Source organism: Camellia sinensis, chromosome 1, assembly GCF_055761805.1.
Source record: "Camellia sinensis isolate YWXY chromosome 1, ASM5576180v1, whole genome shotgun sequence".
Taxonomy (NCBI): domain Eukaryota; kingdom Viridiplantae; phylum Streptophyta; class Magnoliopsida; order Ericales; family Theaceae; genus Camellia; species Camellia sinensis.
In genome coordinates, this window is record NC_138961.1 from 85,005,035 (window position 1) to 85,077,123 (window position 72,089).

Sequence of the window (72,089 nt, forward strand, 5' to 3'; positions counted from 1 at the left end):
GAAAGCAGAGGCCATCGGCAAATTTTTTTTTGAACATCATCATCATCTTCAACATCATCATCAGCTTCATCATCTTCATCAACAATCACATACACACAAACAAATCCAGATTTTGAACAAATTTTTTTTTTTTTTTTTTTTGTTGATGATGAACCCAGCAGCTCCTTCTTCATCTTTCTTCTCTTCTTCTTCTTTTTCTTCTATAGATATAAAGATATATATATATATATATATATATGTGGATGAACCCAGCAGTAGCAGACCCCATTCTCTTTTTTTTTTTTTTTTTTTTTGGGGATAATTGGCCCCAAAACGACGTCGTTTTGGGGCGCTGCGGGAAAGGACCGCTGGGTAAGGCGGCCGAGGATCCGGACTCATCATCACCCTGCATGTTCTATTTTTCCTGAACTTTTTTACTTCGCCTCAAGGAAAATATGTCAGATATGCACTTCTGTTTGCACTCTATTCGAGAAAGCCAACACATCATCACCCTGCATGTTCAGTGATTCAATAATGTAGGCTTATCATATTTTTATATTATATTATAGGGTAAATTACAATAACCCCCCTTCAACTATGGCCCTTTTACACTGTAATCTCTTGAAATTTAAAATCCAACACTTAACCCCCTTATAATTCTGATCTGTGACATTAAACTCTTCCTATTAACAAACTAGTTTTGGACGGAAAGATGTCATACTAAGAGTATCCACAATATTGTTAAGGGACGTGTTAGTGTCAGTTGCTAATATTTTAGTTATTGAATAGTTCAAATAATGTTTTAATGGAGTTGTTAAGGGATGTGTTAGTGTCAGTTATTAGTGTCAGTTGTTAGTTTGTTTGTTAACTGCAGCGAGGCTTCTAACCAGTGAAGGAGAGAACGAATGAGAGAGCTGCTAATTTGTTTTTTGGTCTTACAGGTTTACCGGTCGGTTGACCGGTCAACAATAATTTTTTTTTTTTTTTTTAACTTTTGGGATTTTTTTTTGGACTAAAAAATTAATTTTGGGCTTGAAATTTTTGATTAAACTAAATTATTTATTTATTTTATTTATTATATACACACACACATATATATATATATTTAACACACCACTTAACACATCCATTGCACTTACTTTCTAAAATTAACAAACTCTTAACACATCTTAACAAATATTTTTGGACCCTACTTTTATTACTTTTTGTCATATAATATACACCTTAATAAACTTTTTTAATCATCCCATTATGGATGGCCTAATGGAGATTTTAAGATTAAAATGTCCCTATTATTTTTTGCCCCTTTTATTTCATAGCCAAACATGATCTTTATATATTTCCCTTCACTTCCCTTTGTATATATCATCAATGGTTATCTGCAACCAACGTTGGCTTATTAAACCCAGTAAACTTATGGGTGACCATTACAAAAATCCAACACTCTATTGGCTTGCAACACTGCAATTGCCATGAAGAAAAATTTTGTCTGAGTTGTCTCATTCTGCCATATTCAAGCTTTAAAGGTGGAGATTTCAAGATTTTTTGCTTTAAATCCAACCAACTTGCAAGGGGCAGAGCTTTTACTCCAGGGAAATTAATATACTGGTTTTAGAAAGGCCACGAAAGAAAAGTTACTACACCAAGGTGCCTTTAAAAAAATAAAAAAATAAAAAGACAAACAAAAAAACAAAACCAAAAAAAAAAAGTAAGAAGAAAAAGAGAAAAAAGGAGACAGCTATGACTTTCTCACTCGGCCCAATTTGATATGTCTAGGAGTGTAAAAATGACCTGCGTCCCATGGACGGTTCAAAACTCGCTCACGACCTGAGGTGGGCCTGACTTATTTCGGCCCAGTTTGGCCAGGGTCTGAGCCCGACCCAGGACCTTGGGCCTGGGCCTTCTATTTGAAGCCCGGCCCATTGGCTCGGCCCAGCCTAGTTGGCCCTCTCTCCGCTAACGGTCAAATTTCACAAAAATAAAAAAAAATAGAAGGCAAGTTGCAAGCAACCAACGGTTAAATAATTTTAAAAAAATAAAAAAAAATAAAGGTTGATCTTGTTGTGCAACAACAATAAATAAATAAATAAAAACAAGGTCGGTCATTTCTTTGCAGGGAGGTAGAGTGATGCTTGCCTGCCCTTGCCCTGCAGGGATAGAACTGACTCAAAATTAATTACCAAGATCATTTACCAAGCCAGGAATAGGACTAACTCAAAATCAATTATCAAAATCATCTACCAAGTTGTTTCCTTGCAGGTTGTCAGTGTCGCCTTACCCTTGCCCCCCTTGGGCCTTGCCTTGTCATCATGTCATGCAGCATCATCACTCACGTCATGATTCATTGCAATTTGCAATGAATGAAAGAAAAAATAAATAATAATAATAAAATAAATAATCTACTTATATTTTATTTAATGATATAAATTTTTGTAATATTTTATTTCATTTTGAAATGAAAATTATTCATTCAATAAATATTATATAATTAATTTAACATTGTAATATTAAAAGTTTCATTTTCATATATATTAAATTATTCATTTCAAAAGAAAAAAATCACATAATTGCATATTTTTTTAGTTATAAGTTCATAATTAAAAAAACATAAGTCATACATAATTAAATTTAAATATCACCATGAAATATAATCAAACAAAACATCTCATTAATCTTAACTAAAATACACTAGTATAACTTTTTTTTTATTCCTAATAAATAATCTACATAGATAATGTATTTATCATTCATTTTTTCAAAAAAAAAGAAAAAAATGACAAGCCCGGCCTGTAGCTCGCGGCCTGAGCCCAGGCCCGCCAACCCTATTTTGAGTGGGTCTGGGCTTGGGCCTAGGCCTCACTTTTCAGCCCATTGGCCGGCCTGGCCTAGCCAGCCAAAAAAGCGAAAGCCCACGAGGTCAACTTGGGCCGGCTCGGGCCATTATTACGTCCCTAAATATGCCCAGTGATGAAATTGTTCCCCGAACTTACATCTTTTTCATTTGTTAACAACAACAACAAAAATTTCCAATTGCAGCATTAGAGTTCAGCCCAAGGGAGGAGACATTGACTCCAACTTTTCTAGATTTAGCAGCATATTCCGTTAAGTACAATGGAGAGGTCATGGATAGGGGTGTAAATTTAGCTTGACCCACTAGAGCCCGAGCTTGGTCTGGCCCATGTCAGGCCGTTCAGGCTCTCACCAAAATTCGAGCAAGTCGGGTCGGGCCACAAGCCAGAAAATTAGGCCTAGGCCCAGGTGTATTCAGGCCTTGGGTAGGTAGCCTCGGGCCAGGCCGGCAACCCTAGGCCTGGGCTTGAGCTTGGGCCGGGCTTGAGTAGGCCTGAACATTTTTTTTTTTAAAAAAAAATTTATTTTTTCTACCAAAATTTTATTCTTTTCCACTGAAAATGACGCTGGGCCTTGGGCGGGGCGGGCTTTGAGGGGGGCCTTTTCGAGCCATGGGCTGGGCTAGGTGGGCTAGGCCCAAAGGCGAGTCGGGTTTCAAAATGACAACCCAGGCCCCGGTTTAGGGTCTCGGGCTGTGCTCGAGCCCAAACCTAACCAAGTTGGGCCCACCCCGGGTCACGGGCTAGCTTCGGGCCACAAACCATTTTTACACCCCTAGTCATAGGGTGAGCTGAAGACGAAGGTTCGTTTGGTTTAGTTTTTTAAATGAGTTTTGAGTTGTGTTTTGAAATATGAGTTTTTGAAATAAATTTTGAAAAGAGAAAATTTATTCGATTATGAATTTTGAAAAGAGTTGAGTTTTGATTTGTATTTTGAAATTGTTTTTGGTTAATTTTTTTAAATATTCAAAAATTTCTTAATTTTATTTTTTGAGGGTAAATATTTATTTATTTATTTTAATGTGCATTATTTACTACATTTGTACACTGTAATTTTTTTAAAATATTTAAAATATTTATTTTTATTTTAAATATATTTTATTTTTTATTTGAAATATTTTATTTAATTTTTAATTTTTTTTAATTTTTTTTAATTTTTTAAATTATTTTGAATTTTAAAAAATTTTGAATCGCCCATTTATATCTAAATCATAATAAATTATTTGGTCAATACTTAAAAAAATAAAAAAATATTCTTTTTGAAAACATAAAAAAATAAAAAATATTTTTCTTTAAAAATAAAAAATAGAAAATATTTTTCAAAAAAATATAAAAAAAATAATTTTAAAGAACAAAATTAACAAAAAAAATGAATATATATATATTTTTTAAAAAATAGAGTTTTAAAAAGAATTTTGAAAAGAATTTGATTATGAGTTTTGAAATTAATTTAGTTATGAATTTTAAAAAGAATTTAAAATTTTTTTTATTCAAATCATGGTTTGAAAACTTCCCCAACCGCTATCAAAATCAAGTTTATGGCAAGTTCTTAAGAAATGAAAATTCGAATTAAGGTCCTCATGGGGCTAAATTGGAAGCTTAGCTATTTGGTCGGGATGCTTTGCGGTAAATAGAGACTGACTGGAACACCTAAGTTGAGGAAGAAGATTGTTGGGTCCCAGTGGCAAAGCAAGGTTCTGAGCAAAAAAATGGTGGGCTGAAATGGGTTGTGGTGTGGTGTGGTGTGGTGTTTGGTTGGCCACTGGTGATGGGGTGAGTGGCAACGATGGTGTCACTCTGTTGTGGGGGTTGACAGTGTATATTTTTGGTGAGAGAGATCTGGGTTAGATTGAGGAAGATAATGGTATAGTGTAGAATAGCAATAGTTGAAGGGCAAAAGAATAAGTCGATATATTTCCGTTAACAGCGTCAACTACTCTGGGAATTCACATATGTAAGAAGGTCAATTGTCAAGTTTGAAACGTTAACGATGGGTTTGGTTGGGAGATTTAAGGAGGAATTTAAAAAAAAAATAAAAAATGTAGGTAAAATATGAATAAAACATACCTATATTTTACCTAATTTTACCCACTTTTTTCCTTTCCATTTTCAAATCCCTCATCAAATCTCCCAACCAAACACAACATAAGGTGACAATGTGATAAATAGTTATAGTTGAAAGGAATTTATTGTAATTTATCCTATATTATATTTTATTATTTTGATTGTCAACACAATATTTATGTAATAGGTCAAACTATTAATGTGTATCTAATGTTAACAATTAAATTAATATATCAAATGATAAGATAAGATAAGGTGATAGATTCAAGGTGATTGTAATAAATGGCAACTATTTCATCACCTAGCCCTCAGTAATGGGAAAAATTATTCAATATCTTAGAATGTCATGTATTCATATTTCAAGACTAATTATTATGTAATATGTCTCCTGATATTCTTTATTTAGGCATTGCTTAGAAATAGATTTTTTTAATAATTTTTTAACATTTTAATTAAAATATGATGTAAAAAAATTAGTATATTTGGGATAATTTTTTTGGTTTTTTTAAGAAAAAATGTACAAAAAGTAAAGAGAAAAAAATCTTTTACTTTTTAGTATAGATCGTTAACCTTTTAATTTTTATAGTAATTTTTTTACTTTTAAATTAAAAAATAATATTACCAAATGAGGCCTTAATCGACTTAAAATTATGAACTCTATTTTATCCACTAATCACAATATCTTAGATCATCACGTAATCATATTCCCAGATCATCCATTAACCACTTCTGTTTAGACTCTTTTTAAGTGGCTCCAAACGGTGTTAATTTTTTATTTTAACATTGTGAGGACTGGTCTTGACTTTTTTGAGTGTAGGCTAACTTTGAAAACAGAGCCTCCGTGTATAAAATAAAATAAAATAAAATAAAATTATAGTTAAAAGTATGAGTAAATTAAAAATATATATTTTGATATTTACTTAAAATATAAATTATTTTTTGTGATTTAAAAAATTATAAATATTTTCTTGTTAGAATTTTTTATTTAACAGAATTAATTTAAAAAATTATTTTTTTAATTATTCTTTGACATAATAATAAAATTACTTGAATTATTAATTGAAATATATTTCTAATATCATTAAAAATTGTTAATTGACTTAATGATTTATTAATAAAATTGACGATTTGTTGTGAAATTAGAAATTTGAGAGAGTGAAATGTAATTTTTAAAACCACAAGAAGCGATTCGTATGTATTTGTGATTTACCCTTGAAGTATTAAGTATGTATTAAAAAATCTGTTTTTTATTAAAAAAAAAAAAAATCAACCGCATACTTTTAGCATAATTATACTAGCCTTTCTTTTCGTATGATTAAACTGACCATAACTAATGTCAATGATAGGTAGATACTAAAATAAATAAATATAAATATACATTTTAGCATGAAAAAGATAATAATATCAATTTTTTTTTTTAAACCCAAGGTAGTAGTGCACTTGGTAAAGGCCTGGAGGTTAAGACCCCAAGTCTCAAGTTCAAAACTCCTTGAGCCAATCCTCTAGGCATAGTGTAGTTTGTGCTCGATACTCCCCCGCTACGCGAGTCTTAACTTAAGCAGAATTTGTCTTGGGAGGTTGGGGAAAATTTTCAAGTTATAAACTTTTACTCAGAGCGGATAACAGGACAACTTGATGATTTCTGCAAATGACACAACCTTGAACCTACGAAAGAGTGAAAGGATTTTCTTGTAACAAAATATATATACATAAAAAGGGTTTGATACTCTCTCATTGCGTGAGTCCTGACTTAAGCAGAATTTGTTTTGGGGTGTCGAGGCAAATTCTCAGGTTATAGTCGTTTGCTTGAAATGATTAATAAGACACTTTGGTGATCTCTGCGAGGCGCACTACCTTGAACCTACAGGAGAATGGTAAGATTTTCCTATAACAAAATATATATATATATATATATATATATATATATATATTCATACAACTAACGAATTATTAATAAAAAAAAAAATTTAAATGTTATATAAATTAAAACATTAACATTAAGGGAGGTGAAAATAATTTGCGTTTTTTCAAAACTTTAGTGTAATTTGTGTTTTTTTAAAACATTAGTGTAATTTGTGTTTTTTCAAAACTTTAACGGAGGTGAAAATAATTTACTCTTATTATTATTATTGTTTATTATTAATTTTTTATTACTATTTGCTTGTATTTGCATAAAGTTTATTTTCAAGTCTAATCACTAAGCTTGTATGTTGAAATTTGTTTGCATAGATTAAGATATAAATAAAGAGTCCTGCTACAGACCCCCACTGGGGGTCGACCCCCAGTGACGTGGCGAACAGCCATTCGCCAGTTTTCTTTTTTTTTTTTTTTTTTTTCCTTTCTGGCCAATCACCCACAGCCACGTGGGCTGGGGGTCGCTGGGGGTCGCCCCTCACTGGGGGTCCCCCGCATTTTCCATAAATAAATCATCATAAAAATTTAAAAACATAAAAATCTAGTTTTTTTTGCTTCATAATTTAACAAAATTCAATTTATGATAAGAAAAAAACATCAAACAAAAGTTAAAATTATAATGCTCCCTCCGTCTCAAAATATCAATCCCTTATTCTATTTTTTATTGTTACAAAATATTAGTTCCTTTTCAAAAATTAAGGACAAAAATAATATGAATTCTTATTTTGCACTTCTTTTAAATTTATTAACAACATAAAAAGTACAATTATGACAATTGATATTCCCTAAAAAAAGTAATATCAAAGGGTAATTTTGAAAAATCAATTTTTTTAAAGTGTAATGATTATAATCCTAAAAAAAGTTAGATTCTTGTAGGGATGAGTAGCGGATATATCGATCCGTCAAAACCGACCGATCCGCCGCATTTTGGACGGATGCGTGATGATGAGCGGACAGGTGCGGATTGATTTTCTCCAATTCGCCAATTTGGCGGACGGATGGCGGATTTGAGATTCCTTTGGCCGCAACCGAACCGCCAAACCACAAGCACCCCTAGTAATTTATAAGACTTTGTGTTTTCAATTTGTTTAGATATTTTGTTTGTGTTTTCAATTGAAAAATAGTTTAAATATTCTGTTGAAAAAAAAAATTCAAGTTGAATATATTTTTTGAATTGAAAAAAATAAGCGTATTATTTATCTCTATTTTTTAGTTTTTAAATCTAACTATATATAGATGTAAAAGACATACAATCTCTACTACTGCTCTGTTCATGATTTTGATGGTTTGAATTTTTTTTATATTTTAAGAATCACAGATTGTAATACTTTATGTGGATGAATCATGCTGTGATTGTAATATGTGAATGAGGCATGTAGTGATTGTGATATTCTAAAGTTTCAAACTTTCTTTCTTTGGATGAGGCATACAGTGATTGTAATACTTTTTTAAGTCATTGACTATAATACTTTCTTTTTTTTTTCAGGAAGTGCACAAGTTGAATTATGTTAAAAATTTATAAAATTTTAAACCGCCAAACCGATTTGCATCCATTCGCCAAACCATCAATCCGCTTAATCCACATCTATCGGATTGGCGGACAGATGTGGATTGATTTTCTCCAATCCGCCAATCTGACGGATGGATGGCGGATTGGAGGTTCCGTGGCCGCAACCGACCCGCGCCCACCCCTAGATTCTTGAAAATGAACTATTATTTTGGGACACAGAGAGTACCAAACAAAAATTTAACCAATTGTAGAAAAACATCATCTAAACATTATTGTTCTGTAGTTTTAGCTTTCTCAAGTTGAGATGAACTAAAATGATCTTACCAAATCCAAACGCTCTCTCAAATTGATATGGTGACTTTAGAGAAACCAAACTCAAACGTGAACGAGGAAAAATTTGAAAGATAAAGAGTCAAAATAAAATAAATTTTAAGGGTTAAAGTAAAAAATAATTAAATATAAAAGGGAAAATTCTCAATGATGATAGGAAAAAAATAAAAAAAAAAATTATAAAAAAATTTAATTATTAATATTTATAAACTTTTTTATTAATTTGTAATTTTTTTTTAATTGTTGTGATATTTTTCCAAGAAAAATGGTGATAAATCCAATCTAAGAAATGTATAAAACATTAGGTCCAGTAGATATTTTTTTATTGGTGATGGATTTATCCACTCTTTGTGAAATTGTTTTTTTTTTTTTTAACTCATTTGTGAAATAGTTTGGTGAGAAGTCATTCTGTTGATTTTGGAGGACATTTTATTTTCAAATTTATCTGTTGACTTTTTTTTTATCTATTTGACTTTTTCTGACTATCTGTTCAAATTTATATCTATTTGTTCAAATTTTTTTCCTATCTATTCAAAATATATATCTATTTATTCAATTTTTTCCCTTTATTTGTTCAAATATCTATCCAAATTTTATTATCTATTCAATTTTTTCATTTATCTGTTTAAATCTATCTATTCCAATTTTATTATTTGTTCAATAACAATAACAAATTTGTCTTTTGGAAATCCAACAACAACAACAAATTTATCAGTTAAAAATCTATATCTCTTTCTACCATGTATCTGTTCAAATTCAACAACTTTGATCGGTCTTTCTTTGCTGAAAAACCACCCATTATTTGTTCAAACAAAACATATGGATTTGCAATATGTTTCATCATCATTAACAACAACAACAACACCACACCATTATATCAACAACAACGACATAAAATAAAATAAAATAAAATAAAATAAAATAAATAAAAAATAAGAGAGAGAGAGAAAGATGGGATGATTATGTGTACATACACAAATGATCATTCACCAAATCTGAGCTCAAATCTTAAAAATAAAATAAAATAAAACGGATATGAAAAAATCATATTCATATCGATATATATATATATATATATCTATTTCTCAAATATGATTTCGCGATAGATATATCTATATATAAAAACACAGATCTCATGTTGATGATGAAACAGATTTGAGAATGGCCGAGATAATGAAACAGATATGTTTTTGAGTGAAGATTATGATGATGATGATGGCTCATGGCACTCTTCGACTACGCCACGGTGAACTAGAGAGGCGATGATAGGATTTGAGAGCTGAAACTCAAGCAAACAAATTGTGAACTTGATAAATTGAAAATCGATTGAATTAAACTACACTAACAAGAAGAGTGATTGAAGAACTTATTGTATGTATAGCCTAGGGCTTCGAAGAGATGATCTTTTCCAACGTTAACACTAGGCATGGTGAGATTGAAAGAAAATGCGACGTTCTGGAAAACCCTACGGTAGACGACGACGAGATCTACGATCGATGAGATCATCGGTGTAATGGATCTCGAGTTTTGATTGGCGACGAACGGCGGAGAAAAGAGGATTTGAGAGCTAACAGATACGATGACGACGCTAGTTCGGCCGCAGCAAGAGGACGATGGCAAGATTGTCGGAGGCTGAAATCTAAATGATAGAGGGTTTGGAACCGTCGATGGATGAGAGAGAGAGTGAGTGAGTGAGTGAGACGATTTGAGAGTTTTGAACTGTGGTGTATACTATATATATATATATATATATAAGAAATGATATTTTAGTTATTTTATTTAAACTTATCATTTTAGGTAAATTTAAGCAAATAAAATCAAATTTAAAATTTTAGAGAATATAAATTTAAAATTTTTGAGCGACTATCAAATTTAGAAAAAGGTGAGTGTAATTCACACAATTTCAGTTGGTCCACTGTCCTTTAAGACCGGCGGACAGGCCCTGATTATTGTTGACCAAATCAACAACAGTATGCGGTTTCATTTTGTCAACATTTACTTTCCGGAGACAGCAAAAACCTTGAAATCACTTAAGCAATGTTGCATGTATTAAAAAAATTATGTATAAATATTATTGAATATTTAAATATTATTATTTTATTTTGATAATTAATTTTATTTGACCTGTTGTATTTTAGTAATATTGTGTTTTGTGTAGGATTTGGTGAATAATTTAGAAAAGGGAATGAAAAAAAAGTAATTGAAATATAAGTGAAATATTTTATTCATATTTCGTACTCATTTTTTTTTCTCTTTCGTAGTCCCTCTCAAAATTTATAAACCAAACACAACTTAAGATTTTTAATAGTAAGATTGTTACTATCACTATAATTATTCATTGTGCTTTTACTAATTTAAGTAATCGTAAATAGTTGATACTAACGTTATGTTTAGTTAGGAGATTTAGGTGGGGATTTGAAAAGGTAAAGGAAAAAAATAGGTGAAATGTGAATAAAATATACTTATATTTCACTTAATTTCACACATTTTCTTTTTAGTTTTTCAAATCTTTTTCTAAATCTCTTAACTAAACATATAATATAAAATTAATGTAAAAGCAATAACCTCAAGGGTTTGGTTTGATAGATGTTGGGACTTGGGGTTTGCTTCCTCAAACATCTCAGATTCAAGTCTATTTGTCAGCAAAAACTCTTGGGGTGTCATGGACCGCAGGGAGTAAATTATATTTCGAAAGGCTTATTTAAACTATACAAACTTAATATGCGGGTAAACTGACTCATAATACCTTACATATAAAATAATAATAATAATAATAATAATAATAATAATAATAATGTAATACTCTAAGGCGTTGTCTGAGAAGGTGAATTTTTAGCCAAATTTATTACAAGTTATCATATTATTCTTTCTATTTTTTCAAAAGGTCAAAAAATCAATTTCCAAACATCTCTTAATTGCCCAGGAAAGCAGGTGAAATGAACCAACTTAAAAAGAGTAGTTGTCCTGTTTCATCCCTAATAATTAAATTAAAAATAAAATCCTACTATTATAAGTAAGATTTTAGATCAATTGGTACCCAATATGTTATTTATTTTATTTTACTTTATGTTTATTTATTTATTTATTTATGGCACTGATTAGATTATACATTACTTTTTTAAAGTTTAAATTTGAATATGAAAAAATTTGAGAGATTTGTAAGACTCGCAAAGTCTTATTTCGATGATATGAATCATTAATTTTATAGGATTGTATATATATTATCTATGAAAAAAATTAGATCAATTCAATAATTATAACATTTTTATTTTATTACATTTATTTTTTTAAAAAAATAAACAATAAGTATATTTTTAAATATAGACCGTCTATTATTTCAAAAACATATTTATCGTTGATTTTTTTGAAAACAGATACGATAATGAAATTGTTATAATTGTCATAATTGTTAGATTAATCTAATTTTTGTCATGATATACATAAGACGTTATAAAATGAACAATTTAAATTATTAAAATAAGACTTATGATAACATTGAGAGAAGCCCAAACTTAGATAATTTGTGCAAACTTTACCATTTACTTGATAATTACTTAGAGCATCTTCAAGAGGATAGTTAAACAAAGATTGTTAGGCATTTTAGCCAATATAAGTCTAATTTTGAGTTCCAATGGGTTGGCTATTGGGCTAGCTACTTTACCATCTTATTTTTTTGGTAGTTACAATTGAAGAGCCCTAGAGGCTCTCCAAACAATTATAAATGTATATATTTTAGATTTTTGAATATTTATATCTTGGATTTGGGATTTTATATATTATATATATATATATATATGTGTGTGTAGCAATTTTATATATTCTTTCAATTCTGTTTGGTGAATTACGGAATAACTTATTTTGTATTTGTATTTTTTTTTCTCCTCATTCTACAAGTTTTGTATGTTTGTATGGGCAAATTTATATTAATAAAATATCAACAATTAGTATTTTTTTATTTTAAAAATTAATTAAGTTAGTTTAAACGATTGACTAAAATAAAGAGCGTGGTTGAAAAATATTATAGTTAAAGTAATTAGACAAAATAAGGAGTGTATTTTTTTTATACTTTAACTAATGAAAAATGAAAAGTGTGACATGCACTTGTAAAACAAGAACTATTAATTACTTACATATAAGAGAATTCCATCTATGTAATAAATAGTTCAAGCTTCTAAATTGAACTGTTGATCAACAATTTCCTGATTCCTCGAAGAAGAAGAACAAGAAGAGAAAAAAAAAACAAAAAACAATTTCCTGGGCACAAGAACATGCGTCTCCCTTTTCCCATGTGTGGAGAGTCTTTCCACGTCCCAAATTTTTCTGTGCCCAGACAACTTTTTTTTTTTTTTTTTTGAACAGCTGTGTGCCCGAACAACTTGAGAAGACATGCAAGAATTCGAATTGGACCAGACCAAAATCCCATCTTCTGCGGCCCCCACAGTTTTTTTTTTTTTTTGAAAAAAAAAATCAAGATTTTAATTATTAATAGTTATAATATTTATTTTTAAAATATTTATTTATATAATTCATAATTTCTCTTTTTATTTATTTATTGTGAATTCGCCCCCACAGTTTGACCAACAAACAAATTCAAAAATATTATAAAATGCATTAAGAAGATTTTTTATGTTTTGATTAGTATGTATTATTTTATCGTAAGTATAATGAAAAAATAAAAAAATATTTCATAATAATTTTTATGATATTTTTACATTATCCTGACAATACTGATAGTCTTAGCCTCTCACAGCTGCCAACCATAAACTGACAATTCTAGTGCATCATCAAATGATCTCTCTCTCTCTCATATTTACACCCTTCATTGATTGGAGAAGACATATATAAGATTTGAGAAACCGCCTTTTATTAATTTTATTTTACATATCCTATATATATAGTAATTTTTTTATTAAAATATAAAGTAAAAAATTAATATATTTATTAAGATTTTTTTGATTTTTTTATAATAAAAAAATATGTAAAAAGTAGAATAAATAGAAATGAATCTTTGAAACATTTTTTTTTTTTTTGGTATGAGTTAAATTTTTGTGAAATTTTAATTTTTTTTAATAATTTATTAATTTTTTTTTTTAAATTATATTTTCCAAGATGAGCCCTAAGTCTAGGATTCCAGATATCATCTCAACTTCATGGTAAAGTTGGCTTAGGGATTGTTTGGGATGTTAAAAATAAGTGTACTTTTTTAAATTTTTAGACTAAAAAGTTGAAAAAAATATGATTATTTGGGTTAATTTTTTAAATTTTTATGAAAAAATGTGTATTAAAAAATTATATAAATTAGTATGTAGGGGAAAATTCAGCATGCTTGCTTATCATTTTTCAAAAACACTTTTTAAAAAATTCTACTTTCTTATTTTTCGTATTTTTTTGTTTTTATTGAATTTTTTTAATATTTTGAGCAATTTTTTTAATTTTTAGACATACCTAACATATATATATCTAAAAAGTTAAAAAAAAAAAAAATTGAAAAAAATCTTTTAAAAATTCACTAAATACCAAAATAGAAAAAAATACGAGAATTCAGTACATTTTTTTATATTTTTATGTATTTATTAATTTTTAAAAATATTTTTTCACAAATTTTTTACTTTTTAGATACATCTAAGTAAGGTGCATCTAAAAAATTTTAAAAAAATGTTTAAAATTTTAAAAACATTCATTAAAAACAAAAAAACACGAAAATCAAAAAATTTGTTTTCAAAAAACTTAATTCAAAAAACTCAAACCAAGCACACTAATTAAGATTGGGAGTTGTGCAGTCGTACTTTTTAACTTTGGTGAATAGTGATAACTTTTTAACTTTTTGAGTAACTTTTTGACATTTTTGGCACATGCCAAACTTAGCCTTAGTGCTAGTTTGGCATAGCCTAGAACAAGGTAAAAAGTCACAAAAGTTTTTTAAAAAATTAAAAAATTATCACTATTTACAAAAAAAAAAAATATAAAAACAATAAATTTATACAGGAAAAAAGTACAAGTCAATTGTGTCCATTGTAGTGATAGTACACTATGAAGTGATGGTACAAATTTACACGGGAAGTGCACAAAAAATTTACATAGGACGGTGTTGTTTGGGCCGTTGAGCCTATTACGGGTCTCGTTTTGATAATATTAACCGTTCAATGTGTATAACTCGTCGAGTACCATATGCTTGTATATAATCATGTTGATCGGATATCAATAGCTATATGATCAGATCGGTTTTGTATAAAAAAATGGACGGTGAACAAATTAACGGTTGACAAAAAAACTGATCCGATGAGATAGCTATCAATATCCGATCAATTTGATTTTTTACAAATATTAGTAATCGACGAGTTCTACACATTGAACGATTTAGATTATCAAAACGAGATTCGTGGTGGGGCCGAACAGCACTGACCAATCCACCACACAACTTGAAAGCAACGCAACTAATTGGTTTCCTAAACAATCATTGTCAGTACACGCATAGGGGGCATTGGGGTAATCCAATAATTTTATTATTTTATAGAATATTTTAATACACATTTTTTCGTAAAAAGTCAAAAAGTTATCCCAAACAATCATATTTTTTTTCTCTACTTTTTTATTCAAAAAATACACTTATATAGTTCATCCAAAACAACTCCTATTAACTTAATTTAAACTTATTTTGGTAATTTAAACTAATTATTTTATATAACTAATTGAAAAAATTATTTGTGCACAGAGTTAAATTGATTCAATATTGATTATTACACTATCAAATTATTTTTATCTATACCAACCTAAATATTTTAAAAAATAGATTGTTCATATATTATAATATATATGTGATTTGATCATATAATTATTTATGTTTGATCAAATTAATTTTTTACATACATATTCTTTTAATTTATCTTATGAGATAAATAATTTAAATCACAGAAATAAATTCGAGTTAATTCACTAATTGATCAATTTTACTTGTGAGGTTGAGACTTGTTGAGACTTTCAACAATACTAGTGCATATAAACCACATTTATGTTTCTGAATAATTTTCTCAATAACATTTTCCAATTGAGATACGTTTTATACGGCTGAGCCGCAAAAGCTCTACGGACGTCCATTAATTTTTGAGAAATATTAAAAATCTTAAAAATTTTATCAAAATTTTTATCAAATCTCTTATATGATATGAGACTAATAATATGTGGGTTTTATATGATCTCACACTTATATTAGATATTTGATAAAAATTTTGATAAATTTTTAAAATCTCTAATATTTTTGATAATTTTTTGCTACATCAGAAAATTAATAAATGAGTGGGACAACCAATTTAAGAGGTTGTACATACAACTAAACCATAGTGTACTTCCTTTTAGAAACTTACCAAACTCAAATCCTCTCTCTCCGCCCAACTCCATTTTTCTCTTCAGTAATGTTGGATATCATGAAAAAAAAAATTATGAAAATAATCATAAAAGATATGTAATTCTTAGATTATACTTAGAATAAAACACCATACACTAATCAAGATAATCTAAAAATCATAAATTTTTCATAATCATTTTTATAAAAAAAATTTTTTGATCCTTAACTTTTCCCTTCTCTTTCTACAGACCCTAAGTTCTCTCTCTCTCTCTCTTCTCAGTGTCCGCTCCAATACTCATTAAATGAAAAGCTTACCCATCCTCTGCCCTCTAAAATTGGACCACTCTATTATTCTTTACTAAATAAAATTATTTTGCCTCCCTTTGAAAAGTGGGTTGACTTTTTGACTATTTAAGCCTGATCTCAAAAGCTTGGTTTGGGAAGGATTTTTTAGCTTTTTAGGTTTTTTGAATTTTTTTGTGAGAGAAGAGTGTAATGATTATGGGTTGGATGTGATGTTTTGTCTGTTGTGACTCAAATAGCCTATTCTGTCTTTATGGCTCAAAGAGCCAAATGAACCCAAATGAGCCCTTCCCATACAACACCATATATATATATATATATATATATATATGTATGTATCTCTAGTTTTCGATAATAAAAAATAAATTCAAAAAGAGAGTGAGGTTTGGATGACACAATATATTAGAGAGAGAAAATTTTAATTTGTTCATTCTTTTTTGAAATTTTCATTTTTGAGTGAAAATGGAGATTTTAGATGGAAAAATTAGAAGTTGCAAGGCAATGAGTGACAGTGTTGTAATTGGTGATTGAAAATGATGGTATGGGTTATATTGCTGTGATAGATTTACTGATGGTATAGGTTTAGTCATTATGCAAAAATTAATAAAAACAAAATTAATATTTAATTTTTTGAATTCAGTTTTATAAAAATAATTTTTTTTTCGTTTTTTTAGTGAATATTTTTAAAATCTTAATCAATTTTTTTTTTTACTTTTTTAAATGTATCTTACTTAGATCTATCTAAAAAAAATATATCTGTGAAAAATATTTTTAAAAATTTAATAAATAAACAAAAATATAAAAAATATATTAAATTTTCCTCTCTTTTTTTTTAATATTTGGTAGTGAATTTTTTATAGATTTTTTTTACAAATATTATACTTTTTAAATATATTTATATTAGATGTGTCTAAAAATTAATTTTTCTAAATATTAAAAAATTTCATTGAAAATAAAAATATATAAAAAAATAAATTTTTTTGAAAAATGAATTTTGAAAATAAAAATCAAATAAAGTGAATATTACTATAATGTTAGGCATGCCGCCTGTAAGAATTTATGTATTATTGATTGATATTGATATAAGATTGTTGTGTATATTGATTGTATGTGATGTTAATTACAAGAGAAATCAACTCTCTCTTTATAGAGAGAAGCAATATACATTGGATTCCAAATGATGGGCATTACCACCGAAAGCAAAAAGAGAAAAGAGAAAGCTATACAATTGGCAATATTATATTAACAGCCCCCCTCAAACTCAAGGAGGATAGGTACTAGCCAACTTGAGTTTGGAGAGAGTAACAAAACAGAAAAATAAGCTGACAATTAAAAATGGGATAGGAGACACTGTATGGTCGTGTCGGACCGTTGTAGCAGACAGTTTACGGGGTCATGTCGGACCGTTGTAGCAGACACTGTGTGGTCGTGTCAGACCGATGTAGAAGACAGTTTACGGGGTCATGTCGGACCGTTGTAGAAGACAGTTTATGGGGTCATGTCGGACCGTTGTAGCAGGACAGTTTACGGGGTCATGTCGGACCGTTGTAGAAGACAGTTTACGGGGTCATGTCGGACCGATGTAGCAGCTGACCGGAATCAATGTCGGGACAGTTTACGGGGTCATGTCGGACCGTTGTAGAAGCTGACCGGAATCAATGTCGGGACAGTTTATGGGGTCATGTCGGACCGTTGTAGCAGCTGGTTGTGGTGGTGCACCAAGGGGGCGACTTAGGGAGTGCGCCATGGGGTGACTTGAACATGATACTAAGTGCGCCATGGGGTGACTTGAACATGATACTGTGTATAACCCCCCCTCAAACTCAAATAGGTTGGAAGATAAAAACCTATTTGAGGTTGAAAAGGGATTGATAAAGCTGACTGGTGTAGAAGACACTGGATGAGTGTGTATATAGGCTGCCCAAAAAATATACATGGATGTAGATATCGAGCCCTTAAAAGTTGTGCCCTCAAAAGGTGTGCCCAATCTGTCAAAAGGCGTGCCATCAAAAGGCGTGCCCGATGCATCAAAAGGCGTGCCAAAATGATGGCGAGGCACGTGAGTGCCTTGGCTGGCGTGCCTGTTTGTCTGGCGTCAAGAGGCGCGCGATGCGCGTGGCTGCCTCGGCTATAAGACGGAGGCTGAGGCTGAGGCAAAAAACCTGCGAGAGATATTCTGAGAGAGATTTCTGAGAGAGATTCTGTAACACTCTGTTTTCTGAGAGAGATTGCTGAGAGAGATACTGTGTAACACTCTGTTGCCTAGAAAATGGCTGCATCGTCTTCCCGCGGGCTGCTCACCCTCTTTCCCGAGCTCAACGAGTCCACAGGAGAGAGAACTGGTGCGGTGTCCCGTGAACCTCAACCAAACACCACTGGGTTTGCTCCGTTGAACTTTCCGATGCAGTCGGTAGAGCAAAAAATGGCAGTGCAAACGGATGTGGAGGCTAATCAGTATACTTTGAAGGCATGTGTGGAAAGCATGACGGCGGTCACAAATTTGTCGAACCGGCTGCAGAGTAGAACAAATGAGGTGCAGCATTTAAACTCCCAGCTGGCTCTGCTCCAACGCATGTATAAGGATGCGCGAGCAGAGATAAGCGTGCTAAGGGCAGAAAACAAGGAGCTGAAGCGGAAGGCCACCGTGATGTTCCGATTTGGAGGGCCGCCATATGCTGCAGTGGAGGAGCAGGGAGTAGTGATCGTGCCCAGTGGAGTGGGAAGCACGGAGGCAACACCGTCAAGGGCCGCCCAGGACGGAGGCAAGAAGAAAAGACCGGCGGCAGAGTAGAGAAGAAATGTCCCGCCTGTGGATGTGGGTTTTTGTTTTTTTTTTTTTTTTTTTTTTTTTTTTGTTGTGGTTGTGTGGTTGTTTTTGTTTTTGTTGTTGTTGTTTTTTTTTTTTTTTTTTTTTTTTTTTTTATTTTGTAAACTGGGGATCGGGGTGAACCCCCATGTGAATAAAAGAGTGTAGTGGGTATGAAAGCAGTTCGGCGTCTGCCTTTGTTTTTTTTTTTTTTTTTTTTTTTTTTTTTTTTTTTTGAAAAAAAAAAAAAATAATAATAATAAAAATAATAATAAGAATGGAAAACCGTGGGCTTCAAAACTATATAATAATAATAGATTAATGGTTTGATTGTGTAATAATATAGAGTAATAGTGAAAGCATGTGCCGGGTGGAGCAGATAAAGAAAAAGAGAAGATAAAATAAAATAAATAAAGATAAAGTGGGGATAAAAGGAGATGATTATGTTTGTTGTAAAAAAAAAAAAAAAAGAAAAATAAAAAATAAAAAAAAATAAAAAAAATCAATCACGGTGAGTGAGGAAAGGAAAAGGAAGTGGAGTGTCAGATCCACTCACACTTGTTTTTTTTTTTTTTTTTTTTTTTTTGTTTTTTTTTTGTTTTTTTTGCTTTTAAACAAACATGGTGATTATGTTTGTTTTTAAAAAAAGAAGAGAAAAATAAAAATAAAAAAAAAATCAATCACGGTGAGTGAGGAAAGGAAAAGGAAGTGGACTGCTCATGATGCATCCTAATCATATCATTCCATGAAAGCTGTCATTAAGCATGGTGTGCAGCCAAACAAGGCCCAAATCAATCTCCTCCACCAAGAGCTGGAGCCCAATAATCAGCTCCATTGTCATTTCCAACATGATGAGTGCAAGATACTGGAACCAAGCACAACCCTCTACTCCTCAAGTCCTTTGGAGCTTCCTGGTTTCCCTGACCAGAGTCCACAACAAGTGTACAATTTCTTTCTCCTTGGACAGACTGTTGGTGCCTCATGTTTGCTGAAGCATTGCAGAAGTAAGGGGATGTTGCAGGATCATCAACCACGGCGTCCAAAAAATGGGATAGGAGACACTGTATGGTCGTGTCGGACCGTTGTAGCAGACAGTTTACGGGGTCATGTCGGACCGTTGTAGCAGACACTGTGTGGTCGTGTCAGACCGATGTAGAAGACAGTTTACGGGGTCATGTCGGACCGTTGTAGAAGACAGTTTATGGGGTCATGTCGGACCGTTGTAGCAGGACAGTTTACGGGGTCATGTCGGACCGTTGTAGAAGACAGTTTACGGGGTCATGTCGGACCGATGTAGCAGCTGACCGGAATCAATGTCGGGACAGTTTACGGGGTCATGTGGGACCGTTGTAGAAGCTGACCGGAATCAATGTCGGGACAGTTTATGGGGTCATGTCGGACCGTTGTAGCAGCTGGTTGTGGTGGTGCACCAAGGGGGCGACTTAGGGAGTGCGCCATGGGGTGACTTGAACATGATACTAAGTGCGCCATGGGGTGACTTGAACATGATACTGTGTATAATCGGGACATGGAAAGCAGGGTTGGGACCAAGTCACCTTGGTGGCCCGAGGCGAAGAAGAGGAGGAAGAAGATGAGTTGCTGCGAGGGACGAACTCGGGTGCAGCGGCGGCACCATCGACGTGGCAAAGGTGGCGTTGCATGAGCTTGAGATGGGTTGAGTCGCAGATGAAGTGGCCCGGATTCTCTACCATGAGCTCGGCTGCTTTGACAGGTCTTGTGTAGATTTCAAGTCTTCCATCAGAGAACAACACCTTTACTACTTCTACGCCATTGCTGCAGATTATTGAAGGAGCACAGGATGTTGCTGCATTACCCATGACTGAAGGATGAATGAATAGAATGAATGTAAGGATGGGCACAGAGACGGGTTGTAAACAGAGATAAGCAAAGAGATCAAACTGATATTATTTGGATATAAGCGTTTGCAGCTATGGATGGAAGTGTATTGGGTGTGAGAGTGTTAGAGAGCATGCCCGAGGGAGGGGGCTAGGACAGTGACTGAGATAGAAGAAGCTAGCGTATGTGTAGAGGTCCGGCGGGCGGCCAAGGCGAGGTTGCCACCCGCCGGTGAAGCAGAATGACTAGGTTGTTAACCTTGCTCTGATACCATGTAAGAATTTATGTATTATTGATTGATATTGATATAAGATTGTTGTGTATATTGATTGTATGTGATGTTAATTACAAGAGAAATCAACTCTCTCTTTATAGAGAGAAGCAATATACATTGGATTCCAAATGATGGGCATTACCACCGAAAGCAAAAAGAGAAAAGAGAAAGCTATACAATTGGCAATATTATATTAACACCGCCGATGCCGGTGATAATGGTGGCTGGCCATTCGAACTTGTAAGGAGAAAAATGAAGAAATAATTAATTAGAGATGAGAAAGAGAGAGAGGGAGAGAGAGAAATGACGAAGGAAGTAAGATGCAAATGGGTTTGCAGAGATAATTACGCTTTGTAAAATTTATAATCTGATTCGTCCAGTTCAATCCGGTGAATGTGGATTATTTTTTGAATTCGTGGTTTGGTTCTGAATTAAAAAATTAAAAATTCGTAGTCTACAGATCGGTTCCGGAACGATTCTGGATTGAAACTGATCCGGACCGTATACAAATAGTCTATATTTGTATTATACACCCTCCCTCATAGTATCTTTTCTTATTCCATATAAAATTTAAATCCAAACCTAAACCTGCAAAGTATCTTCTTTTATTGTTTTTATTTATTAGTTTTTAGTTTTAATTTGTAGTAGTCTAAATACTTATGGTAAACCAGTTTTCTTATGATTGTTTAAATTTTATAACAGTATTTCGCTATTATAGAAAAATTTATTGCTATTGTGGAACTAATATGATACAATGGCCTCATTTGGGAAGTGGCTATTTTAGTAGACTATTTGGCTTTTTGGCTATTTTAGTATGCTATTTTAGTTTTTGTGTTTGGGAAGATAAGATAGTAGATTTTATTTGAGTTGTTGTATTAAAAAGTGTGTTGAAATGATATTTGAAATTAAAATGACAAATTTGTCTTTAAAAAAAAGGTTTTTTTAAATTGCTATCAAGGGGTAAAATCGTAAAATGTTCATTGATGGAACAATATTTCTAGCTGAGAGTGTAGGCTGTGCCTACACTGCCGGCTGTGCAGTCCTATATATATATATATATATATTGAAAAAGCTTACAAAAGTGACTTTTTGGCTAAAAAAAATTTTTAGGTTATAATAGCCTCTTTAGGCACTTCCCAAACAGCGCAAATATTTATATTTTTGTGAAATTAAAATATTTTATATTTTTTTTGTTACTTAATTACGTGAAATCAAAATTTTAAACCGATCTAATCCTGGTTTAAATGAATTGATTCATATGAATTCTATGATTTAAATAAATTAAATTAATTTTAATTTTTTTAAAATTATAGATAATAAATTAATTTTGATTTCACTCTAATCCACATCAATTGGAATCATACTCACACCCAGACAGAACAACAGTTTGGGAGGAGAAGATCCACCTAAGGTTAAATTGATGAGTCTTTAAGATGACCCAATTTACTTTTAGTTTTTTCTAACGTGGCAGGATATTATTGAGGCTCCGCTTGGGAAGAAAAAAGTTCAGTTTTTTTGACTAAAATAGTCATAAAAAATAAAATAGGCTATTTTAGACACAAAAAATAAAATATCAAATCCAACCTATAATCATTACAATTCTCTCTCATAAAAAAAGTCAAAAAAGTCAAAAAGTCAAAAAGTCCTTCCCAAACTAGGCTAAAATAGCCCAAGCTAAAATAGCCAAAAAGTCAATCCACTTCCCAAACGAAGGTTGACTAAATTTATTAACTTTCACAGCAGCGTCGTGTTAAACTTATGCTTTCTCAATCAATAATATTAAGTATTATGAGAGAAATATCATAAAAAAAAATTTATGAAGATTTTTTATCTTTAAATTAATTTATAGTGCTTGTAATATTTTATTATATATTATACAATACCATTAGATTAGTTTTATAAAATCTTTTATGATATTCTTTTCATGATGATGCGTAGAATTATACCTTCTCAATTTATAGTTTGAGTGCATATATAAATGGGAACCACATATGAGATTTACATTATATAAATCTTATATAAATTTTACACTTATATAAAATATTTAGTAAAAATTTTAAAATTTTTAGAATCTCCAATATCTTTAAAAAAAAATAATTATCAAGAAGAAATGTAAGAGATATTTATATATTTATAATTTTTCATTTATACTCTATTATAAACATACATACACTCCATGTATTTATAAAAAAAAAAAAATTCTTTTCCCACAATTTCCCATATATAAATCTTGGTGTCCGGATCCTCTAGAGTAACTCTCTAGAGTGATCCTCTAGAGTGGATGATCCGACGGCTGAGAATCGTCCTCACCAAAACGACGTCGTTTTGGTGAGGACTTTAAAAAAAAAAACCAACTTTTCACCCCTACAAGCCAATTTCGGAAAATCACAGTGTGTTCACAGACAGACCATCTTCTCTTTCTAGAAATCCCACTCTCTCTCTCTAACAATCATGGCGATGGAGGCGAGGAGACACTGCTCTTCTTCTCTGTGGTTCTCTCCTCTCTCCTCCCTCTTCCTCCCCAGAGGCGACCTCCTTGCTCTCATCTTCGTTCTCTCTCTCCTCCACCACCTCCCTCTTTCCACCGTTTCCGTCGCTGACTCACACTTCGAGGGTTTCAACGCAGACGACGAAACCCTAGACGATGACTCTCTCCATCTCATCGATCTCCCTCTCCGATCCCCAACACCTCCGACTATCACTCAGTCCGACACCACCGAGTCCGATCATGGACCCCCTGATCAAACCCCTTTTTCAGCTGATTCAGATATACCTTCCAAACCCTCAACGAGTTCGTTCGAGTACTGGGACGAAGACGAATTCGAAGGCCTCCCTGTACAATACCAACCTCCAGAAATCGTGAATTTAACCGATTCCGAATCGAATTTGGATTTGAAAATTGAAAAAACTGTGAAGAACACTGCTAATGTTCAACGATCGTATTTAGTCGAAATTGCGTGCGGATGGTTCTTGGTTATCTTTGTAATCAATTATTTCTATGGTAAGAAAGAGAATGAGAACATTGCGTTGGCTTGGGTAACGAAATTCGAGACCAAGGACTCAATTTTCGACAAGAATTTTAGTCTTTTGGGGGTCGGTGATGAGGCTGACTCGCCATTGTTGTTGAAAGAAGGATAGAATGTGCTCAAATTTTTTTTTTTTGTTTTTTTTTTTTAAACTTACTCACCAAAACAACATCGTTTTGATGAGTTTTAATTTCAACCATTTGATTATTTACTGTAGGAGATCACTCTAGACATTATACTCTAGAGGATCCTGACGCTAAGCTGGCTTGTCAATTCCAACAACCTGCTTCTGCATATATGTACCCATTAAGCCCTCTCCAAACACGTCCCCCAAAAAATTTGCCACACCACAACTCTGTATCTCTCTCTCTCTCTCTCACAAACACACACACATATGGAGTATCATTCCAAGCCCAGCCATGGAGCACCACCACCACTCTAGAAAAACATATTCATTCGACCCTCATGGAGCTCCTAAGGTTCTCAACTCTACTACTCATGCTCTCCATGGAAGCTTTTCTTTTCTTACAAAAATGGGAACCCATTTTTCATATACTCTCACTCTCTTCATTCCTCCTCTTCTTCACCCTCCTCAACTACCACCTCTCAATCCCACAACCAGTCTACCTCCTAGACTTCTCATGTCTCAAACCACCAGACTTCTGCAAAGTCCCCTTCTCCACCTTCCTCGAACACGCCGGCATGGCCGGTTTCTGGGACGAAAACACCACAGCCTTCATGGCCAAAGTCCTCACTTCTTCAGGACAAGGCCAACAAACCTACCTCCCACCATCTCTACACCACATTCCACCAACATCACACCACCACGAAGCCATTAAAGAAGCACAAATGGTTCTCTTCCCAGTATTCGAAGACCTTCTCTCCAAAACCAATCTCTCTCCTCTCGTTATCGACATACTTATCGTCAACTGCAGCGGGTTTTGCCCCGTCCCTTCTCTCTCCTCCATTATCGTCAACAAATATGCCATGCGAGACGATGTTAAGACTTTTAACATTTCCGGCATGGGCTGCAGTGCAAGCGCACTCGGCATTGACATGGCTCAGAATCTTTTGAAAGTTTACAAAAACTCTCATGCTGTTATTCTCAGCACTGAGATACTGTCCACCGGTTGGTACCCGGGAAAAGAAAAATCCATGATGATTCTCAACTGTATGTTTCGTATGGGCAGTGCAGCTATATGGGTCACAAACAAAAAAGAAGCTAAAAAGTTCTCCAAGTATAGGTTGTTGAGGACTTTGAGATCACAGAGCGCTTTTGATGACAAGGCTTACTATGCGGCCTTTCGAGAGGAGGACTCGAAAGGAATGACCGGTGTGACACTCAGGAAGGACGTGTTGCAGGTGGTCGGAGAAACTCTCCGGCCAAACATCACCGTCCTTGGTTCGTGGATTTTGCCGGTGACGGAAATGTTCCGGTACGTGGTTTCGAAGGTTTGGAAGAGAGTTATTGACAAGTCTGTGGAAATTTACATGCCGGATTTCAGGTCGGTGATTGAGCATTTTTGCTTGCCGGCGTCGGGGAAGGGGATGATAAGAGAGATAGGGAAAGGGTTGAAGCTTGGAGAGAGAGATATGGAGGCTGCTTTGGTGACATTGCATAGGTTTGGGAACCAGTCTTCATGTTCAGTGTGGTACGAGTTAGCATACATGGAGGGTAAGGAGAGAGTGAAGGAAGGTGACAAAGTGTGGATGATTGGGATTGGGAGTGGGATTAAGTGTACTAGCCTGGTTTGGGAGTGTGTTAGGCCCATTGTTGGGGAGGCCCAGAAGGGCCCATGGGATGACAGCATTGATAGGTATCCAAACTTGGTTATTGGTGATGATAAAGATGTGTACTAGCTCAGCTCCTGTTTTTCACATCTTTTTCCATTCAAGAAGTCTATTCGACTTCAAAGTGTCTAAAAGAGATAGGTATCATGGATTTTTTTTATGAATTTTTTTTTATGATAATGATTATAAAAAATTTGTAATTTTTAAATTATCTTGATTAGTGTGTAGTGATTTATTTTAAGTGAAATCTAAAGTCACAGGCCTTTCATAATTATTTTCATGAAAATTTTTTTATGATACCTAACATTGCTGGTTTAAAATATGTCGTTCAAAAAAAAAAATGTCTAAAATATCAATTAATGCTTTATATTATATTTAAAGTTGTTATGGGCTCATAAATAAATTTTGGCCTCTGATGAGATTTATGTTTATTTTTTTAAAAATAATGTGATATATATTAATTAGTATATTAACTAATGTATTAATAGATGATGTGATATCATTTAGAAGTTTTAGATATTTATAATATGTGTAATAAATGTGATCAACAATAATGTCATAATACTAATTGATATATTAATTAGTATATGTAGTACGATTATTTTTTTTATTATTTTTTTTATTTTTTGAGTTTATAGACTCGCTGTTTTGGCTGTGTTGGTCTTTAAAGAAAAGTTTGTCCTTTTGCCAATGAATTTATATTGAGAAAAATGTTTGAAATTCTAAAAACAAACTCTCTAATTTTGGGTAATTATTCAATAATTTTAGAATATGAATATATAATATTTTATAATTTTGTGATTGGTAGAGAAGGTAGATAGGATATTGTATTGAGTGATTAGAAAATATAAAAAAAACATATTGAATGATAATTGGTTAAAAATTATAGACACATGATATTTTAAAATTACTGAACAATTTTTTTTATAAATTTAATTCAATTGATGTGACATAATAAAAATTAATTTTTAATTTACTACACGCTCTACTATATAGAATCTAATCACTTGCACGTCTAGGTGAATTTATAAATTTAAAATTATAAATCTCGAACTTTTGTACTATATTAATTTTCTTGTTTCTTTCCAATTTTTTCAATTACTAATGCTCAATTGCAGAGTCTCAAGTTCGTATGATTTTAAAAATAAATTATTTAATTATAAATTTATATTAACGATTCATGTAATTTTAAATTTGTGTCATTTTAATATATGACTTTTTAATTATGATACATTTAATCTTAAATTTTGAATTTCGTTTCAAATAAGGATAATTGAAAATATTGTTGCTTCATTTCAAGAGCAAACTTTGCTTGTTTCTACTTTTCAAAAACACTTTTCAAAAAATTTTACTTTTTTATTGTTCGTATTTTTTTATTTTTATTGAATTTTTTTAATATTTTAAGCAATTTTTTTACTTTTTAGACATACCTAACATAAATACACCTAAAAAGTGAAAATTTTTTTTACTAAATACCAAAAATATAAAAAAAATATATAAGAATTCAGTACATTTTTTGTATTTTTATGTATTTATTAATTTTTAAAAATATTTTTTCACAATTTTTTTTATTATTTAGATACATCTAAGTAAGGTGCATCTAAAAAAGTAAAAAAAATGTTTAAAATTTTAAAAATATTCACTAAAAATAAAAAAATAAAAAAATAAAAAAAGTCAGTTTTCAAAAAACTTAATCTAAAAAATTTTAACCAAACACACTGAATAATTTTATAAAATATAAACTAGTTTGACAAAACCAAATTTCAAAAAATTATTTTTACTCATCAAAGATAAAATTATATAAAAATGATAAATCTTTTACATTTTTATTTTTTTATTTTTTCACTAAATTAATTTTTAGTATGTATTTGGATGATGATCATATAATGAGTGGTTGTTTTTGTTGACATTTTTAGATAGTTATCATATAATAGACTAGCGTATGCCCGTGCCTGAAGGCACGGTGTAAATAATGTTAAGATTATAATATAATTGTAATCGTAACACTATTTAAATTTAAGATAAAAATGCAATTATAAAAATATATTTAATAGACTACACTCTACAATTCAAAACAAATCAAATATAAAAAAAATAATAAATATAAATATCTAATAATGCACACCAACCAGTACTCTGTAATTTAAAAGAAATTAAAATTAAAATACACACCAGTTAGTATTACTGCTGCCAATCAAATTCTAACTACATAAGAAAAACAAACATACGAGTCTTTATAAACAACAAAAACCAAAGCTTGGATCTAATACTTAATGCACCCCTCAAATTGGATTTACTGACAATTTTTCTACTTTAAAAATGTTGTCACTAATAAATTTTTATTTATTGACAGATTACAAAAATATGTTTTATAAAGATGCTTTGAGATATTACTTATCATCTCAAAAACATATGTTATAAACAGATGCTCATTATAAAGATGTTTTAAACATACTTTTATAAACAGATGTAATTTTGAACAGAAGTAATTTTTACTTCTTATAAAAACATGTTTTATAAAAATGGATATTACATGGAGTGCAGTAATTTTTGATCAGATGTTTTAAAAATGAGCAGATGTTTTGTAAAAATTCAAAATTTCCAAAGTAATATTACTTCAAAATTTTGAATTAATGAATTCTGAATTTTTATAAAACAGATGTTTTGAATTCAAAAATTAAAATTTTGAAATCAAAAATTAATGAGATGGAGTGCAGTAATTTTACAAAAACATCATCAAAATTGAGTGCAGTAATTACATCTGCTCCATTTTTGTTCAAAATTACTCCATTTTTGTTCAAAACATCTGCTCAAAATTACATCTGTAAAATCAAAATTACAGATGTTTTTATAAAAAATTTTGAATTCAAAATTACTGCACTCCATTTTTATAAAAATATCTTCAAAACATTTGCTCATTATAAAAATTCAAAATTCCCAAAAGCATGTTTTACTTCTTAAAAATGGATTCTGCAATGTCTTGATTTTCATTGATAGACAATCAGCTTGTTGATAGACAATGTCTTGATTTTCATTGAAACAGACCCATGCTATTCCTGCCTCTCCATTTTTGCACTTCCATGCTCCATCTACCACACATGTATATAACTGGAAAACAGAATTTAAAGATAGGTTATTAGCAAGAAGACCACAATTCTCTGTATTTCCATCTTTTTCCAAAGATATCAGTAAGACATTCTAAGATATTATCATTGGAAAACATGAATGCACAGTTAGTCCAATGTTGATGAATCTCATTAGCAATTGAAATAGTTCTGCTCTATTGTCATCTTTTCATTATGGAAGACCACACTATTTCGCTGCCTCCAAATTGCCCATAGCAAGGCAATAGATTGAACAATCATGTCCTCTTCTTTAATCATTGTAACCCAATTGATCCACCATGTTTAAAGCAAACTGGGTGGCCACAGGTAAAGTCCAAGCCCTAGAAGTACCTCTCCAAATTCTTTGTGATACATGACATTAAAAAAAGAGATGTTCAATGGTTTCGGCCGCATTCGCAAATCAATCACACTGGATTGGGAATATCTCTTATCTTTAACTATCATCTCACAGATACTATATTATGAAGACACTTCCACACGAATACTGCCCATTTAGAGGGAATTCAAGATTCCCAGAGTTTTTTCCAAACACAAAAATCAGTTGCATTCACACCACGTAAATCTTATAATCCTTATTTATCTCCGTACCTCAGAACTCAGAAAAAATACTTTCCATATACAAAATAAAAATAGAGCAGATTGTTTGAATACAAAAATAAAGCAGATTGTAAAAATAAGGCAGATTGTTTGAAGACAAAATAAAAAAATCAAACTTTGAATATTTTCATAATATTACTTTAAACCATGGTTGCTATATCCACCAAAACTATTCCTTTAACATAACCTATGACCACCAAAACATTCAATTAAGATTCTAATAATAGATTCACCCATAGATTTGTATCAATATATGCATGAATTGCAAATCGAATCATGACCTGAATCGCAAACCGCAAGATTCTAATAATAGAGCAAGCTTCTAATACAAAAGTCAAACTTTTGAACAACAAAAAACATGAATTGGACAAAAAAAATGCAAATAAATAAAGTGGCTTACATAAAGGACAATTGACAAAAAATTAAAATTTACAAAATATTATCTAACTGGATCCAAAGTATCAATTCCAACAGATGTTAGACTCGAATGAGAAAGGATTAAGAGGATCATGGAATTGATGTGAGGGGTCAGGGATGGATATATTTCTAGGAGATCCAAAGGAGTCTTCCAATGTATAGTTATGGATCCAATAGAATTCATAGGTATTGGGAAAAAAACCCCTATCAAAAGATCACTTCAAGACTACCACACTAAACACATCTAAATTCAAATAAAAATTAGGAAAAGGCAATACTTACACGTTCTATTGCTTCACGCTCCTCAGGTGTAACTGTTACAGACTGTGGCATTGCTGCAGCAAGCTGTCCCAGTACGTTACTGATAACATATTAACAGCAAATTAGGACCGTGAACATTCATAACTATCATTTAAATGAATATAACCAACCAGAGAACATACCCCTCTCCACCTTCAACAGGTTCATTGATCAGGCGAACAAAATCAGCCTGGTGCTCCTGAATAAGCCTCATCAGGTGAGGGTTTTGCTTCCTTAGCTCCTGAAGCATGGGCTGTCAATAAGAAGAGTAACTGAGGCTGTTTAGGGTGGGTTTTTTTCTTTTTTTTTTTTTAGAAGAAAAATGAAAAATAAAATGTTCACATTTTTAAATGTTAGATGGACAAACAAAAAGACTGGCTGCAGAGTGGCGGATAAGAACCTGCAAAATTTGTGGATTGGCCTGCACCATAGCTCGCAAAGCTTGGAACTGAAATAGGAAATTGAAATGTTTATTAGTTTGATTTATTTGTTAATACAATCAGTGTTCATAAAATTTGTGTGTGTGTTTAAAAAAAACAAAATCAATGTTCTTAAATTTTCTGTGTCTTCATTTTGTGTGTTTAAAAACTGTGTTCTTAAATTTTTGGTGTGTGTTTAAAAAATTCAATGTTCTTCAATAATTCAATGTTCTTAAACAGTTTGGGATTTTTTCTCATCTCACTTTTTTAAGCTTTTTTTTTTTGTGTATAAATTCAGTATTTTAAATTCAGTATTTTCAATGGTAATACCATCTTGAACCCGAACCAGAAAACCCAGCAGCACAAACCCATGAAATGGATAGCTCAAGAAAACCCAACTGTCGATTCAGGTAAAAAATGGAAGAACCTCTCAGACCCATTCAAACAAACACTTAATGGGTGTGACTTCTAATTCTAAATGATAGTCTTTTTCCCCTTTTCTTCCAAATTTGTCAGCAACCAAACTTATACTACACAAAAGAAATAAATAGAATGAACGACATAAACTCATTCAGAATAGATTTCAGAATAAATCTGGAAAGCATAGATTTCAGAATAAACAACTATGTTAACTACTCAAGAACTCGAGGAGGCTTATAAGATTTCCATGAAAAAAATGATTCAAAAATTTCAAATCAAAGGGTTGCGAATTGAAGCCAGTCGGAGAGAAGGGAGAGATAAAGAAGAGGAACAAAGAGGGATCTCACCTAAAATATTTTTCTGCTTTCTTCGCAAGCCTTTGAAGGCAAAATCTGAAATCGCAATTCAAAGAAAAGGGTTGCGAATTGAAAGAATATTAAAAGAATAACAATAAAAATAGCAGCGATATCAAGAACAAAGTGGCTGGCAGCTTAAATTTGTAAGCAGGACCACTGAATGGTCCAGCTAAGATAACTTCATCATACATAAAGAGTAAAGTAAAGATTTAGAAATGAGAAGACTTTAACCTATACCACTTAATAGAAAATCATTAGTTCATAACTGAATTTAAACCAGTAACAGACAATTTTAACCATCCACCAATTTCTTGATGATTAAAGAGAAGATTCAGTAATGCTCAAGGATATACAAATTAATTACACCTGAGACATATGAGATGGGTTCTGAGGCAGCTGATGAAAAATCAAGTCCTTCACCACCAGCCATGATTCCAATCATTGCAATCTTAACCTGCAGAAGACAAATAACAAATTATTACCAACCTGCAGAAGACAAAATGCCTTGAATCTATTTCTTTTCTTTTTATTTTCCAATAAGTTACTTGTCCATTCAAATGGATGCAACCATAAGCAAGCAAACCTAGGATAATCACATAAAAATTAAGATATCAAAAAGGATGTGCACATAACATGTTGCACTAACTCCAGCAGAATGTCAGTTTTTAACAAATAACTGATTATGCTGTCTACACAATGTTCAAACCCTCCAAAATGACTATTAAGCTTGTAAACATCATAGTAGGGTACATCATATTTGATTGTACAATGTGTTTGAGAATTAGTATTTGATGGTGGGGTAAGGCTGTGAAGACGAAAATTAAGCCACCATAGTAGGGTAAACTAAAAAGATGGGGAAGATGTGATAAAAGGGCATATTATACTAATAGAATAATGTTGGAAAGTAACAAATTCTTTAATGGTGACAGATTTTGAAGGCATTATACCTCGAATTCACCATGATAAATTCATACCTTCAAATAAGATTAATAAAATCTATTTTATTTTAAAACGAAACTCTATAAGAGGCCATCATAAATAATTTTTAAAATCTCAAAAAAATGTGTACTAAAAACCAAAAAACCATTATTCAACCACTATTCAGAGCAGTTCTATCTCCAGCAACAAACCACTATTCAGCAAAGCAGTTCTATCTCCAGCAACAAACACCAACAATCCATTATTCAACAAACCACTACTCAACTGATTTGATAAAATAGTTCTATCTTATTTTATGTTCTATCTACAACATAAAATTTGAACAAAAATAAAAATTACAAATAACAGAAATTAGAGAGTTGTAATTCATAAAATTTTATGTTCTAGCGTATGCCTGTGCCTGAAGGCACGATATAAATAATTTTGTGATCAACATACAGTTGTAATTCATACGTATCATATTAAAATTTATTATGAAGTCTGTAATTTTTTTGACAAAAATATTGAAAAAATATAAAGAAATACTATTCTTTTTAAAAAATTGTAACAATTTTACTTGTATCTTAAGTTTTATAAAACTCAAATAAAATAACAACAAAATAATCTAAAACTCCGTTGATGCAAGTCACAAAGAAGCACCGAAATACTCCCACAGCCGGCAAACAAATAATTATTCTATTATTTATATCCATTGGTATATATAATACTACCAAATAAATAATTATTATGTTCTTTAAGAATTTCAATTTAGTAGTTTGTCCAACAAACAATAAAAGCAAAATAAATTAAGATTTTAAAAATAAAAATAATAATAAATACAATATTTTGATTTCTCAACAGTCGTGGAATTTTCTAACCTCTTCATGGTTGAATAAATTAAGATTTTAAAAATAAAAATAATAATAAATACAATATTTTGATTTCTCAAAAGTCGTGGAATTTTCTAACCTCTTCCTGGTTGATGGTGGGTCACCCAAAGCTCTTTCTTTTTATTTTTCTTTTTATTTTTTATTTTTTTATTTATTATTTTAGACTTCACTCTCTATCGCTTTTTCTGCTTGCTTTTTTCGTCCAACCAATCACATTCTGCCCGCATGGTCTTCGTTTTGATGACCCAATTTCCAGAGTTTTTAAAGCTTACAACAACTTGAAAGTGCTCAAAAAGTTCAACTTCTGTCAATAGATTCTAACACCTTCAGATTTTAACACCTTCAAACTACTGATTTATCTGCTAATAGATTCTAACCAAGCAAGTCCCCAGGGTTGATTTGGAGGTTTAAAAATGTATATCCGTGTCTAAATTAATTATAAGATTAAAATATAATTAAATTTAAAAGTATTGATTTAAAATGTAATTTATCAAATTTATTGACTTTGAAATGAATTTTGTAAAAGTACCCAAACATAAATACATTTGCAAAAACACAACTTTTTCTTATCAGAATCAATACTCAATACCTACAATTCACACATTCCCAAAATAAAATAAAAGAAGAAGAAGAAGAGAATGAATGAAAGATTTTCAAGGAGAAATGAAAATTCAGCAATTGAAACATTAGAAAGCCCAATCTGAAATGAAATTCAATCATTCAATATTTTTTTTGGGTAATTTTCTAATTAAATTTTCTGATTCCTTAACATTGCTGTTGAATTGAAACATTTGCAAAAACACAAAAATAAGCAATTGAAACATCAAAAGCCCAACCTGAAATGAATCTCCATCATTAAAAAAAAAAATTTGTAATTTTCTAATTAAATTTTCCAATTACCTAATATTGTTGTTGAAGCATTTATAAAAACATACACACGTATAGTGGGACCTAATTTAAAATGAATCTCAACTACTCCAATATTTTTTCTGACTAATTTTTGAAGTAAAGTTTTCGATTCAATATTTTTTTCTGACTAATTTTTGAAGTAAAATTTTCGATTACCAAACATTTATGTTGAAACATTTATAAACACATATATATGTATATACCTGACCGATCATGAGAGAAGCTTGGCTCAAATGAAATGCAAAGTAGGCAAGGATGTACCTATCAAACTCCTCAACCAACTTCACATTTGGCTCATCAACAAAATACTCATAGATAGTACTCTCACACTCTTTGGATTTTTTGAATTACTCATATGCTAATTTGCAAAGTTGGTGACATTCACTTCCATCTTCAAATCCTATCTGCCTAGCTAATCCATTCCCATCCCCATCCCCAAAATCCAAAAAACAAAAACAATAAAACATTTTAGTTGTTGTAAAGTAGAAAAACATTATGAAAAAAAAGAAGAAGAAAAGAAGAATGGAGATGAATAGATTTTTACCGACATAATTGGAGAATCTTTCAAGTTTGGCAACACGGCCAGACTCATTCCTGTCTAACAATGGAACTACAGTTTGATCTTCCAACTGTTTTTGGGGCTTTTGTCGATGGTAGTATTGAAACGCAGTGGCAGAGATGACTCCAATGGAGGTTGCAGCCAGGATGTGTGCAAGGATATGCCCATCTAAAGATAGAATTTGAGAGAATATTGTTACTACTGTTGTTGCTACTACTACTATGAGAGAGAGAGAGAGAGAGAGAGTATTACCTTTGAGTTGCATGGTTTTGTTATGCAGAGAAGAGTCACCAGACTTGGAATTGAACTATGCTTAGATTTGAGGAATTGGGATTTGCAGATGAGAACAGAATGAATTTCAATTCATTGGTATATAAGAGGAGTTGATACTACTATTGATATGAGTCAACTACTTTGTTATTGGGATTTGCAGATGAGAACAGAATGAATTTCAATTCATTGGTATATAAGAGGAGTTGATACTACTATTGATATGAGTCAACTACTTTGTTATATATATTTCTTAAAAATGGTGTAGTGCTACCCATCCATAATAAAATTACTGTTAAAATAAAATTTCATTCAAGCATTTCATCATACATGTACAATGCAGAGGGAGAAGAAAGTTCACCAAAAAAACCCAACAAAAAGTATTCTTATCTCAAAATCAAAAGTGAAATAAGCTAAATATTTTACAATTTAAAATTACTTATGATGCACAAAGAACAAAGAAAAAAAATTGAACTCCAAGCATACTTACCTAAACAGAATGAAAAGAAAGCTTTAGTTGTGCCCCTCAATGTCCAAAACCAATAAGCCAAAAAAAAATGCTAGATTTTTAGTTTGATGGGGTAGATTCACCTCTTGAATTATATATGCAATGTAAACTTCTGGTTTTTTTTTTTTTTTTTTTCGTAGATCATTGTTCCAAAAAAAGTTTGAAAGGGTGAGAAGATTGCAATTTGAATGAAATTTCACAGGTAAATAGTCCAATTTCAATCACTAAACCAGAATTAACTTCAACATTTCAGCCCACCCATTCAATTGACAAACATATGCTGATATACATAAAAGCACAAAAGAACCCATGAAAAATACGCAGTAAAATTTATAAGGATTAATGGATAGAACTATAGTATCCAGCAACGTATCCACCTGATAACAAAGAACATCCACACCACAGAGGAGCAATAAGTCACAAAAAAAAAAAAAAAAAATTGAACAAAATTCTACAACAACAACACATTTCAATTTTCTTTTTTTTTTCCCTTACAAAAAACCCTAAAAAAAAATCCCAAATTCTACAACAACAACAACAGATTTAACTTTTCTTTTTTTTTGCCCCCTTAAAACAATCCTAAAAAAAAACCTAATTCTACAACAACAACAAATTTCAATTTGTAGTTATATACCTATAGGTTGGAGTCGGTGGACAGAATCGGGCTGGTCGGAGAGAGAGAGAGTCGAGAGAAGACAGATCCGTCAACAGAAGAGAGTCCGGCGGGACTGAGCGGCGAGAAGCAAGTCAGGCGAGAGACTCGATCGTCGGAGAGAGAGACTCGACTCGATCGTATACCACATTCGAACCATCAAAACCCTCATTTTCCCAGATTTTCCCCCTTCGAAATCAATCGAGTAAAAGCCCTAATTTTCACCAGATTTCGGGAATTCCTACAACTTCATTTCCTTGGCATCCTTAGTGATCTTGCCGTTGGAAGGCAACGCCTTCTTCATGATCCGACTGATGTTGGCGATGGGTAGGTAGCGGTCCTGATTGCGAACGTCGGAGTGAGGGAGAGTGGTAACGGAGAGCTCCAATCGGGGTTGCAAATCGGAGAGGTCCGAGGTAGCGAGTGGGAGGGTTGCGAATTCAAGCCACTGAGAGAGGAGGGGGGAGAAGGAGAGAGGTAGCGTGCAACACAAATGGAGAGAGAGAAAAAGATGGAACGGGTAGAGACATGGGTAGGTGGGAGAGGGAGAGAGCACCGAGTGTTTCTTTGGGCGGGAATCAAACATATCTCAACCATTCATATTTATTAGAATGAATCTAAACCATTGGATCAAAATGTATCTCACATACATTTTGAGACATTTTCAAAAGGCTTCTTGTCTTATTATATAGATGATTGTATTTGTCGTTAAACAAATATTTTTTGATGGTTATCATATAATGGTTGGTTATTAGACTTTTAATGTCTAATTAATAGGTTTAATATATGAAATATTTTTAGTTTTGGGTTTTTTGATTTAAGAGATTAGTTTAATAATGACAGCAAAGTTATCGCAAAGTTTGACTTTTGAAAAAATAAAAACTAATTTAATGAAAATAAATATCAAAAAAAAATTATTTCTACTCTCTCAAAAGATACAATTATATAAAAATGATACGTTTTTAATTTTTTTTCACCAATTTAATTTTTAGTTTCTTAAAATTTTGTTTTGAAAATAAATTTTGAAATCAAACCAAACAGAATTTTATAACTAAAAAAGTTCTAACATTATTCATTTAAAAAAAAAAGTGTCATAATATTTCAAATAACATATAAGTTAACCAACACAAAATAAGTTGTATGACGACTTTGCCTATCAAATGGAATAACAATGTCTTCAATTGTCTTTATTTGGAATGAAATTCAAAATTTAAAGTCAAATATATCACAATTAAAATGTCAGTGACTAAAATGACACAAATTTCAAATTATAGAAAAGATTTGTATAATTTGCCTTTTTAAAAAAATAAATATGTTAAATTATGTGTTAATTATCATCGAATCAAGTTAATTATTTTATTTTTTATTTTTGTGTACTGGTGAAAAGTCTATTCCATTCAAGAAGTCTATTCTTGTATAAAAACAAGACTACAGAGGGCCTGTTTGGTAATCATTTCATTTTTAATTTTCAGTTTATATTTATAAAAATTTTAAAAATTGTCATAAAAACTTATTTGATAATTTTTTTAGTTTATAAATGGTTGTCTCAGTTTATAAATTTGAGGAAAAAACGTAAACTCAAAAAATGAGTTTACGCTTTCAGTTTTTAAATTTTTTTTTCAAATAATTTTTTTTCAATTATTTTTTTTCAAATATTTTTTTTCCAAATAATTTTTTTTTTCAATTATAATGTATATGTCCTATTGTCATAAATAATAAAAATAAATATAAATATTTTAAGTCTGAACAAACATATTTTTTAGTTTATGTTTTTAAATTTTTTAAAATATTTTGTTTAAATCAAACGCGTTTGTAATTTATGTTTTTTTAAAAATAAATAAAAACTAATTTATAAAAATTTTATAAATATAAATAAAAAATATAAATATTACCAAACGTTACAAAAATGTCTAAAATATCAAATTAATGCTTTATATTTAAAGTTGTTATGGGCTCAGAAATAAATTTTGGCCTTTGATAAGATTTATGATTATTTTTTTTGCGTTTATAGACTCAGGCCTAGTTTGGGAAGACTAAATAAGTGTACTTTTTGACTTTTTATGAAATATGGGTTGGGTTTGGGTTGGGTTTGAAGTGATGTGTTAGAGAGATGATGTGACTTAAATAAGATGATGTGACTTAAATAGGATAGTGATTTTTTGACTTTTTGTCTTTTTTCAATCATACCAAACTTGGCCTCACTGTTTTGGCTTTGTGTTGGTCCTTTTCGGTAAAGAAAGTTTGTCCTTTTGCAAAGGAATTTATATTGAGGAAAGTGTTGAAAATTTCGTAAAACAAGCTCTCTTAAGGGTGATGTCAAGGACTCCTAGTGACTGGGCACCCTAGCACTCTCAGCGTCACATGCTACATTGTCAATGGTTGAAGTCAAAAAAAAAAAAAAAAATTTTTCAGCCAATCAGCAAGGACCCAGCACCCCCACTGGGGTCCAACGCATTTTCCCTCTCTTAATTTGACTCGATTGATATGACATATTAAAAATTAATTTTTAATTTACTACCCACTCTTTTATATAGAATTTAATTACTTGCATATGTAGGTAAATTTATAAATTTAAAATTGTGAATCTCTAATATTTTTAATAAATTAATTTTCTTATTTCTTTTCCATTTTTTTTTCAATTATTAATGCTCAATTACTTAGTCTCGAGTTCAATAAGTATGATTATAAAAAAAAAAATATTTATTTAAAAAAATATATTAAATTGTGTGATAATAATTATTGAATCAAGTTATTTATTTTATTATGTTTTTTGTTAATTGATGAAAAGTCCATTCCTATAAGATTATATGTTATTTAGTCCAAGGTTTAATATTTTCTGGTGATAAGGACACGCGTTGAAACGTGACCAGAAAAGTCTCTAAAACGTCATTGGTTGTTGCCAAGGGCCGATAGTGATGGCCAACAACGATAGTTGATGGTGGTGAAGTAGACATAGGGCTACAAATGAACAGAGCCGTTCGTGAATAAGTTTGAGTTCGGCTCGGTAATGGCTCATTCAAAATTGGTTCATTAAATTTTTTTTGTGTTCAAGCTTGACCTCGAGCTCATTATATTTTTAATAAATAAGCCCAAACATTCTAAAACTCGGCTCGTTTAATATTTATTATTTATATATTAAATAATATAAAAATATATATAAAAAATAAGATAAATATGTTATTTATATAATAATGGTAGTAGATATTATTATTTTGGTAAATATTGACTTTTTTTTAGTATGTTTATATACATCGTATATATATAAATGTATAATCAAAATTTTAATTATAACTGTAGTCTTATACGCAAGTATAAATTTATAAATTTTTTAACTTGTTAAGATTCGTGAACAGGTTCAAACTCGAGTCAAGCATAAGCCAACTCGGCTCAAGCTTGGTTCGTTAAATTTTTATTGAGTTTAAGCTCGAGCTCGAGTTCGAGTTTGTTAAAATCTTGATAAACAAACCCAAATATACTAAAGCTCGGCTAAACTCAGCTCAGCTCATTTCGTTTGCAACCCTAGACACAAGTGACATTAGTCGAATAGTTGAATAGATAATTAGACAAATAAGTGACACATGTACAGATATGTGACAGACAGATAGGTAGATTTTAAACATGTAGATATCTTTTTGGACAGATAATACTCTTTATCGTTTAGTTGGTGTCCCTGGTCTACAAATATGGTAGCATATTGTTGGGTATACCTCCTTATTGGAGTATGGAATCCAATTGGTTTATTAAAATATTTAATTTGGATTGGTGTTGATCATAATATATTTCTATAAATTATATCTAAGCCCAATGGGTATTTAATAATCTGTTTGGTAACAGCTAGGGTTTTCATAAAAGCCCAAGAATCAATAATATATTTATATATATTGTTTTTGTTCTTCCAATGGAGGTTGAGGCAGCTACAACATTGATGATCTTTCGATGGTGTGTGATTGATGAATCAATTCGTGGGTTTGGAATTGGTGGACAAGCATAGTGCTGCTGTTTATTTTTGGTTCAATCAAATCTAGTACTTTGTGCCTTTTTTCGGCTCTACTTCGAAGTTGATTTGATTCATTATTTTAGGTCTTCTTTAACTCTATTTCGAAAATTTTTGTTCATTTATTTGATGAGATTTTTCCTCTTAATTATTTTGTGATTATTTGGAATTCATCTAATGGTGGTTTGGGAGACCATTCGTGTCTTGTTTGTAATCGTTTGAAAACTTTTGGTTGATAGTGGAATCGAATTTTGATCCCGTGGACATACCTCATATTGAGGGAGCCACGTAAAAATTCTTGCGTCGTTGTTGATTTAATTTTTCTGCATTATTTTTTATTTTCATTAATTGATTTACTTGTGAAACATTATATATTTCTCATAACAACTGGTATTAGAGCTTACGGTTTATTTGGATTTATTTACTTGTGTAAATCAATTGAGGAAAATGTAAGTCGTATGTCTAGCTTCAATGGAAGCAATTAGGTAACTTGAAAAGCTAAAATAGAGGACCTATTATTTTGTAAAGATTTGTATAGGCTTATTGAGGGTGATAGTGGCAAACCCGAGAGAGCATGAAAGATGATGAATGGAAGAGACTTAATTGAAAAGCTGTTGGTGTTATCCATCAATGGATTAATGACAGTGTATTTCATTATGTTGCTACTAAAACTTTGACACAAGATTTATGAAAAAAATTAGAAGATTTTTATGAAAGAAAATCATCCACAAATAAAGCTTTTCTATTTTGAAAGTTGGTTAATTTAAAATATAAAGACAGTAGCCATATTCCGAAATATTTGAATGAAATAAAGAGTATTGTTAACCAACTTGCTTCTATGAAATTTTGTTTTTGATGATGAGTTGCAAACTTTGATGCTACTTAGTTCTTTGCCCGAAAGTTTGGAGACTTTGATTGTGACGGTTAGTAATTAGGCGTCTGATGGAATTATCACAATGAGTCAAGTCACTAGTAGCTTATTGAATGAAGAAACTAGAAGAAAATCAGCAAGTTCTTTTCATTCGAAGGCATTTGTTGTGAAAGGTCGAAACAAAACAAGGGGGAGGAGTAAAACTCCTTATGGTCGCGATCAAAGCCGTAAAAAAATCAAGAGATGGTTCTTTTTTAAAGAAAAACATTGAGTGTCATTATTGCCATGAGAAATGGCACATAAAGCGGGAATGATGAAAGCTTAAGAACAAGAAGAAAAGGCGTGACAAAAGAATAAATAAAAAGCAAGAAGACACAATGGCGGTTACTACCAATGGCGGTCTCATGGTCGTTTGTGAAGATGATTGTGTCAATTTTGTGGGCCAAGAGAGCAATTGAGTGATTGATTCTGGTGCTTTTTCCATTTGACTTTCGAGTTGATTTCTTCACAACCTACACCAAAGGAGATTATGGGTGTGTTCAAATGGGTAATGAAGGTTTGTCCAAGATTGTTGGCATGGATGATATTTGCTTAGAAACAAATTTGGATAGCAAATTCTTGCATAAAGATGTGAGGCATATTCCAGACATTCACCTCAATTTGATCTCTACCAGGAAGCTAGATGATAAAGGCTAGAACAACAAATTTAGTGATGGAAAATGGAAGCTCACAAAGGGTTCTTTGGTAGTGGCTAAGTGCAAGAAGACTCACGTACTTTATTCGATGCAAGAAAAAATTTGTAAAGATGTTATTAATGCACCTGACTTCTACCGAATTGTGGCACAAGCGGCTTGGGCACATGAGTGAAAAAGGGCTGCAAAATTTATTCAAGAAAGAGCTTCTATCCGGTTTGAAAGGTACGCATCTTAAAACTTGTGTTCATTGCTTGGCAGGCAAACAACATAGAGTTTCATTTTATAAAAATGTTTTTCTTCTAGAAAAGAAAATGTTTTGGAGTTGATTCATTCAAATGTTTTTGGTCTTTTGAAAGTTAGAATACATAGTGGTGTACTTTATTTTGTTCTTTTATTGATGATTATTCAAAGAAAGTTTGGGTTTTTGCACTAAAAACTAAAGATCAAGTTCTAGATGTATTTCAGCATTTTCAGGCCATGGTTGAAAAAGAAACATTATAGAAATTGAAATGCATCCGAACAGACAATGGTGATGAGTATTGTCGTAACCAAGGTATTTTTCATCAAAAGATAGTTAAGGAGACTCTTCAACAAAATGGTATTGCCGAGATGATGAACCGCACCATTATGGAAAGAACAAAGTGTCTGCTTTCATATGCTAAATTGCCAAGATCCTTTTGGGGTGAGGCAATGAGGACAGCGGTTGATGCGATCAATTTGTCTCATTCTTATTCTTTGAATGGTGATGTTCCAGAAAGAGTTTGGACCAGCAAAGATGTGTCTTATGAGCACCTGAGAGTGTTTGGTTGCCGAGTCTATGTTCACATTCCAAAGGATGAGAGATCCAAGCTTGATAGCAAGTCAAGACAATGCATTTTTCTTGGCTATGGGCGTAATGAATTTGGTTATAGATTGTGGGATCCGGTCGACAAAAAAATTATTCGAAGTCGTGATGTTGTGTTTCTTAAAGACCAAACAATTGAAGATTTTGGCAAAGGTGATCAATCAGAATAAAAAACTAGTGATCTTATTGACGTGGATCCATCTCCTTCATCTTCAGTTGATGATGAAAATGAGGGAGATGTACAGCCACCTATTGAAGATGTGGAGGATGATACCAATTCTAATGAAGTTAAGCCAAAAATTAAGGAAGAGCATCCAATTCAAGAACCGCCACCACAACTTGAGTTGAGGAAATCTACAAGGGACCGGAAACCTTCTAAAAAGTATCCTTCCAATGAGTTTGTGTTGATATCCGATCAATGGGAGCTCGAGAGCTACCAAGAAGCAATTGAGCATGTAAAGAAAAGTGATTGGACAAATGCCATGGAATAGGAAATGAATTCCTTACTTGAAAACAACATTTATAATTTGGTGAAGTTGCCTAAGTGGAGGAAAATTCTAAAAAATATGTAGGTCTTCAAATTAAAGAATGATGGCAAGAATCTAAGGTACAAGGCACACCTTGTTGTAAAAGGCGTTGGATAAAAGAAATGTGTTGACTTTGAAGAAATTTTCTCGCTGGTTATGAAGATGTCTTCTATTTGGGTTGTACTTGTCATGGCTACAAGTATGAATCTTAAAGTTGAACAACTTTATGTGAAGACTGCATTTCTTTATGGTGATCTTGAAGAATAAATTTACATGGAGCAACCAGAGGGTTTTGTGGAAAAAAGGAAAGAGAAATTTGTTTCCAAATTGAAGAAAAGTTTGTATGACCTCAAGCAAGTCCTGTGGCAATGATACAAAAAATTTGACTCTTTCATGATGAATAATAGTTTTGCTAAAACCACTTTGGATCATTGTGTGTTTGTGAAATTTTTTTCAGATGAAAAATTTATTATTCTTTTGCTTTATATTGATGACATGTTAATTGTGGGTCAATATAATACTATGATTAACAGGTTGAAATTGGAGTTGAGCAAGTCTTTTGTTATGAAAGATTTGGGGGTGGCAAAGCAAATACTTGGTATGAAGATTATTCGTGATCAAAAGAAGGGGCTGATTTGGTTGTCTCAGGAAAGCTACGTTGAAAAAGTTCTTGAGAGGTTTAATATCGATAAAGCAAAACCGGTTGGTTGTCCACTTGCGGGTCACTTCAAGTTTAGTTCAAATCAATGTCTTACAAGTGAGAAAGACAAAGAAAAGATGCTAAAAATTCTTTATGCTTCAACAATTGGTTCTTTGACGTACACCATGGTTTATACAAGACCGGATATTACTCACTCCGTTGGTGTGGTGAGTCATTTTCTCTCTAATCCGGGTAAAGAACATTGGGCAGTGGTGAAATAGATTCTAAGATATCTTCGAGGGACTTCGAAGGTGTGTTTGTTTTTTTGGGAATGTTAAAAGCTAATGCTTGATGAGTTAACAGATTCTGACATAGCTGGTGATGTTGATTCTAGGAAATCTACTTCAGGATATTTGACGACTTTTGCAGGGAGAGTTGTGCATAACAATCTAAATTACAAAAATATGTTGCTCTCTCAACAACCAAAGCTGAATTTATTGCCATTACGAAAGCTTGCAAAGAAGAGTTATAGTTGAAGAAATTTTTGCAAGAGTTGGGTTTGAAATAAGAAAGGTATATGCTTTATTGTGATAGTCAAAGTGTTATTCATTTGAGTAAAAATTTCACTTTTCATTCGAGATCAAAACACATTGGTGTGAGATACCATTGGATTCGTGATGTGTTAGATTGCAAATTGTTACAACTCGAAATGGTTCACACGGATGATAACATTTCAGATATGTTGACTAAGGCTTTGTTGAGGGACAAGCATTTAAAGTGTCGAACTTTGGCGAGTATGGTTAATGTCTCCACCTAAGTTGGTAGGGGGAGAATTGTTAGGCATATCTTCTTATTGAAGTATTGGGACCCCAATTGGTATATTAAAATATTTATTTTAGTTTGGTATTGGTCATAATATATTTTTATATTATATCTAACTTTTGAAGATCCAATGGGTATTTAATAATTTGTTTGGTAACAATTAAGATTTTCATAAAAATCCAAGAATGAACAATATATTTATATATATTGTTCTTGTTCCTCGAAGGGAGGTTGCGGTAGCTACAACATTGATGATCTTTCGGTGGTATGCGATTGATGAATCAATTCGTGGGTTTGGAATTGGTGGATAAGCATAGTGCTGTTGTTTATTTTTGGTTCAGTCAAATCTAGTACTTTGTGCCTTTGTTTTGGCTCTATTTCGAAGTAGATTTGGTTCATTATTTTAGGTCTTCTTTAACTTTGTTTCGAAAATTTTTGTTCATCTATTTGGTGAAATCTTTTCTCTTAATTATTTTGTGATTATTTAGAATTTACCTAAGGGTGGTTTGTAATACCATCCATGTCTCGTTTGTAATCAACAATATATTTATATATTTTTTTCTATTTTTTCTACCAAATTTTTTTCTTTTCTACTGAAAATGACACTGGGCTTTAGGCGGGTCAGGTCTCGGGTTGGACTTTGAGTGGACCTTGAGCTAGTCGACAGGTCGGGCCTAGTCGGGCCCATAGGCCAAACCAGTTTTCAAAATGACAGCTCAAGCCCAAGCCTAAGCCCAAGCTCAAGGTCCTCGGTTGTGCTTGGGCCCGAGTGTAACCGAGCCAAGCCCACCCCAAGCCGCGGGCGAGCTTTGGATTGCGGGTCATTTTTACACCCCTAGTCATGGGGTGAGCCGAAGACAAGGGTTTGGTTTAGTTTTTGAAATGAGATTTGAGTTGTGTTTTGAAATATGAATTTTTGAAATGAGCTTTGAAAAGAGAAAATTTGTTTTATTACTATGAGTTTTGAAAAAAGTTTTGAGTTGTATTTTGAAATTGTTTTGGGTTAATTTTTTTAAATATTCAAAAATTTTATTAATTTGATTTTTTTAGAGTAAATATTTTTTTATTGTAAATATTTATTTATTTTAATGTGCATTATATTTACTACATTTGTACGTTGTATTTTTTTGAAAATATTTTTAAAATATTTAATTTAATTTTTTTATTTTAAATATATTTAATTTTTTATTTGAAATATTTTATTTTATTTTTTAAAATTTTTAAAAATTTTATTTTTTTAATTTAAATTTTTTTTAATCGCCCATATATATCTAAATCATAACAAATTATTTGGTCAATAACAAAATATTTTTTTTGAAAAAATAAAAAATAATTTTAAAGAACAAAATAAAAAAAAACATTTAAAAAAAATAAAGTTTTGAAAAAAATTTGATTTTGAGTTTTGAAATTAATTTTGAAAATTTTGTTTGATTATGAATTTTGAAAAAAAAAATTAATTTTTTTTTATTCAAATCATAGTTTGAAAACTTCCCCAAACGCTATCAAAATCAAGTTTATGTCAAGTCCTTAAGAAATGAAATTAAGGTCCTCGTGAGGCTAAATTGGAAGCTCAGCTATTTGGGTTTTGCGGTAAATAGAGACTGACTGGAACACCTAAGTTGAGGAAGACGACTGTTGGGTCCCAGTGGCAAAGCAAGGTTCTGAGCAAAAAAATGGTAGGCTGAAATGGGTCGTGGTGTGGTGTTTTGGTTGGCCACTGGTGATGGGGTGAGTGGCAACGATGGTGTCACTCTGTTGTGGGGGTTGACAGTGTATATTTTTGGTGAGAGAGATCTGGGTTAGATTGAGGAAGATAATGGTATAGTGTAGTATAGCAATAGTTGAAGGGCAAAAGAATAAGTCGATATATTTCCGTTAACAGCGTCAACTACACTGGGTATTCACATATTTCAGAACGTTATATTGTCAAGTTTTAAACATTGAGGTGGCAATGTGAAAAATGGCTATAGTTGAAGGGGATTTATTGTAATTTATTCTATATTATATTTATTATTTTGGTTGTCAACACAATATTTATATAATAGGTCATACTATTAATGTGTATCTAATGTTAAGAATTAAATTAACATATTAAATGATAGATTCAAGGTGATAGATTCAGCCTCCGTTTGGGAAGTGGGTTGATTTTTTGACTTTTTGATTTGATGTTTTATTTTTTGTGACTAAAATAGCCTATTTTGTTTTTTGTGACTATTTTAGTCAAAAAAGCCTGACTTTTTTCTTCCCAAACGGAGCCTAAGGTGATTGTAATAAATGGCAACTATTTCTTCATCTCCTAGCCCTCTGTCATGGGAAAAATTATTCAACACTCTTAAAATGTCAAATATTTATATTTTCAGGACTAATTATCTTATATCATGTCTTTTTATATTCTTTAATTAGTCGACTTAAAATTATGAGCTCTACTTTATCCACTAATCACAATATCTTAGATCATCACGTAATCATATTTTAAGTTCATCCAATAATCACTGTTTTAGACTGTTTTTAAGCGTCTCTAAACAATGCTAATTTTTTATTTTACATTGTGAGGACTGGTCTTGACTTTTTTTTAGCTGGAGGCTAACTTTAAAAACAGAGCCTCCATGTATAAAAATAAAACAAAATAAAATAAAATTATAGTTAAAAGTATGAGTAAATTAAAAATATATATTTTGAGATTTGCTTAAAATATAAATTATTCTGTGATTTAAAAAATTATAAATATTTTCTTGTCAGAATTTTTAATTTAACATAATTAATTAAAAAATTAAATTTATAATTACTCTCCTATACAATAATAAAATTATCTAAATTATTAATTAAAATATATTTCTAACATTATTAAAAATTATTAATTGACTTAATGATTTATTTATAGAATGGATGATTTGTTATGAAATTACAAATATGAAGGAGTGAAATGTAATTTTTTAAATCATAAGAAACAATTCGTATGTATTTGTAATTTACCCTCGAAGTATTAAGTATGTATTAAAAAAAAAATTTATTGGGATAAATTATACTCACCTCTTTTGAGACTTGAAAATAATAAAAAAATAAAAAATAAAAAAATCAACCGTGCACTTTTAGCATAATTATACTAACCTCTCTTTTTGTATGATTAAAGTGACCAGAACTAATGTCAATGATAAGTAGATACTAAAATAAATAAATATAAATATGCATTTTAGCATGAAAAAGATAATATCATTTTTCTTTTAAACCCAAGGCAGTAGCGCATTTGATAAATGCATGGGGGTTAAGACCGTAATCTCAATTTCAAAGCTCCTTAGGCTAATCCTATAGGTGTAGTGCAGTTGGTTTAAGAGGTTAAGCCTCAATTTGCTATTACTACGACGCTTGGTGTGTGCTTGATATTCTCCCGCTACGCAAGTCCTAACTTAAGCGGAAGTTGTTTTAGGGGGTCGGGACAAATTCTCAAGTTATAGACTCTTACTCAGAATGGACAACAAGACAACTTGGTGCGGAAGAGTGAGAGGATTTTCTTGTAACAAAAAAGGGGGGGGTTTGATACCGCTTTGTTGCCTGAGTCCTGACTTAAGCGGAATTTGTCTTAGGGGTCGAGGCAAATTCTCATGTTACAGTCTTTTGCTCGGAATGAATAACTGTAGACGCGCCCGTGGGCCCCATGCTATAGTTCGAACTCGAATTGTCACGGTTCTTAATTTGAACCAAAGAGTTCAAATCCGGCAAATCATTTTGAGAAAACAGATTTTTAGAAAAGAAGTGCCAAACATGGACTGCTTTGCCAGATACAGAGTCGCCACCTAAATATTTTATTTTAGGGGAATTTAGGAAACCCTGACTCGGTGCCAAAGGCCACGTGTCCGTCATCACCAAAGTTGCCTCGGCTCGGGAACTTGGGTACGATTGGGGAAGGTCAGCTATGAGCACCCCTGCTCGCCTAATCAAAGATCGGCCTCTACTAACCATGATATCTTGTTTTGAAAACATTATATGCTCTTATTCCGGTTATTAGCCTAGAATTACTATGTTATGCGCACAGCAAACAAGCATAGACCAAATCGCCTAAATTGGAACAAAACATTTCATGTTTGTTTTGAAAATGGTTTGCTACTCACAAGTAGGCTAAAATGCAGATTTTGCTACTCTCAAGTGGGCTTTAGAAAAGATGGTTTTGCCACTATCTAGTGGGCTTAAAACTCACAGTTTTAGTGCATTATTCCAATTTAGGTAATTCAACCTCCATCCACAGGCACTCAAGCAGTTATATCACATAAGCAGCTAGCCTCATGGTAAGTATGTTGTCATGGCAACACTCACATGCATGCAAGGATGCTAAAGCATGAGAACTTACCGAGTACTCTGAGCCAAAACAGAAACTAGTTAGTAATCATATGCATGATCCTAGTTCATGTTAAGATGACTAATGCAACACATGCAAAATGCAACTAAGATGGGCTCGGCTAATCTACAATGACATGTGAAATGCTACAGCTAACACATATTCAATTTGGAATTGGAATACAAATGCAGTTAGAATGATGCGCCGAGCCCGGTGCATGCAAAACGAATGAATGGATGCAAACGTGCTATCATACTGTATGCTAATTGAAACATGCCCTAGACTAACCATCGAAAGCTAGTAAATAGAAAGGAAAAAAGACGTGGGGTTGGGAGACATACACACACTCACGCACACTTATTACACAATTGCCCTCACTCGGAGGGTCCGAATAAATAATACTAAATTAATTATTACAGAATTTCTAATTAATTAACAAATTAAATGCAGAAAGAAGGTGGCCACAGCCCCGCCTTGGGATGCGTGAATGATGCATGCTTGACTCGTCTCGCCCGGAAACTCGCTGCCATAGCATTGTTGCCTCTGTTAACACTGCCCTGTTCCTCTGAGGACTGTAAAAATTCTTGGGGCATCTCTAAACTGATTCCTGATCACTCTGGAATATCACCGGCCAATTCAAAGCACCACCGGCCATGGGGATGGGCTTATCGGCTGACTGTTGTACCACCGGCCAACCACCGATGGTCGGTCGGCACTGTAGGTGGCCGGCCGACCATTTCTTCCTGCAGAATCCTGCAGTTGACAGCAGCAGAGGGCAAGCAGTGTATGGCATGGAATTTTCAAGTAAATGTGAGCATGGCCACACTCCCTATCATGCAATGGACTCAAGGGAGCATGGCCCTTGACCCTCGGGCCATCAATTACGCATTTCAATGCATGATGGCCCAAAAGCCAAGTGTGCAACTTCGATATCAAATGAAATGCAAGCACAAAACACATCAAAGGGCCCCAACCCCTATCATGATTGATCAAGAGGCAAGGGATGCATGCTCAATGAAATGCAACCTAGGCATGGAGACTAAGTGTGCAACATGAACATGCAAATGAGCAATGTATACTAGGCACGCAACCTAAACATGTAAACAAACATGGCATACAACAACATGCGATGATGGACTTAAACTAACATGGATAGCTCGCAAGCATGCCAAATTCAGTGGCCATGTGATGAAAATGAGGCAACCAAGATGCATGCAAACATGCACAATGCAATGACCCCGAGTTTAAGGCACAAAACACAACTCCACAAAGGCATTGAAAAGATGAATTATGGCATACAATGGCATATGTTCCAGCACTGAAGTATGATGCTCAATGGTCCCGAAACATGCAAATATGCCACCCAATGCATGAAATAGCCCCCAAAATTCAAAACTAGGCATATGTATTGAACTATAACTATGCAAAGCAAGCATTATTTGCCCATGAAGTGTGAAGACAAAGCCAAGGTAGTCCCAAAATATGCACAATACTAGTTTAAAGCTGGCCAAAAAGTGCTAACATGTAGGGCTAAAACAATATGCAAGATTGGCTAGTAAGCATGGTTTATACCACACCTATATGAAGCATATGAAATCTCACCAAACCAGCCAAAAACAGTGAACAAAACATGTCAAAATATGCCCAAATACCCACTGAAATGAGGTCTACACATGCAAGAACGATGAGCTCCTTTGATAAGCTACAAGAGGAGTTACTCTACACATGCATCAAGGATACTTAGCATAGCAAAACCAACTCTGAAAATGAGTTATGGGGGTCCTAAAACCTACTGAAAAATGATAGAAACAAAGCTTGGAAGCTTGCAAATAGGGGGTCCTTTGGAAGGCCCAAAAGGCCACCAAACAAGACAAGGAGAGAAGGGGTCACCCCCCTCTGATTTTAAGGCTCAAGAATACACCTAAGCCACTGAAAAATCTACTAGATTTCAGTGGCTAAGAGGCCAAACTAAGGCCAATGCAAATGATCTAATGCATAGCCCTAATCATGAGGAAATGAAGCATGCAAAGGGGAAGATGACCCCAAACAGAAAAATGCCCTTAATCAAACTTCAATAGGGGCTCAAAATAAGACTTTTTTTAGTTCATGACAAATCTTGAAAAAGCTTGCAAGTAAGGCTAAGCTAGGATGCAAAATTAGCCCTAAAAGAGAGATGGAAGATACAAGGAGGTAGATGACTTCAAACAGAAAAGTGTCCTTAATCAAACTTCAAGAGGAGCTCAAAATAAGACACTTTACGATTTATGTCGAAGCCCATAAATGCTTGCAAATAAGGCTAAAGAACGAAGCAAAATAAGGCTACAAAGAGGGAGATAGTGACTTACCCTTGTAGCACAGCAATGCAGCAGCTTCTGGACCAAGATGGTGAGCTCTCAACCTCTGAAAATCAACTTCAAGGTGCTGGAATGGGTGGTGAAGGTGATAGGCTATGAGGTGTAGTGCAATGGGACCAAGAACAAGGGTTTTTTTGGAGCTTGGAGTAGAGAGATATGGAGGAGTGTGTGTGTATGAGCCTCTGAAAATTTAGAACCATGGCAAAGGAGAGGGGAGCCTTCCTTTATAGAGGCAAGAGACTAAAGCTTCTCTTAGAAGCTTCAAACCAAGAGCAAGGATCCTCCATACACGTGTATGGAGGATCCAGTCTGTGCCCTCCAGCTGGCACAGCTAGCATCCATTCAATCTGTAGAATACACCGGAAGGTTGTCGGCTAGAAAAATTGGTCAGCCGGCTACTTTAACTAGTCGGTCGGCCATCTGTTCTGGTCGGTCGGCATGAAAAATCTGCTCTGTAAGTCCAACTTCAAACGGGCATAACTCCTTCATGTGAACACCTTTTCAGGTCATTCTTATGTCCAAATTGAAGTCCCGGAAGTAGGCTTTCCAATGGAACCAGCCTTGCATCAAACTTCCAACTATGAAAAAAGTTATGCTTGTTTTGGTGAAGGTTTCTCAGTTTCGGTCCAACCGAGATGATGCCCAACTTCAACCAATCATATCTCCCCCATTCGGACTCAGCCTTAGGATATTCTTGAGTGCAAAACGAAGCCCCATAAGTCTTCTTTCTAACGGTGGTGGCCTCATAGCTTAACTTAGAGTGCATAGACAGATAAACCTGATTTAGTGAGGACTGCCCGACTCTCTTTTAGCGATTCATACCCAACTTCTTCCCCAGCTAGGTTTCTTCTCTCTTCTCCTCTTTTCTTCAACTATAAACCCCTAAACAAGGTGTTTTGAAAGATTTTTCAAAGATTTCATCTCTCTTTCATTCATTTCCACTTTGTCCTTGCTTGGTTTATCGAAAAACGCATCATTTGACAAAATGTGAGCCTCGGAACATTGTAGAAACTTTATTTCAAAAATATTTTGAAAGAGAGGGTTCTAAGGTCTAAAAACCATCCAAAATAACTTTGGTCCAAAATGGGGTGTAAAGTTGAGATTTGACACTCTCCTTGCCAAAGAAACCGACCTTTTGCATAGCATAGCCTGCACATCTTTCACCACCAAAGAAAACCATCAGTAACGCCCAAGTCTTAAGGGCGGTCAAAAATGGGGTGTCTACAGTTGCCCCTCTTTGACAGAACTCGAAAGTCAAGAAGTGACGTGAGTGAATGTCAAAGCCCAGAGACGACCCATTTTTGACGAGGCCGAAGATTTGGACAAAAAAACAAAATACAAATGTAATTGGTTGAACCCACAGGCTGCCTACGTATCCTTTTGCAAGGAATCAAACCAGCGTAGTTCAAGGGGCAGGATGCAAATGATATGCAGGAAGACTTTGATCATTGGACTTATATGCTACGCGAAGCTGATCTGAAAATTGGACTTATACGTTACGCGAAGCCGGTTTGAAAATTGGGGATTTATGCCATGTAATGCAACGCAAAAATGCAATGTAATAGCTAGAAAGTGAAAGTACCTTACAGGGGCAATTGGCAATGACCTACCTCATGCTGCTGAGGACCTTCCGCTTCTTCTTGGTTAAACTACAGGTACTACTTTTCTCCTTGGCTGTGGCCGCAGCTTCCCTATTCTCCAACGGAGTGACAGACTAGGTTGGTTCAGTATCCAGAATTGAGGTGCATACAGATGCTATCTCAATCTATGGGGCTGCCATACAGATTTCAAGTCGAGGATATACCCCTGGGTATTTAAACCAGACTTTAGTCTCGAAAATCTCAAGCCTTTGTGTTCTAGGCATGAGCCATTCGAACTCTAGTTTCCACCGTCTCAGTTGGTCTCCTAGGAACTCACCGCAAACACGGGCAAGTGGCTATACTAGACCATCGGAAGTCGTTCGGGCACGACAAACACCAAAGGAATTGCACCTTTAGAGGATTTAAGGTCTCCTAGACCGGAGAGTGCACAAGAAAGTGTGAGTGAAGAGTGAATGCACAAAACAATGCTAAGAAGATGCACGAAATAGTATGATGCAACGTACTAACAAGTATAGGTTAAGTGCGCAAGAAAGCGTGATAAAATGCATGCAAAATGCAAGTAAGGTACACAAAACAGTGCGACGCAATGCACTGACAAATGCTACAAGCATTTTCTATGCAAGATGAGAGAGAGCATGTAATGAAATGCACAAGATAGTGCGATGCGCAAGAGAGCGCGAGTGTAAACTGCACAAAATAGTGCGATGCGCAAGAGAGCACGAATGATAAACTGCACAAAACAGCGCGATGCGCAAGAAAGCGCGAGTGATAAACTGCACAAAATAGTGCGATGCGCAAGAAAGCGAGAGTGATTTGAAATGCACAAGACAGTGTGATACGCTAAACAGCGCGAGTAATTTGAAATGCACAAGAAAGTGTAATACGCTAAACAGCGCGATTGGTTTGAAATGTACAAGACAGTGCGATATGCTAAACAGCGCAAGTGATTTGAAATGCACAAGACAGTGCGATACGCTAAACAGCACGATTGATTTGAAATGCACTAAACAGTGCGATACGCTAAACAGCGCGATTGATTTGAAATGCACTAAACAGTGCGATACGCTAAACAGCGCGATTGATATGCAATGCACAAAATAGTGCGAGTGAGATATAACCTCAAGATGCACAAGATAGTGCTAGTGAGATACAAAGTGTAAGTGCACAAGACAGTGCGAGTGAATGCATGTTCTATGCAAATGAGGTGCATTTTCTATGCAAGTATGGAAGAGTGCACTTTCTATGCAAAAGATACGAGCATTTTCTATGCAAGAAACAGGAGCATATTCTATGCAATATTGAAAGCATATTCTATGCAGAATCGAAAGCAAGCATATTCTATACATGAATCATAACGATGCGCGGCACGCATGTGTAGACACCCCATTTTTGACCGTCCTCAAGACTTGGGCGTCACCGTTTGAACACCCGGTGATCATCCATGTTTGTGTTTGTTTGGAGTTCCCGGAGGTCTCGACTACGCGCCTTGCCTCAGGATCTCCGAACTCAACTGTTTAGTATCTGGTTTTACACTAAACACTTGTGTTTTGCCTTGGAAGGGCAGGGAATACCTTGTGAAGCATCCCTACACATCACCGGCCATAACTAGAGGCCACCAGCTAGTGTTTTGTTGCCATCGGCAATGTATATTGCCGGTCGGCAGTCCATTTTGTCAAAATGGCAATTTTGAGCAGCCGACTACTGTTCATCTGCTTTTGCAGATATTTTAACACAGCTGTCTTGCATTTGGCTCCCCTCCATGTATGGAGGGATCTCTCTCTTTAGAAGCTTGTCTTGTAAGCTTTACAAGACAAAAAGCTCTATAAAGAGAGGTCTTCTCTCTTGTTGAAAGGGGTTAGACATTTTAGATAACCATTTTAGGGTTTGAGTTCTAGGTTTAGGGTTTTGTATCTATCCTATATCTATATCTCTCATTCTCTTGTATTGTGAGTGTTTAAGCTTATTATTGCACACAAACACATAGTGTTACACCTTTTCTTGGTTCTTGAAGGGCCAAAGGTTTGTTCTTGAAGCTTTGGAGCTGTTTTGAGCTCAAGGAAGGGGCTGGTCCACCATTTGTGAAGAAGGTCAACAAGGGTAACAATCTTACTCCTTTTTACCCCATTCTTACATACTATTTTTGCCTATCTTAGAACTGTTTTTGAGCTTAGTGTATAATATAAAAAAGTTCTATTTTTGGGCCCTCTAAATAGTTTGTTTAGAGTGTTTTGTGGTTTGGAGGTGTTTGACCCCTCTTAAGCCTTGTAAGGCTCCATTTTGTGCCATGTTGTGTGAGTTCCGAGACCTTGGTGTTTGGGCCTCCTCACCATTGAAATCTTGAGGGATTTCAAAGGTGAGGATGGTGCCTTGAGGTCCCAAGAAGGAGAGGGCCACCCCCTCTCCTTGTTGTCCTTGAAAAGGGCCATTTTTACCTCTTTAATGAGCACCTAGCTAAGCCTCATGTTGACCATGCCTTGGCTGGTATTCATGCTTATTTTGCCATGAAATAGCATTGTTGTATGTTGGTTTTGGTACACCATGCTTGCTTAGCATACATGCCTTGTAATGCCACTTTGTTGCCTTAACATGCGTTAGGTTGTAAATCATTGTTCTAGCATGTTTTAGGCTTGGCTTTGTGAAGCTTTTGTGCTTATTTTTCCATGTTTAAGGTCTGTCCATAGTAATTTGGGTCGACTTTGGCATGCTTAGTATAATCCCTTTGCATTTTTGGTTTGTTGGCCTTAAGTGTGTGAATGTATAGCATGCATCCTTGCCTTAATTTAGTGGGTTGGGACCATTTTCCATGTTATTTTAGTCCTTTTAACATGCTTGTATGCTTGCCTTGGATGCCTCTTTGAAGCTTTGAAAGCTTGTCTTGCATGCTCTATGTTTTGGCCATTGTGCATACCCTTTGAATTTGAGCCACTTAGATGTCATCTAGGTGTCCCTTGGGTGTTGTCTAGGCCTGCCTTAGACTTGTTTTAAGTCCTCTTAGCCTTGTGAGGCTCGATGGACTTAGTCTTGGTTTAAGCCTCTTGGCTTGTCTTGGGTTTTTGGCTTTGTTTGCATGCCTTATTTATCTTGTTTAATTGGCTTAGCACATTTTGTAACATGATTTTCAATGCTTACCTTGTATGCCATTAGTCCATGTTATGCCTCTTTCAAGTGTGCTTGAGAGTTGCCCCTTTTGTGCTTGAGTGTTAGCCCTTTAACATGTGCATGTGTGTATGTGTGTTTAGTCCTCACTTCACAGCATTTTGGCCACTGTTTTAGGTCTATTTAAGGCTGCCAAAATCATGTTTCAGTCCATCCTATGCTTGTTTGCATACTTACCTTGCACGTTTGCTTGCATGCTTGCATGTATACATTGCATTGTCCATGTTGCATGCTAGTTCATACGCCTAGGTTGCATTGCATCATGCATGCATGCCTTGTTCCTTGATCTAATGACAGGAATTGGGCCCCCTTGGTTTGTTGGTTTGCATTGCATTTGACATCAAAATGTGCACACTTGGTCCCTTGGGCCATCACGCATTGAAATGCGCGCTTGATGGTCCGAGAACCAAAGACCATGTCCCTTTGAGTCATACACATGATGAGGGATAGGATTTGTGCATACATTGCTTGAATTGCATTGCCATGCTATGCCTTGCCCTCTGCTGCTGTCAATTGCAGGTTCTGCAGACATTCTTTGCCGACTGGCAGTGTTTAATGCCGACCGACAGTGTTTAATGCCGGCCGGCAATCCATTGGTGGCCGATAGCTTCACCAACAACCGATGATCATATACCACTGCCGGTGGCTATTCTACTCAGCCGGTGGTGTCTCCCAATGTCCAGGGAAGCAATTCTGAGACTTTGGCAGTCTTCAAAGAGGCAGAGCAGGGAAAACAGAGGCAGCCTATGCATGGCAGTGTACTTCCGAGCAAGACCCGAGCACGCGCGCATCGGACCCTCTTCCCGAGCCCCCATTTTATTGCTTTCCTTATGCTTAGTTAATTTGTTAATTAATTAGGTGATTTGTAATAATTAATTAGCTTGCGAGTTAGTTAATTTGTATTATTCTTTCGGTCCCTCCGAGCGAGGGCAAATTTGTAATAAGCGTGGGTGAGTGTGTGCATGTCTTCCAACACCCCATTTCTTTCTCTCTTTTACTTACCTGCTTTGACGGTTAGTAATAAGACATGTTTAATTTAGCATACCTTATGCTATGCATGCGTGCATCATTCATCAGTATTGCATGCACCGGCCTCGGCGCATCATGCTAACTGTATTGGTATTTCAAATCTAACTTGAATACATGCTACTTGTGCATTTTCACATGTCATTCATAGAATAACCGAGCCTACTCTAGTGACATTCCGTATGTGTTGCATTAGACATTTAAACATGGACTAGGATCATGCATGTGATTACTAACTAGTTTTTGTTTTGGCACGGAGTACGATGTAAGTATTTATGCTTTAGCATCCTTGCATGCGTGTGAGTGTTGCCATGATAGCATGATTACCATGAGGCTAGCTGCTTATGTGATATAACTGCTTGAATGCCTGTGGGTGAAGGTTGGATTGTCTGAGTTGGAATGACTCATTGAAATCCGTGTTTTAGCCTACTTGCGAGTAGCAAGTTCCAAAATATTTTTCCAAAACAATCAGATATGCAATGCTTATTCCCAAATTAGGCAATCTAGTCTATACTTGTTTGCTGTGCGCATAACATAGTAATTCTAGGCTAATAACCGGAATAAGAACACATAACGTTTCAAAAACGGATATCATGGTTAGTAGAAGCCGATCTTCGGATTGGGCGAGAGGGGGTGCTCATAGCTGACCTTCCCCAATCGTACCCAAGTTCCCGAGCCGAGGCAACTTTGGTGATGACGGACACGTGGCCTTTGGCACCGAGTCAGGGTTTCCTAAATTCTCCCAAAAATAAAATATTTAGGTGGCGACTCTGTATCTGGCAAAGCAGTCCATGTTTGGCACTTCTTTTCAAAAAATCTGTTTCTCAAAACGATTTGCCGGATTTGGACTCTTTGGTTCAGATTAAGAACCGTGACACAAATCGAGTCCGAACTGTAGCGAGGGTCCCTCGTGGGCACGTGCTACAGTTTCTGGCGACTCTGCTGGGGAATTTAGAAAGCTTGGCTCGAACTCGAGATATCCTGTTTTGATTTCATTTATGTGTTTCTTTGCATTGCATGTGCATTGGTGCGCCTAGGACACCGTGTTTGCTATCTGCCATTCTTGAACGGTTTGCTGGAGGCTTGTCTTATCAAGACATGACCATAAGGCTGACCGGTTGTAGGCTCTGACAGTATGGGAACACAAACCCTGGTTTTACCAGGGCACTCTTTTCGACCATTCGACCTAGTGCATATTCGGATCCATAGTGACCATTCCAAGCTAGGATAGGTTGCTTACCCGATGTTAGGTTGTTTGAAAACTGCTGTGCGTAGTGAAACCCTAACTCCTAACAAAATAGGACAGGGAAACCCTACCCCAACATAGGGGTGTTTTGGCTCTCACTTATCTGCTACGTGCTTTAGAGTGTATCTCTACAGGAACGTACATATCAGTTTGCAAGTTTAAGTATCAGGCCCGAGGGCACCAGTATCAGTGTTGTTGAGAAATCAGTTATCTGCGGGTATCAAGTTCAGTTTTGGGAACAGTGGTTCTGGGGAACAGTGATCAGTAGAAGAGTGCAGTTGTTCGGCTACACCTGTGTTTGATCTGTTTGGGCTGAAATGCTGTTTGTTTTTCCTTTCAGTTCAGAGGTTCAGAGAGTTGATACAGAGTAGCTAGTGTTCCCCCTTGCTGAGGCAGGACTTATGATGACGCAGAATTCAGAAGAGATTGTGGTTATGACAGCTATGCTAGATCAAGGGATCACCCTGCAGGATGAAACCAATGTTGATGTATCCCATCTGCCCAGGTCGCCTGTCGCGCACCCGATCTGGACTCCCCAGTTGTATTAGGCTCGCGAGCCCAGTACATTCGAGCTGATGGGAATGATTGGTGACCTCCAGAGATCCGTGGCCGATCTGGCTTATGGAATGTCGGCTTCGCCGCCAGCGGTACTGTATGTCGGGAATTTCATGCACAAAAGCCCCCGCTACTGGGGCGGATTGTGATAGAGCTCAGCTAGCCAGAGATGGCTTCCAGCTACAGCCACGACGTGTCAGCAACAACCGGGCTTCGCTCTGAAGTAGCAACCCAAAACCTTGACCAGGTTGAGGCCGGAGGCAAGAACAAAATGAAGGCAGATGCCGATCCCATTGAACAACTGCTGTGGGCAGTCGAGGCTTTGAAAGCCGGGGGGATGAACAAGCAACAGATATCCGCAGTTGTGGTAAACACTGTGGAGGATGCTTTCCCCACTCCACCTGAGGGTAGTTCAAATCAGTTAGAGAATCGGGATTAGCCCCGTCATGCCAGAACAGTTCCTCCTATTCCCAACCCTGCACCTGGGAAGGATCAGAAAGCTAAGGCAGTGTCTGCCGACCCTTTTGCTAGTGCGTCTAGTAAGAATGCTCAGACTTCAAAATACCTGCCCCGAGGGCACAGGACCTTTCATGCTCTCTACATGCCTTTGTCTAAGGCACTTCAGATTCTTGCCGAAAGGGGGCACCTCAAACCCCTTGAACCTCGGCCTCTCCCGAAGAATCTCCCTCCCACACACGATGCTGCTTTGTGCTGTGCGTACCACCAACAGACCGGTCACACCACCGACAACTGTTTCCGCCTTCGCCATGAAGTGCAGGATCTGATCGATAATGAGGTCATTCTTCCACCTACCTCGGTGAAGTCTGTTACCACCGAGCTGTTGGACTTTGAGGATACTGCGAGTATGTGATCAGGGGTTGGACCACCTGCGGGCGGCGCTCGGTGTATTTCAGATGTGGCGTCTGGCACGCACTTTTTGAGCATTTATAAATGCAGTTTTGTAGCTTCTGGCTTGGGTTTTGAGTTAGTTCTCTGTTTGTTTTTGAGTCTGCCTCTTTGCTTTGAGTCAGTCTTTTTGTTTTGGGTCTGTCTTGTGGTACCGAGTCAGTCCCGTTGTATAGGATGTCGAGTGATTCCGGGGTTGTTGCCTCGAACACCGTTTTTGTATTTAACCTTTTAACCTTTCTTTTTGAGTCTGTCTCTACTGTGGAGCCAACTACATCTGAGAAACCTGAATGAAACAGCTACGGCTATCATGTTTCCGTGCTTATTGTTTGTTTTGGGCTAGTTGTGCCAGAGAATTTGAATCAATGGCCGTGCATTCCACCTGTTCTCTTGTGCCCTGAAAATCATTGCATCGACCTATGTTTTTTCAAAACCTCTTTAACACTGCGGTAAAAACGAAGGGGAAGGAATTCCTCCGGTTTTGCAAAAATTTGATCAATTGAGAGAAAGAGAGGCATGCTAAGCCTTTAATGAATAAAATCATGCTTGTCAGCGTGAGTACTGGGAAGGACCCTGGCTTGATCCAGATTGGTTCCACACTATCTTCGGCGTGAGCGATTTGTCGCTTTCTTAAAAACTTTCAAAAACAAATGTTTTACGCGGCCCTGTGAAGACCTGTGTGGGATCGCTCTTGAGATTGTGCAGCCTAGGATCGCTTTCAGCCTTAGGATTCGACCTGTTTGTCTTGAACCTCGAATTCATTCAGAACATTCAACGGTCAACTGTCAAAAGAGGCCCGTGTGGCCAGTTTTGAAGCAGCCCTCGAACAAGAGGCACCAAAGCCGAATCAAAAAGATTAGATCTCACCAAAAGAAGCTCGTGGAGCAACCATGATGAATTCTTCTGCAAATCATTGCGACAGCCGTTCTCCTAGATACAGAGAGGCTTCAACTTCAAAAACCATTTGGCATGGACTTGTTACACTTTTACCCTTTTGAGAGGCTCGCTGGGCCGAAAACCCGGAAGGGCGACCCAGGCAAAAGTTAGAGCAAGAGAAAAACACAAAAAAATCAAAAAGCAAAAAATGCAAAAGAAAGAAAAAAGAGAAGGAATAAAATCAAGAAAATCAAGAAAAAAGAAAAAAGAGAAAAAAGAAAAAGAAAAAATGAAAAGAAACTCGCAAGGTCGAAAACCCGCATTGGGCACCTTGGCAAAAGTTAGAGCCTGAAAAGTGAAGGTTAAAATACCCGAGTGTACCTTAACCGGAACTACGTAAGGCTTGATTCCCATGTTTGGGATACGTAGGCAACTTCGTCCTGAAGTCCAGCCCCCAACGCTTTCATAGCGACTAAGTCCATGCAATGGTTTTCTTAATCATCCTTGATTCCCATGTTTGGAGTGTCTAGGCAATTTCGTCCTAAAGTCCAGCCCTCAACACCTTCAAAGTGACTGTGTCCATATATTGATTTTGACCATCTCCGTCTTCTTAGCATCCGAGAGTTCGTTTGCAATCATCACTGACGAAGACTGTTTACCAAATGCTACGGTGTCATCCAGACAAGGGGCAACTTTCCGTTGCCATGAGTTGCCGTTCAAACCAGGGGCAACTTTCCGTTACCATCCACCCCTTTCAAGCCAGGGGCAATTTTCCATTGCCTCCGATCCGAGGTTGCGCATCTCAAAGAGTAAGTTCCATGCTCGTTGAGCATTGACTGTTTGCAAAATAGTTTTTGAAAATTTTTACTGAGGTTCACTATTTTCTCAAAAACTATTCCATTTTCCAAAACTGGACCATTTTTTTGGACCCAAAAAAGAAAATTTTCAGTGCTTATAGCCTGACTTGCATGGTTTTCAAATCAAAAATCGAACAAGTACGTTATCCGACTCTCATCTTGATCAAAACTGTTTTAGTAGAAAACCAAAACAAAAAAATGGTCAAAATGATGAACAAGGGGCACAGTTGAGTCAGGCGTTCTGTCTTTCCCCCGTCGTCAACATACTTGCCAGGAGGGCACTCTACCCACCAGAAGAAATAGCTGTGAGCTAACGGCGTTGGGCATGAACCCGCAACTTCCTATTCGTTCATTAATCACCTTGGGGAGGGACGAAAAATGAGAGAATAAAGAATAGAGAGGTGTAAGTTGAGAAAAAAGTAAGAAAAAGGATTTTGAGAGAAAAACCGAGCTTGAGTGCCAGAGTAATGTGAGAATCACAAGTGAGAAAAGGGTGGGAAACAAAACCCAGAGAAACTGGCTCCTCGTGATCTGAGGTCCCTCGTCTTCGTTAACGCGTCTGTATGTCGTGTCTTTTGTTTTGTTTACCTCAACCTTTGTTTTAGGTATTTTCCGAGCGTGTCTCGTTGTGTTTAGGTCGTGTACCCTTTTGTTTAAGTCCTTCCCGCTGTGTTCAGTCGTAGGCTCAATACCCGGTTGAAAACCCTTTTTCTCAAATCATTTTGTGCTCAGAGTGCTGTGTCATTCTCCACATTTCTGTAAACACAGGTTTGGTTCTTTTGTAAAACCGCAGGGGTTCAACCCGGGTCACTTGGAAACAGTGAACATGTGGGTTCCAGATTGCATCTGAGTGTGCTTCAACTTCAGCCAATCCCACCTTTGTATTCCATCTTTTTAGATTTGAACTGTTTTTGCCTCGTGCAGAATGAACTAAGAATACTGTGTTATGGGCTATGAAGTTCAGAATGAGCAGAGTTCAGAATGAGCAGTGTTCAGAATCAATTGTGAGCCGTGTGAACTATATGCAGATTAAACCAAGCACTGTGTTACGAGCTGAGTGTTCAAAATGGGCAGTGGTTTGTTTGAGTTGTTTTGCTGTTGGCCGGTCGGCAAAATTGGTGTGCCGATGTAAATGGTATGATGGCCGATGGACGGCCGGTGATGCATTTTGATGGCCGGTGGACATCGGTGGTCTCTTACAGTGATTTTGGAGCCTCCTACACCCTTGTTTGAGTTATGTGTGGGGTCCAGGGCCTTTAGTGCTCAAAACAGTGCAAAACAGTGCATTTTCGACGCTCAACCGGCCTTCGTTTTGACCTCGGGTCGTGTCTTCTGTGCGTGGCACTCGAATTTGTGCAAGGTGTATCCTTTCTGTATCCTTTTGTCTCTCACAAAACCTGAAAGTTGCCCCATGCGTATCGCATATCAATCGCACTGTCTTGTGCGCTCGCGTTGTCTAAAACGCATCGCGCGGTGTTGCGCATCTCATTGTATTTTGCATGCATTCAATCAATTTCATTACTTGCGTAGACCGTATGTTTTGCTTGCGTAGACCGCATGTTTGTTCAAATTCATTACTTGTGTAGACCGCATGTTTTGCTTGCGTAGACCGCATGTTTGCATTCAATTCCATTACTTGCGTAGACCGCATGTTCTGCTTGCATAGGCCGCATTCTTATGTCCAATTTCATTGCTTGCGTAGACCGCATGCTCATGATCAATTTCGTTGCTTGCGTAGACCGCATGTTTGTATTCAATTTTATTACTTGCGTAGACCGCATGTTTGTTCAAATTCATTACTTGCGTAGACCGCATATTTTGCTCGCGTAGACCGCATATTTTGCTTGCGTAGACCACATGTTTGCATTCAATTCCATTACTTGCGTAGACCGCATGTTCTGCTTGCGTAGACCGCATTCTTATGTCCAATTTCATTGCTTGCGTAGACCGCATGCTCATGATCAATTTCGTTGCCTGCGTAGACCGCATGCTCCACTTACATATCTGTGCCTTCACAGCATTGTCATGCTTCCCCCTTGCTTTGCGTTGTCACGCATTTTCAAGTACATTAATATGCATGTTGCTAATAACATCGTACCTGTTGAGTTGCTTTCTTTTCAGGCACGATATTGTATGTCTTTTTTCGATCTAGGAGACCCTAAATCCTCTGAAGATGCAAGTCCTTCGGTGTTTGTTGTGCCCGAACGACTTTTGATAAGTTGCATTATACATGCATTTCAAGCGACTCGCGTCGTCGCATATTCAAGTTCACGTGCATCTCAAAAGCCGCGTGTTGTCGCACATTCCATGCATTCCATGCATCATTTGCATTCTAAAAACAAAAACAAAACAAAATATACAATTGCATTGTCATGCATCATTGTAATATAGTGTATATTGCATTGTAGCTTTATGGCTCGCGCCTTTCCATGATTGAGCTTGGTCTGGTATGTGCCCCTACTTTTCACGTCGAAACATAGTTCAGTAGACCGTTCTATGTTAGACACGGCTTGTATGTGTACATGCTTTTCCTAGGCAAGATTTGGTTTGGCCCGCAGGTCATATCCATTATATTACATTTCCATTCCATTGCATATTTGTAGATATTTCATTGTAATTTGCATGCTTTCATTGCATCACCTTTCATTTATGGCTTGCGCCTTTCCATATTGAGCTTGGTCTGGTATGTGCTCATACTTCTCGTGTCGAAGCATAGTTCAGTGGACTGTTCTATGTTAGACGTAGCTTGTATGCGTACATGCTTTGCCTAGGCAAGATTTGGTTTGGCCCGCGTGCCATATCTATTGCCATTTCCCCGACATTTTCATTATATATTACATTGTAGTGTAAGTATTGCATCCAGCATTAGGATCGTAGTCCTTTCCCCAGCAGGTTGTTTCCCCACCTTTGTCATTCCCTCCCAATACTTGTTCTTATGTCCGTCTACATTACTCATCGTTCTGTTGACCGTTCTATAGTAGACGGACTTGTTACCTCCATCAATCTATTTGACATAGGTGTGGTTTCGAACCGCTCATGATTGGATCATGATTCAATTGCTTTGCATATAGTTTGCATTGTTTCAATTACATTGCATCTTCATTTGCATTGTTTGTACATTGTTTTGTATATATTGCATATCATTTTGCATCCATTTTTGCATTGTCATGCATGTTGCTAATAACATCGTACCTGTTAAGTTGTTTTCTTTGCAGGCACGATATTGTATGTACGGTTCATTTGAGGCTGGTGCAACCAGACGAGTCGCACAGGTATTGTATCCTCCGAGTGAGACGTATCGAGAATTACATAATTCTCTTACATCCTTTCTGCATTATAGTGTAGTTTGGTGTATGCTAGCTTAAAATCGTCGCATGTTTGCTTCATTACAGCTTTCTTTGCATGATCATAAGTTATGTTTGGCTCTATGCATTGTCTTGCATTTTGCCCCTGCCTTCGGGCGCATATCTTGTTTATCTTGCATGTTTGTCTGAGTCTTCGGCCTTGTCAAAAATGGGTCGTCTCTGGGCTTTGACATTCACTCCCGTCATTGTTATGACTTTCGAGTTCTGTCAAAGAGGGGCAACTGTAGACACCCCATTTTTGACCGTCCTCAAGACTTGGACGTCACCGTTTGAACACCCAGTGATCATCCATGTTTGTGTTCGTTTGGAGTTCCCGGAGGTCTCGGCTACGCGCCTTGCCTCAGGATCTCCGAACTCGACTATTTAGTGTCTGATTTTGCACCAAACACTTGTGTTTTTCCTTGGAGGGGCAGGGAATACCTTGTGAGGCATCCCCACACATCGCCGGCCATGACCAGAGGCCACCGGCTGGTGTTTTGTTGCCATCGGCAATGTATATTCCCGGTTGGCATTCTTTGTTGCCGGTCGGCAGTCCATTTTGTCAAAATGGCCATTTTGAGCAGCCGACTACTATTTATCTACTTTTGCAGATATTTTAACACAGCTGTCTTGCATTTGGCTCCCCTTCATACACGTGTATGGAGGGATCTGTCTCTTTAGAAGTTTGTCTTGTAAGCTTTACAAGACAAAAAGCTCTATAAAGAGAGGTCTTCTCTCTTGTTGAAAGGGGTTAGACATTTTAGATAGCCATTTTAGGGTTTGACTTCTAGGTTTAGGGTTTTGTATCTATCCTATATCTATATCTCTCATTCTCTTGTATTGTGTGTGTTTAGGCTTATTATTGCATACAAACACATAGTGTTACACCTTTTCTTGGTTCTTGAAGGGCCAGAGGTTTGTTCTTGAAGCTTTGGAGCTGTTTTGAGCTCAAGGAAGGGACTGGTCCACCATTTGTGAAGAAGGTCAACAAGGGTAACAATCTTACCCATTTTTACCCCATTCTTGCATACTATTTTTGCCTATCTTAGAACTGTTTTTGAGCTTAGTGTAGAATATAAAAAAGTTCTATTTTTGGGCCCTCTAAATAGTTTGTTTAGAGTGTTTTGTGGTTTGGAGGTGTTTGACCCCTCTTAAGCCTTGTAAGGCTCCATTTTGTGTGAGCTCCGAGACCTTGGTGTTTGGGCCTCCTCACCACTGAAATCTTGAGGGATTTCAGAGGTGAGGATGGTGCCTTGAGGTCCCAAGAAGGAGAGGGCCACCCCCTCTCCTTGTTGTCCTTGAAAAGGGTCATTTTTGCCTCTTTAATGAGCACCTAGCTAAGCCTCATGTTGACCATGCCTTGGCTGGTATTCATGCTTATTTTGCCACAAAATAGCATTGTTGTATGTTGATTTTGGTACACCATGCTTGCTTAGCATACATGCCTTGTAATGCCACTTTGTTGCCTTAACATGCCTTAGGTTGTAAATCATTGTTCTAGCATGTTTTAGGCTTGGCTTTGTGAAGCTTTTGTGCTTATTTTTCCATGTTTAAGGTCTGTCCATAGTTGTTTGGGTCGACTTTGGCATGCTTAGTATAGCCCCTTTGCATTTTTGGTTTGTTGGCCTTAAGTGTGTGAATGTATAGCATGCATCCTTGCCTTAATTTAGTGGGTTGGGGCCATTTTCCATGTTATTTCAGTCCCTTTAACATGCTTGTATGCTTGCCTTGGATGCCTCTTTGAAGCTTTGAAAGCTTGTCTTGCATGCTCCATGTTTTGGCCATTGTGCATACCCTTTGAATTTGAGCCACTTAGATGTCATCTAGGTGTCCCTTGGGTGTTGTCTAGGCCTGCCTTAGACTTGTTTTAAGTCCTCTTAGCCTTGTGAGGCTCGATGGACTTAGTCTCGGTTTAAGCCTCTTGGCTTGTCTTGGGTTTTTGGCTTTGTTTGCATGCCTTGTTTATCTTGTTTAATTGGCTTAGCACCTTTTGTAACATGATTTTCAATGCTTACCTTGCATGCCATTAGTCCATGTTATGCCTCTTTCAAGTGTGCTTGAGAGTTGCCCCTTTTGTGCTTGAATGTTAGCCCTTTAACATGTGCATGTGTGTATGTGTGTTTAGTCCTCACTTCACAGCATTTTGGCCACTGTTTTAGGTCTATTTAAGGCTGCCTAAATCATGTTTAAGTCCATCCTATGCTTGTTTGCATACTTACCTTGCACGTTTGCTTGCATGTTTGCATGTATACATTGCATTGTCCATGTTGCATGCTAGTTCATACACCTAAGTTGCATTGCATCATGCATGCATGCCTTGTTCCTTGATCTAGTGATAGGAATTGGGCCCCCTTGGTTTGTTGGTTTGCATTGCATTTGACATCAAAATGTGCACACTTGGTCCTTTGGGCCATCACACATTGAAATGCGCGCTTGATGGTCCGAGAACCAAGGACCATGTCCCTTTGAGTCATACACATGATGAGGGATAGGATTGGTGCATACATTGCTTGAATTGCATTGCCATGCTATGCCTTGCCCTCTGCTGCTGTCAATTGCAGGTTCTGCAGACATTTTTTGCCGACCGGTAGTGTTTAATGCCGACCGGCAATCCATTGGTGGCCGATAGCTTCACCAACAGCCGATGATCATATACCACTGCCGGTGGCTATTCTACTCAGCCGGTGGTGTCTCCCAATGTCCAGGGAAGCAATTCTGAGACTTTGGCAGTCTTCAAAGAGGCAGAGCAGGGAAAACAGAGGCGGCCTATGCATGGCAGTGTACTTCCAAGCAAGACCCGAGCACGCGCGCATCGGACCCTCTTCCCGAGCCCCCATTTTATTGCTTTCCTTATGCTTAGTTAATTTGTTAATTAATTAGGTGATTTGTAATAATTAATTAGCTTGCGAGTTAGTTAATTTGTATTATTCTTTCGGTCCCTCCGAGTGAGGGCAAATTTGTAATAAGCGTGGGTGAGTGTGTGCATGTCTTCCAACCCCCCACTTCTTTCTCTCTTTTACTTACCTGCTTTGACGGTTAGTAATAAGACATGTTTAATTTAGCATACATTATGCTATGCATGTGTGCATCATTCATCAGTATTGCATACACCGGACTCGGCGCATCATGCTAACTGCATTGGTATTTCAAATCTAACTTGAATACATGCTACTTGTGCATTTTCACATGTCATTCATAGAATAACCGAGCCTACTCTAGTGACATTCCGTATGCGTTGTATTAGACATTTAAACATGGACTAGGATCATGCATGTGATTACTAACTAGTTTTTGTTTTGGTACGCAGTACGATGTAAGTATTTATGCTTTAGCATCCTTGCATGCGTGTGAGTGTTGCCATGATAGCATGATTACCATGAGGCTAGTTGCTTATGTTATATAACTGCTTGAATGCCTGTGGGTGAAGGTTGGATTGTCTGAGTTGGAACGACTCATTGAAATCCGTGTTTTAGCCTACTTGCGAGTAGCAAGTTCCAAAATATTTTTCCAAAACAATCGGATATGCAATGCTTATTCCCAAACTAGGCAATCTAGTCTATACTTGTTTGCTGTGCGCATAACATAGTAATTCTAGGCTAATAACCGGAATAAGAACACATAACGTTTTCAAAAACGGATATCATGGTTAGTAGAGGCCGATCTTCGGATTGGGCGAGAGGGGGTGCTCATAGCTGACCTTTCCCAATCGTACCCAAGTTCCCGAGCTGAGGCAACTTTGGTGATGATGGACACGTGGCCTTTGGCACCGAGTCAGGGTTTCCTAAATTCCCCCAAAAATAAAATATTTAGGTGGCGACTCTGTATCTGGCAAAACAGTCCATGTTTGGCACTTCTTTTCAAAAAATCTGTTTCTCAAAACGATTTGCCGGATTTGGACTCTTTGGTTCAGATTAAGAACCGTGACACAAATTGAGTCCAAACTGTAGCGAGGGTCCCTCGCGGGCTTGCACTACAGCATGTAACAGAAGTGTATATGAAAGTGCACATTCTATGCAATGGAAGGGCGTCAAACATGTACTCTGGTGCCTCCGATTTACCTTTCAGAGGACTTGGCAATACGCTCAGCTCAAAAGGGGACAACCTGTTTATATTGGCGAGAGATAACATCTGCATGTGAAACCCTCGGGTGCTGCTTGGACTGCCATTCTGACTTGAAGCAGGCTTACACTTGGGGTCAAGATACACTCATTCTCCAGAGAAATGGCGAGGCCTGAGAAGGTGCACCTAGAGTGCAGTCTCGGAATTTGCCGAAGTTGAAACAGACTAAGATGCTCCAAATTTTTCCTCTTTTCTTTTGCTTTGCAGTCCGTAACCTATATAGCTTCAGATAGGTCCTTGTTCTACTGTTCTCACATGACCTGGGTTGAACCTTGCGGTTTATGAAAGAAAGAAAGAATCTTGTTTTGCATAAATGTGCAGAATGGCACAGCACTCTGAGCACAAAACGATTTTTTGAAAATGAGAAAAGAGTTCTCAGCCGGGTATTGAGCCTACAACTGAACACAACATATTATGACTCAACAAAAGGTACACGACCTAAACACATCGAGTAACACTCGAAAAAGACTCAAAACAAAAGTTGAGGTAAACAAAACAAAACACACGACACACAGACGTGTCACAAAGACAAGAGACCTCTCGGTTTGCGAGGAGCCAGTTTCTCCGGGTAGTGTTTCCCACCCTTTTCTCATTTGCGATTCTCATATCACTTTGGCACTCAATCTCTGTTTTTCTGAAGAAAAAAAAAAAGCCATTTTCTCAAAATAAAAAAAAATTAAATAAATTTTAAGGGCTAAAGTAAAAAATATTTAAATATAAAAGGGGTAGTTCTCAATGATGATAGGAGAAAAAAATATAAATTTATAAAAAAAAAAATTAATTTTAATTATAAATATTTATAAACTTTTTTATTAATTTGTAATTTTTTTAAAAAAATCTATTGATGTGATTTTTTTTTGAGAAAAATGGTGATAAATCCAATCTAAGGAATGTATAAGATATTAGGTCCAGTAGATATTTTTTGTTAGTGATAGATAAATCTACTCTTTGTGAAATAGTTTGGTGAGAAGTCATTTTGTTTAAATTTATAACAAAATATTTATTTGACTTTTTCTAACTATCTATTCAAATTTGTTCAAATTTATATTTATTTGTTTAAATTTATATCTATATGTTCAATTTTTTTCCCTATCTATTCAAAATATATATCTATTTATTCAATTTTTTCCTTTTATTTGTTCAAATATCTATCCAAATTTTATTATCTGTTTAATTTTTTCATTTATCAGTTTAAATCTATCTATTCCAATTTTATTATTTGTTCAATAACAATAACAAATTTATATGTTGAAAATCCATCAACAACAACAACAACAACAAATCAATCAGTTAAAATCTGTATCTCTTTCTACTATCTATCTGTTCAAATTCAACAACTCTGGTCGGCCTTTCCTCGCTAGAAAACCACACACTAACGTTCAAACAAAACATATGGATCTGCAATATGTTTCATCATCAACAACAACAACATATCATTATATCAACAACAACAACAACTACAAAAAAGAGAGAGAGAGAGAGAGAGAGAGAGAGAGAGAAAGAGAAGGATCTGTATGATTATCTGTACACACACAAATGATCCTTTACCAGATTTGAGCTCAAATCTTAAAGATAAAATAAAATAAAACAAATCTAAAAAAAATCATATTTACATATATATATATATATAAACACAGGTCTCAAGTTGATGATGAAACAGATTTGTGGATGGCCGAGATAATGAAACATATCTGTTTTTGAGCTTTGAAGATTATAATGATGATGATGATTCATGGCACTTTTCGACTACGCCACGGCGAAGTAGGAGAGGCGGTGAGAGGATTTGAGAGCTGAAACTAAAAAAACAAATTGTGAACTTGATAAATTGAAAATCGATTGAATTGTACTACGCTAAGAAGAAGAGCGATTAAAGAACTTACTATATGTATAGCCTAGGGCTTCGAAGAGACGATCTTTTCCAATGTTAACAGTAGGCATGGTGAGATTGAAAGAAAATGCGGCGTTTTACAAAACCCTACAATGGACGGCGGCGAGATCGTCGGTGTAGCGGATCTCGAGTTCTGACTGGTAGTGAACAGTGGAGAAAAGAGGATTTGAAAGTTGATGGATGCGATGATGACGTTGGTTCGGCCGCAGCAAGAGGACAATGGACGGTGGACAACGGCGAGATCGTCGAAGGCAGACATCTGAATGAGAGAGGGTTTGAGACCGTCAATGGATATGTGTGTGTGTGAGAGAGTGAGAGAGAGACGGTTTGGGAGTTTTGGACCGTGGTGCATGTAGACATCCCATTTTGACCGACCCTAATACTTGAGCGTTTTGAATACTTCATGATAAAAATTGAAATATGTCATTTTGTGAATTTCTCAGCAGAAAAATTAAAGTGAAACTTTAATTCCAAACCTCATTCATTTTGGCCAAATTTGTAATTTGTAATTTGTGATATTTTATAATTTTATGTGGGTGTACATGATTTTAGGTGTTTTTATCAAAACCAAAAACAAAAAAAAGAAAAAGAAGAAAAATAAAAAATAGTATGGTCAGGAGAATATAGGGATGGCAATGGGGGTTGATGGGATGGATATTAATTGTCCATCCCCATTCCTTTATAATAAATTTTTACCATTTTCATTCTCCATTCCCCATGGGTACCACCCTCCCCATTTTTATTTTTTATATTTAATGTTAACAACCACTTTTTTTTTTTTTTTTAAGGTTCATAACAAAAGGTAAATATACCTTCAATCTTTTTTCTTTCTTTTTTAATATATTTAATGTTAACAATTTTTTTTTTTTTTTTTTTTTTTTTTTTTTTTAAGGTTTTAGCTAAATATACTTTCAATCTTTTTTCTTTCTTTTTTAATATATTTAATGTTAACAACTTATATTTTTATTTTTTTAAGGTTGACAACAAAAGCTAAATATATATTCAACATTATTTTATTTTATTTGGTTCAACAACAAAATCAAATACACATTA

The 72,089-nt window shown here is 35.0% G+C and overlaps 3 protein-coding genes and 1 long non-coding RNA gene across 16 annotated transcripts; 2 read left to right on the forward strand and 2 right to left on the reverse strand.

Moving 5' to 3' along the window:
- The first annotated feature begins 23,679 nt into the window (after window positions 1-23,679).
- Window positions 23,680-24,366, forward strand: LOC145805558 (uncharacterized protein At5g49945-like). Its single transcript, XM_082900733.1, has one exon. It carries the CDS (start codon window positions 23,680-23,682, stop codon window positions 24,364-24,366), a length of 687 nt encoding a protein of 228 aa, XP_082756859.1.
- A 156-nt stretch (window positions 24,367-24,522) lies between these two features.
- LOC114274813 (3-ketoacyl-CoA synthase 5) lies at window positions 24,523-26,253 on the forward strand. The gene has a single exon (XM_028216788.2). It carries the CDS (start codon window positions 24,552-24,554, stop codon window positions 26,112-26,114), a length of 1,563 nt encoding a protein of 520 aa, XP_028072589.2. The 5' UTR covers window positions 24,523-24,551; the 3' UTR covers window positions 26,115-26,253.
- A 2,346-nt stretch (window positions 26,254-28,599) lies between these two features.
- LOC145788987 (ubiquitin receptor RAD23d-like) lies at window positions 28,600-37,025 on the reverse strand. Of its 13 annotated transcripts, none has more exons than XM_082880665.1 (9): window positions 35,208-37,021; window positions 34,941-35,123; window positions 34,658-34,808; window positions 32,046-32,133; window positions 31,671-31,715; window positions 30,885-30,932; window positions 30,628-30,737; window positions 30,467-30,545; window positions 28,600-29,153 (listed from the first exon to the last, which is right to left on the reverse strand). In XM_082880665.1, exons 6-9 carry the CDS (start codon window positions 30,912-30,914, stop codon window positions 28,974-28,976), a joined length of 399 nt encoding a protein of 132 aa, XP_082736791.1. In that variant the 5' UTR covers window positions 30,915-30,932; window positions 31,671-31,715; window positions 32,046-32,133; window positions 34,658-34,808; window positions 34,941-35,123; window positions 35,208-37,021; the 3' UTR covers window positions 28,600-28,973. The 13 variants fall into 13 exon arrangements, 12 of the variants coding, with proteins under 12 accessions (XP_082736791.1, XP_082736780.1, XP_082736773.1 ...); XM_082880654.1 differs by lacking the exon at window positions 31,671-31,715 and having other exon boundaries at window positions 35,208-35,262; window positions 36,368-36,541; XM_082880647.1 differs by lacking the exon at window positions 31,671-31,715 and having other exon boundaries at window positions 35,208-35,267; window positions 36,368-36,541.
- Window positions 37,026-70,586: 33,561 nt separating this feature from the next.
- Window positions 70,587-71,824, reverse strand: LOC145795781 (uncharacterized). The gene is made up of 2 exons (XR_014336716.1): window positions 71,029-71,824; window positions 70,587-70,944 (listed from the first exon to the last, which is right to left on the reverse strand). It is a non-coding gene; the product is annotated as an uncharacterized LOC145795781 (long non-coding RNA).
- Between the last annotated feature and the right edge of the window lie 265 nt (window positions 71,825-72,089).

Bases quoted from the DNA above. Each gene is read 5' to 3' on its own strand.
- LOC114274813 (XM_028216788.2), top strand. From the start codon at position 24,552: ATGTACCCATTAAGCCCTCTCCAAACACGTCCCCCAAAAAATTTGCCA.
- LOC145788987 (XM_082880660.1), bottom strand. The intron at 30,738-30,884 runs GTTCTTATCCGC...TCTTATTGACAG, and splicing joins CCAATCCACAAATTTTGCAG to CCCATGCTTCAGGAGCTAAG. The intron at 29,154-30,466 runs GTAAGTATTGCC...TCTGTTTTCCAG, and splicing joins AGCGTGAAGCAATAGAACGT to TTATATACATGTGTGGTAGA.
- LOC145805558 (XM_082900733.1), top strand. From the start codon at position 23,680: ATGGCGATGGAGGCGAGGAGACACTGCTCTTCTTCTCTGTGGTTCTCT.